The 70,375-nt window shown below is 41.9% G+C and overlaps 5 protein-coding genes across 8 annotated transcripts in view; 2 read left to right on the forward strand and 3 right to left on the reverse strand.

Annotated features, from left to right (window-relative positions):
- Positions 1-5,300: 5,300 nt before the first annotated feature.
- CDNF (cerebral dopamine neurotrophic factor) lies at positions 5,301-14,186 on the reverse strand. The gene is made up of 4 exons (XM_039357545.1): positions 13,983-14,186; positions 10,160-10,287; positions 9,674-9,815; positions 5,301-5,799 (listed from the first exon to the last, which is right to left on the reverse strand). The coding sequence occupies exons 1-4, from the start codon at positions 14,116-14,118 to the stop codon at positions 5,621-5,623; spliced, it is 585 nt and encodes a 194-aa protein (XP_039213479.1). The 5' UTR covers positions 14,119-14,186; the 3' UTR covers positions 5,301-5,620.
- A 58-nt stretch (positions 14,187-14,244) lies between these two features.
- On the forward strand, positions 14,245-29,623 carry HSPA14 (heat shock protein family A (Hsp70) member 14). Its single transcript, XM_039357544.1, has 14 exons — positions 14,245-14,379; positions 15,597-15,677; positions 15,762-15,844; positions 16,200-16,248; positions 17,538-17,631; positions 17,722-17,812; positions 19,372-19,476; positions 20,146-20,307; positions 21,950-22,105; positions 23,813-23,915; positions 25,380-25,595; positions 26,939-27,112; positions 27,843-27,913; positions 29,294-29,623. The coding sequence occupies exons 1-14, from the start codon at positions 14,323-14,325 to the stop codon at positions 29,376-29,378; spliced, it is 1,527 nt and encodes a 508-aa protein (XP_039213478.1). The 5' UTR covers positions 14,245-14,322; the 3' UTR covers positions 29,379-29,623.
- A 2,348-nt stretch (positions 29,624-31,971) lies between these two features.
- On the reverse strand, positions 31,972-55,772 carry DCLRE1C (DNA cross-link repair 1C). The gene is made up of 14 exons (XM_039357557.1): positions 55,504-55,772; positions 53,084-53,135; positions 51,242-51,326; positions 51,012-51,071; positions 49,904-49,959; positions 48,261-48,362; positions 46,482-46,554; positions 44,617-44,757; positions 42,489-42,590; positions 40,974-41,110; positions 38,068-38,122; positions 35,807-35,895; positions 34,584-34,684; positions 31,972-33,294 (listed from the first exon to the last, which is right to left on the reverse strand). The coding sequence occupies exons 1-14, from the start codon at positions 55,610-55,612 to the stop codon at positions 32,321-32,323; spliced, it is 2,136 nt and encodes a 711-aa protein (XP_039213491.1). The 5' UTR covers positions 55,613-55,772; the 3' UTR covers positions 31,972-32,320.
- A 662-nt stretch (positions 55,773-56,434) lies between these two features.
- Positions 56,435-65,989, forward strand: MEIG1 (meiosis/spermiogenesis associated 1). 3 transcript variants are annotated; one of them, XM_039357507.1, is made up of 4 exons: positions 56,435-56,569; positions 57,639-57,774; positions 58,948-59,113; positions 65,694-65,989. In XM_039357507.1, exons 2-4 carry the CDS (start codon positions 57,647-57,649, stop codon positions 65,820-65,822), a joined length of 423 nt encoding a protein of 140 aa, XP_039213441.1. In that variant the 5' UTR covers positions 56,435-56,569; positions 57,639-57,646; the 3' UTR covers positions 65,823-65,989. The 3 variants fall into 3 exon arrangements, with proteins under 3 accessions (XP_039213441.1, XP_039213443.1, XP_039213442.1); XM_039357509.1 differs by lacking the exon at positions 56,435-56,569 and adding an exon at positions 56,945-57,068; XM_039357508.1 differs by lacking the exon at positions 56,435-56,569 and adding an exon at positions 56,953-57,095.
- Positions 63,872-70,375, reverse strand: part of DMTF1 (cyclin D binding myb like transcription factor 1) — a 67,769-nt gene continuing 61,265 nt past the window's right edge. The window contains exon 19 of one of the 2 annotated variants that reach the window (XR_005558430.1): positions 63,872-64,752. The gene's annotated coding sequence lies outside the window, so the exon portion shown is untranslated. Of the gene's footprint in view, positions 64,753-65,851; positions 65,943-70,375 lie in introns of those variants that run through there. The other variant, XR_005558431.1, reaches the window with a different exon arrangement.

Here is a 70,375-nt window from a genome sequence, read left to right on the forward strand (position 1 = left end):
TCAGGTTACAATCCACAGCCGAACAGATGCTACTTGAGGAGGTAGGGCTTACTCAGTGGTGCTGGAATCTCAAATTACGTAGCTGGAGTGGCAGAAACAAACAAACAAAGGTAGCTTGATCTGTAAGAGCTTCAATGTTTCTATCTTTGACAACATGACAATAGCACAGACATGTCAAACACAAGGCTCGGGCCGGGATACAGCCCGCGAAGTGGTTTAATATGGCCCGCAAAGCCATCCTGGTAACAGTGAGGGAACAGCCCCCACTGCCTTGGCCCAGGCCCAGGCTGGTCAGGAGCCAAAGTACAATTTTGTGGTGACCATCTATGCTGAAATGCATTCAGTCTTAGCTCCAAAGGCCGTCTGGAAACAGCGAGGAACCAGCCCCTGCCGCATTGGCCCCGCCCCCTGGGTGCATGCTGGGGAGGTGTCACCCTTTTTGAGGAATGAAGAAATGCACCATGCCTTGGCGCTTGCCCTGGTCCCACCCTCTTCTGCCAGAGACCCTCCGATCTGTCCCACTCCTGCCCAGGCCCCCACAGGCACCCTTGACGCGAACAATGTAGAGCTGGCCATGCCCACCCAGTAGGCCACACCCACTCCATCCATGCCCAGCCAGTAGGCCACACACCCCCTGGCCACACCCACCCCCCTGAGAGCAACCGCAATGCTGATGCGGCCCTCAGTGAAATTGAGTTTGACACCCCTGCAATAGCATAACTGGCTCTGATTTCACTGCTCGAAGGTTGATTAGCAAAGAAAGATCAAAAATGTATTTTCCAGAGTCCTGTTGGGCCACCTATTACTGAAGAGAGGGTGGTAACTAATTTTTTGATCAAGACGAAAAAAAATGATGAAGATTCTTCCTGCTCATTTATATTACAAGACTCTTTCATCTTCAATGCAGCATAAAGAAATATGAAATGTAAATAAATAAATGCGGCACACGTGTTCAAGGGTCTGCTCTTTCAAATTTGTCTTCCTGCAGGGCAGGTAGAATATGATTACAGAATACGATCCTTGACCTGCAACTATTTATTTAGCGACTGTCCAAACTTACAATGACGGTGAAAAAAAGTGACTTACAGCTGGGCCTCACACTTACGAGTGTTGCGGTATTTCCACAGCCAAACAAATTTGGGCTCTTGGCAACAAAACATGTATTTACGATGTTGGAGCATCCCATGGACACTTGATCACCATTTGTGGCCTTCCCAGACAGCTTCCAACAAGCAAAATCCATAAGGAAGGCTAGATTTGCTTAGTGACCATGTGATTCACTTAACAACTGTGAGATTCATTTAACAACCACGGCAAAAAAGATTGCAAAACCAGGCTTAAGAATTGCTTTCTGTAGCAATGAAAACTTTGATCCCAATTGGGAGTTGAAAATCAAGGACGATCTGTATTGTGATGATGGCTCCTTTTCATGGCCTCGTCCATAACTCATTACAAATCATTGCTTGTTTGTCCAGGTCTGGATTGCCAAAAGCCACAGAGAAGAGATCAAGGCTGTTTAAATTCCAGCATCTGTAAGAATAACTCAGCTCTTTTTCAAATGAGATAACTTTTCTCTTTCCTATCTATGGAGATTCTCGGCCATCCAAGTCATGGTTGTCCCAAAGGTGCTTTTTCAAAAGGCAACTGGACTTTCTTGTTTTTTTCTTGATAACATTTCACTTCTCATCCAAGAAGCTTCTTCTTTCTCTTTCATATTCTTCTGCATCATCTCTGCATGTACATATCTGTGAAGGAGAAAATAAAAATAAACCATACCCTTGACTTCTGAGTGAATCTATTGCAGCTGTTCGTTTGGCTAGAGTCCAAAGGGACTGTGCTACACTTTCAATACTGGAGAACCCTTAATCAATTTATACTTTAAAGATTTTTTTTTTAAAAGAAAGATCTGTAGAACTGAAACTGAAGCAGGTTCAGCTTCCTCCATGTGAGCCGTGGTGGCGCAGTGGTTAAAATGCAGCTATGAGGGCAAGCTCTGCCCATTGCCAGCAGTTCGATCCTGACCGGCTCAAAATTGTCTCAGCCTTCCACCCTTCCGAGATCGGTAAAACGAGGACTTAGGTTGTTGGGGGCAAGAGGCTAACTCTGTAAAACTGCTAAGAGCAGGGGTCCCCAACCCCCAGTCTGTGGACTCGCACGGGGCTGCAGCATGCCAGAAACTGTGCCATGCAAACAAGTGCAGCCTCATCCGCGGGATGCAGGCAACACACAAAAGCACACACCCCTCCTGTCCTCTCTCCACAGAATCGGTCCCTAGTGCCCAAAAGGTTGAGGGCCACTGGCTTAGAGTACTTAAAACGCTACAAAGAGGTAAGTGCTATTACTATCATAATAGCCTAATCTTTCTTTCCAAGGGCAAAAATGCCCCTTGGTAAGTGCCATACAGCCCTGCCCATCCATCCCTCCTTCATCCTGCTGTTCCCTGTTGGCTGAGGACAGGACAGCCCTGGATTATCAGCAGAGACGTGGCTGATGAAAACTGATTTGGCCCAAGGATGAGATGGTTGTGGCTTCAGAAGTCGCGTCTGGGCTCTGCTGAGAGGTGCCCTTACCTCTTTTTAAAGTATGCTAATATTTAAAAATCCCCCTTGAGTACAGAATGAGCAACCTGTGGGTTTCTTTGATGTACCCCAAAGAAAGAAAAAATGAAAGAACTCTACCCTAAACTGGTAGCCAAGCCTACCACTAGCTTGTTGATGTGCTGTCATCAAAATTCCCCTCACATCACGGTGATCTAACGTGATAGGAACACGACAGTAGTGAAAATATTTCACTGATGTTTCTCATTCAAACCTCACAGGCCTTCTCGCTGTCCCATTTCTTCTGGAGATGCAGAACACCACAAATGACATAATTATTGCAACCTGAATGGACTTCACCCCCTTTTAATGGAGGTTCTTTGTTCATGTTTCATGATTTACTCATCTCTGACCAAACTGCAGGTACATACAGGTTTTCTCACCTGTTGGCAAATCACAAACTGGAATTCTTAGATTGATGTTCTTAAAGATGGATTTTAGCAGCTGTCCTATATCTTCCAAACCCTGTTCAAATGATTTTGAAATCACTCTCGGTCTCTCTTTGAGAACCATGAACCAATTAACCAGTCAGGTTAATTATCCCTGACTTTGGGCTACAGCAAATAAACTTGCACACTGTTACTTCCCGCAGACTGTCCGAGGGTGGAAAAATTACTCTCCGCAGAGGTAATTTTTCTCAAAGACACTGACCTTTTAATATTTTTCTTTACATTTGAACAACTGAAGACTACAAAAACCACCCAGAAAATTTATTCAAGCCTTAAAAGCAGCATTAGGAAATTCAAATAGATGAACCAACCCACTTTGACCCAGGTTTCTTCTTGTCATGTATTTGAAAATGTTAAGACTACTATTTTTTTTCCATTGGCTGGTAAATCCATAGGGTTAAATAAAGCACTAAATACTAAAGAAATTTCTCTTTTGAACCCAATTTCACAGAGTGGGGAACTCATGGGAAACCTGGATAATGTTCAATGACAAAGATCTGAAGAAATTCACAATTCCCTCCCTGCTTTTTGCCTTCAATGGCTGTTTCATAGGGAGTAGCTTGGCTGCCTGCCCAGAAGGTTAGAACAGTGGGGTTTTTTTTCCAGAGTCAGCAGTTGAAAGGTGAAATGTTGGCCATCTCTCTCTCTATCATCTCTCTCTCTCTTTATATTGTTGTTAGTTGCGAAGTCGTGTCCGACCCATCGCGACCCCATGAACGTTCCTCCAAGCCTTCCTGTCCTCTACCATCTTCTGGAGTCCATTTAAGGTCACGCCTACTGCTTCAGTGACTCCATCCAGCCACCTCATTCTCTGTCATCCCCTTCTTCTATTGCCCTCCATCTTTCCCAGCATTATGCTCTTCTCCAGTGAGTCCTTCCTTCTCATTAGGTGGCCAAAGTACTTGAGTTTCAACTTCAGCATCTGGCCTTCTAAAGAGCAATCAGGGTTGATCTCCTCTAGGACTGACCAGTTTGATCGCCTTGCAGTCCAAGAGACTCGCAGGAGTCTTCTCCAGCACCAGAGTTCAAAGGCCTCCATTCTTTGGCGCTCAGCCTTTCTTATGGTCCAACTTTCACAGCCATACATTGCAACTGGAAAAACCATGGCCTTGACTATATGCACTTTTGTTGGCAGGGTGATGTCTCTGCTTTTTAATATGCTGTCTAGATTTGCCATAGCTTTCCTCCCCAGGAGCAAACGTCTTTTAATTTCTTGGCTGCAGTCCCCATCTGCGGTGATCTTGGAGCCCAGGAAGATAAAATCTGTCACTACCTCCATTTCTTCCCCATCTATTTGCCAGGAATTGAGACGGCCAGATGCCTTGATTTTAGTTTTCTTAATGTTGAGTTTCAAGCCAACTTTTTCACTCTCCTTCTTCACCCGCATCAAGAGGTTCTTTAGTTCCTCTTCACTTTCTGCCATTAGAGTGGTATCATCTGCTTATCTTAGGTTGTTGATATTTCTCCTGGCAATCTTATTTCCAACTTTTGATTCATCTAGCTCTGCCTTTCTCATGATGTGCTCTGCATATAAGTTAAATAGGCAGGGCGACAGTATACAGCCTTGCCGGACCCCTTTCCCAATTCTGAACCAATCAGCAGTTCCATATCCAGTTCTCACTGTTGCTTCTTGACCCGCATATAGGTTTCTCATCTCCCTCTATCATCTATCTGCCTATCATCCATCCGTCTGTCCGTCTGTCAATCCAACCATTCATCCATCTATCTACCTATCTATCATGTATCTATCTGTCATCTCTCTCATCTCTTTCTCTCTCTGTCTTTAAAACGGGGTAATTGATAGGGATTCTGCCAAGTTTCCCCTTCGAGACCAAGGATTCTAAAATGGTGGTGATTGCTGTTTTTTTCCAGTACACAGAAGACATTCCCATGGAAGGGAAAGCAGGTGGCGTTTGTTCTCCTGGCAGGGGCACCTTGACCAGGTGGTAGATGGAGTGACACCTTGCAAACTCTGCCCTCTTCAAACATGCATGTGATGCTAACACCTCCCCAAAAGCGAGAGGACCTGTATTGTAATATGCCATCTGACTTCTAGCTGATTTTGATCTCTCTCTCTCTCTCTCTCTCTCTCTCTCTCTCTCTCACACACACACACACACACACACACACACACACACACCAAGATCAACATTTCCTGGCAGGACTGGAGGAGAAAAGGGGACTCCATCAATCTGGGACCACCTTAACTGAGAACCAAAGAGATCATTAGGCCACCACCCAGACAAGGTGGAGGTAGGGATTGAAATCGTGAGAAAGCATTTATTTTGAGCAAGTTTTCTACTGTTGTTCAAGTCTGGGTCTGATAATCAAATTGCAAAATATTCCATTAAGTTTTCCTGTGCTTTTACAATTGAGAAATCTTTCCTCACCCAGTCACTGATTATGTCCAGCTACTGAATTTTGCTTTACTGCAAAAGTCCTTGCGATCCATGGAGTTCTAGTAGCAATTTCTTAAGTTTTTTCGGAAGCGTCCTGGTGAATGAAACCCAGTCATGATGTCATGCCCAAGGCTGTGTGGAAAGCATTCATCCATCTCATGGTAAGTAGCATCCATCAAAGGTCAGCTTTAGCAGGGGGGGCTGTATGTTTGGGAGCAAGCTCCTTAATCAGGTCCACAAACTCCCTTTTTTCAGCACAAGCTCTGCAAACTTCTCCCCAGCTATCCAGGATCTTCTTCAGCTCAGCCGCTCTCATCTTGGATAGATCTACCGAAGTTAAATCAAGTTGTCTTTCTGGAAAAGCAGATAAGCCAAGTCAGATATCTACATCTACGTTTATATACCAAACCAACCTGCCACGATGACTCTAAAACAGGGGTAGGCAACCTCGGCTCTTTTATGACTCATGGACTCCAACTCCCAGCATAGCTGACTCAGGAAATCTGGAAGCTGGAGTCCATGAGTCATAAAAGAGCCGAGGTTGCCTACCCCTGCCTAAAACATACAAAGAACGATTGCTGGAATTGGGTATGTCTAGTTTAATGAAAAGGACTAGGGGTGATATGATAGCAGTGTTCCAATATTTGAGGGGCTGCCACAAAGAAGAGGGGGTCAACCCATTCTCCAGAGCACCTGAAGGCAGGACAAGAAGCAACGGACGGAAACTAATCAAGGAGAGAAGCAAGCTAGAACTAAGGGGAAAATTCCTGACAGTGAGAATAATTAATCAGCGGAATGGTTTGCCGTCAGAAGCTGTGGGTGCTCCAGCACTGGAGGATTTGAGGAAGAGATTGGGCAGTCATTTGTCTGAAATGGTATAGGGTCTCAGGCTAGAGCAGAGGGCTCGACTAGAAGACCTCCAAGGTCCCTTCTAACTTTATTATTCTGTTATTCTGAATGTTGCAGAGATAAGCAGTCAAATGTCAAGGGAATATCATAAGGCCTCATAGCAACAGAACCAGCTTCTATGGTGATTTCTCAAAATTTAAGGAATCCAGACTTCTCCCCTTTCCAGGGATGGCCCCAGACCATACCCAAGAACTGGAGGGAAGGGTGGGGATCATGAGCTACAGATTCCTCCCTCCCAGAGGTCACCTAACTTGCAAACCTGAGGGGATGGGTGGAGGACATTCACTGAGGACACAACAGAAACAAAAGGAATTGGAGGATGCTTGCGACATCTTTATGGTCAATTGGAAGATGCTGCACAGATCCCCTTTTTCTTACTTCGTTGGCACGGCTCCTCGTTCTTTTTATATATGTATCTTTTAGCATTATGGGGAAGGAGGTTTCCTAACCCCATTCTTTGACTAGTTCACATCTTCCTAAACATTTCTCTTTGGGTCATTCCATTTCTAGGTTTTGCATGCTTCAAGGGATGTGGTGGCGTCTCCTAATATGGAAATAATTAATAACGCCTGGCTATACACACACAGCCGCACAAATTGTTCTCATTCTCTTTTTCTTTTCTGAATGCAGTTTGGTTACCCTTCTTCATGGGAAATGCCAAATCTTGTGGAAAACTTTAGATCAACTCAAGCAGTCTTGGATTCCCTTCTTAAAATTCTTTTAGGTTTATATTTCTGGACTGAACATGTGGGCATGGGTGATATTTGGACCTAGGCTCAATTTGGAATTTTGCTAATACAATAAGTGGAACCACTAACATTTCTCTCTCTTTCTCAGATTCACCTAAATACACAAACACACATATACACACACACACACACACACATGCTTAAAAAGTTTAAACCTAAAGTATCTTAAATGTATAATATATTTCTAAAGGAAAAACATACAGGTAGTCCTTGACTTACAACTACAATTGAGCCTAAAATTTGTTATTAAGTAAAACATTTGTTAAGTGAATTTTGTCCCACTTTATGACCGTTCTTGCCACAGTTAAGTGAATCACTGCAGTTGTTAAGTTAGTAACGAGGCTGTTAAGTGATTCTGGCTTCTTTGTTGACTTTGCTTGTCAGAAGGCTGCAAAAGGGGATCACGTGATCACGGGACATGGCAAACCGTCCTAAGTATGAGTCAGTAGCAAAGCGTTTGAATTTTGATCACATGACCTTGGGGATGCTGCAACAGTCGTTAAGTGTGAAAAATGGCCCTACGTCTCTTTTTTCCCAGTACCGTTGTAACTTTGAAGGGCACAAAATGAACTGTTGTAAGTCGAGAACTAGCTGTACATGGCAGGTGACGTTTGCCGTGCGTTTGGAGACTGACAGCAGACAGAGAAATCTTCCAGTGATGTAGTTGTGGCACTAACTTGTTGTTTCTTTCACAATCGCAATCTTATAACGCGGTCCTGGCATCTTTGCAATCACAATGCACTTCTCCAGGAGTGTTTAATGGCTGACTAAGGAAGGAATGTTAGGAATGTCTCAGCCACGATCTGATACCAGACTTTTTCCACTTTTAGGATGTGTGGACTTCAATTCCCAGAATTCTGCTAGGCAGTGTTATGTCCTGAGCCTGTGCAAGCAGGCTCGGGGCATTGCGGACGGTCCCGGGCAGGTGCAAGCTGCCTGGAACCAGACAGGCTGTCGCTAGTACATGTGCGCATGCGCGGGTGCTGGCGCGCCAAAAGTAACAGATTGACACGGGAAAGGCCTATAAAAGGAGGCCGAGAGTTTTGAGCATTGCCGCCATATTCCAATGTAAGCTGAACTGAAGAATAAAGGTTTCCTGAGAACTACAACTGCTTCTCGTGTCTTACCATTTCGCGACGGACTCAACAGGCAGCATGGCTGGGGGGAATTCTGGGAGCTGAAGCCCACTCAACTGAGGTTGAGGTGGCTGCGGTTAGGAACACAACTGAGTCCAAAATTTCTGTTGCTAAGCGAGACCTTCTCTTATTCATGTGCCATAGTTATATCCATTGTTAAGTTGTAGTTGAATCTCACTGCAGTTGTTAAGTTAGCAACATGGTTGTTAAGTGAATCTGGCTTCCCCATTGACTTGGCTTGTGAGGTCACAAAAGGGGGTCACTGCAACCGTCATAAATATGAACCAGTTGCCAAGCATCCGAGTTTTAATCATGTGCAATGGTCGCGAGGGTGAAAAATGGTCATAAGTCACATTTTTCAGTGCTGAGGTAACTTTGAGCACTGCTGAGGTAACTTTGAGCAGTCACTAAATAAATGATTGTAAATCAAGAATTACCTGCAGAAGCCAACTTCCTGTAAGCTCTCAGAGCAGAGATGTAAAACAGAACTTTATGAAATGCCCAATATATAAGATTTTACATAGCTTCTATTCCCAGCATCTTAGAATAATATCTGGCTATCTGCTTAAGGACCTCTGGGTCCAATCGTAGTCATGGGTCGAGGATGCCAGTGAAAAGGAGATCTGGTGACATGGTACATGATGGGTTGCTGTTGATAAGAAAGCCATCACTACTGTCGTGGCAAGTGAAAAAGTTTCACAATGTTTAATGCCTCTGATTATCTTTCTGAAGTAGCAGATCTTCTGTTTATGCAGCTTCTGTTCAAGCCATCTCTGGGATTTTTCTCCCACTCAATGGGTAATTTTAAATACAGAGTGTGGAAGGGAAAGGCCATTAGCAATTAACATTTTTTGTCTCCATAGGACAAAAAAAAAAAAAAAACCATTGAAGTTGGGAACCTGGTGGAATCTGAGGGAGGGCTAGCAATCTAGGTTTTGTGGTTTGTTTAAGGATTTCGAAATTGGAGTCAAGGTATAAAAGGGTGGGGATGTTCAAAAGAGGAACTGCTGTAAATAATTACTGTCACTTATTAATAGTTCAACCATCTTCTTGTTGTTTAGATTATCCTATTCATCTTCAGCCAGACAGAGTTATCTTTACAGGATAAGTTTTAGTGCGACGCACATTAAAAAAAAATCAGATGGAGCACCGATCAGATGGTTGAAGCCACCACGTTGATCTCTTTGAGGACATCCTGGTCAGCACAGATTGGTTGGCTGTTCTCTAGGCTCATGTCTGAAAGGCCAAACCATGGTTATATGATGGTTCTCTGTGTTACTCACAGACATAATTATGCACGTAAAAGCCCATGTCTTTAGGAAACCAGGATTCTCTCTAGCTTTCCAAGGAGGAGTAACACATAACAAATACTGGGCCAAGTGTTAAAAGATTCTTAATCATATGCTTAACTGCCTACATTGGTTTATTTCATACCGTATTTGAGTTCACAAATCTGACCATCTCCTTTCTTCAGTTTCTCACAGATTTTTGCCACAGGGATGTGAACGCTCATTGGACGGCTGACTTCAGTGAGGATCTTGGTAGCTGCATCTTCTGTAGCCCCAAGATAATAGCACTACGAAAAATAATACAAATGTGAAATTAATGCTTAGGGACCAGGGCTCTTCCCTAAACAAAATTATCTCAAGGATTTAGAAGTTACACAGTGAGAGGTCTCATTAGTGGTTGGATAGGGGACAACTAAAGAAAACCAGAAAAACCAAGGGTATCAGTTCAAGCAAAAGTATTGGTTAAAAATCCCACATACACTCTGGAAGAAGGAAATTGCAAATCAGGTCTGCAGTATTGTCAAGAAAGCTGTGTGGGTGAATTTACTAGGGGTCAAAATGGATTTGAAGGACACAATTTTTTATCTACAGTAAACTGTGTGGATGGAAAGAAGAAGAGAGGAGGTCATACCAAGCGGTTTTCTTTGCCTTTTGTATTCATGCAAGTCTTAATTAATTCCTCCTCTATAGAAGCCGTGGAGAAATCAGAATGCTTTTCTTTCAAAGAACTGTAAAATCTTTCCAAAAAATCTTGACACACTGTAAAAAGAACAAGAAGTGAAAAAGTAAATACACATAATGTTTAAGTTAAACAAATGGATCACCAAAACCTTCCAACTGACTTGAAGGATGGAATTCATTAGTAGTTCATAAAATGAAAACACATACAAATAAAATTTGGAACTCATTTTATGTTGAAATTATTCTCCCTCCCTCCCTTCTTTTCTTCAATTTTAAGTGTCTAATGTATAGACATTATCATGTGATAATGCAGTTTTATCACACCCCATAAATATAGGCCGTTCCCCTCATTTGTTAAATGGGTTTTGCCCCACTTTATGACAACTCTTGCCACAGTTATTAAGTGAATCACTACAGTTGTTAAGTTAGTAACACGGTTGTTAAATGAATCTGGCTTCCCCATTGACTTTCCTTGTCAGAAGTTTGCAGAAGGGGATCACATGACCCCAGGAAACTGTAATTGTCATAAATATGAGTCAGTTGCCAAGCATCCAAATTTTGATCAGGTGACCATGGGGATGCTGCAAGAGTCGTATGTATGAAAAACGGTCATAAATCACTTTTTCCAGTGCCGTTGTAACTTTGAATGGTCACTAAATGAACTGTTATAAGTCTACTTGTATTCAAATATTAAACAGCAAGGGCTCCTTTAAAAGGCATTGGGGCCTATGTCTACGGAGATTCTAAGTCAGGGGCCTTCAAAGTTGGCCCTTTTATGACTTGTGGACTTCAACTCCCAGAATTCCTCAGCCAGCATGCCTGGCTAAGGAATTCTGGGAGTCGAAGTCCACAAGTCATAAAAAGGCCAACTTTGAAGACCCTTGTTCTAAGTCATCCAGGTCCTGGTTGTCCCAAACGTGCTTTCCAAAAGGCACTTTGTTTTTTCTTAAAGAGGTTTCGCTTCTCATTCAAGGAGCTTCTTCAGTTGTGATAGTTAGGATACTGGAACATCTTCAAGGAAAAATAAAATCCAGTTACCTCTTGAAAAAACACCTTTGGGTGCATTAGGGCCCTGCTGACTTCCATGAGGGGGTCTCCATGTGGTATTCTTTGGCACAATATTAGAACTGACAGAAAGCGGAAGCTGCTTTTTTCATGAGGCAACTGGACTTGAAAAAAGCACCTTTGAGACAACCATGACCTGGATGACTGAGAATCTCCATACACATGGAACAGTTTCAGAAGATCTAAACCAGTGTTTCTCAACCTTGACAATTTTAAGGCATGTGGACTTCAACTCCCAGAATTCCACAGCCAGCAACGCTGGCTGTGGAATTCTGGGAGTTGAAGTCCACATGCCTTAAAATTGTCAAGGTTGAGAAACACTGATCTAAACAGACATTTCCTGCAAAAAAATCTTTGGTAGGGATGGTGGGAATAAGGCAAGGCCATCAGCTGTAGCTGGGCCTGATACAACAGTGAGAAAGAAACAGCTGGGAATACGCAGAAATAGTAGCGAAGCCAGCTGGATATGAGTGCCTGCCTTCCCTTATTCTCATTCTCCATGTACCATACATATGTCTGTCATTATTTGTTTACCCATCCCACTAAGTGAGATCAAGCCCTCACGTATGCTGCACACTATTTTTAGATACTCTATTTAGAGATTTGAATTTCCAGCAATCATGAGTCTGAAGTCTGATCCTGCATTCCAAATAGTTTTATATTCAGAAAAGGATATACATTTTGGAGGCATGGCTGTAATCTTGCTGTAATCAAAGCCAGCAACTCCCTGACTCCTGATAATGATAAAACAGAACTTTTCCTACACGTGATAATAATTTTTGCACCAAGTCTATCCTTATTCTAGTAATGTTATGATGGCTTTATGCCACCTACAGGAAACACAAATGTATTCCAAAGTTCAGGATGCAACAGGGAGAGACCACACTTAAGATATCCCTTAGCTTCAGTTGATGATGCCCTCGGCTTACTTGCTTCCTTTCCTGTAACTAAGCTAAGCTAACTTAATATTTATCTGAATTGAAGTATCATTTTCATGAGTATAGCTAAAGTTCAGCTGGGCCCAATGTTTCTGCTGCTAAGCAATACAGTTAAATGAGTTTTGCCCCATTTTAAGACCCTTCTTGCCAGAGTTGTTAAGCGAATCACTGTAATTGTTAAGTCAGTAACACAGTTATTAACTGAATCTGGTTTCCCCAATTGACTTTGCTTGTCAGATGGTTGCAAAAGGGGATCACATGATCCCAGAACACTGCAACTGTCATAAATACGAGTCAGTCTTAGCTAAGCATCTGAATTTTTATCACTTGACTACACTGCAATGGTCATAAGTGGGAAAAAAGGCCAAAAGTCGCTCTCTTTATCTGCCTAGAACAGGGGTGTCCAACCCTGGCAAAGGTTAAGACTTGTGGATTTCAACTCCCAGAATTCCCGCTAGCCATGCTGGCTAGGGAATTCTGGGAATTGAAGTCCACCTGTCCTAAAAGAAGTCCACATTGGGAAACCCTGCTTAGCACGTCTGCAAAGATGAATCAATATTTGCAGTATTTGAGAGGGATCTCAGAGTTCTAGCTGACAATCACTTAAATATGAGCCAGCAGCGTGCTGCAGCTGCCAAAAAGGCCAACACAGTGCTGGGCTGCATTAACAAAGGGATAGAATCAAGATCACGTGAAGTGTTAATACCACTTTACAATGCCTTGGTAAGGCCACACTTGGAATACTGCATCCAGTTTTGGTCATCATAATGTAAAAAAGATGTTGCTTAGACTGATTTATAGATCCTTTAAGTTCAGAGTACAGAAAAGAACAACAAAGATGACTGGGGACTGGAGGCTAAAACATATAAGGAACAGTTGCTGGAATTGAGTATGTTTAGTTTATCGAAGAGAAGGACGAGGGGGGACATGATAGCAGTGTTCCAATATCTCAGGGGCTGCCCCAAAGAAGAGGGAGTCTAGCTATTCTCCAAAGCGCCTGAAGGCAGGACAAGAAGCAACGGGTGGAAACTAAGCAAGGAGAGAAGCAACCTAGAACTAAGGAGAAACTTCCTGAAAGAACAATTAACGTGGAACAACCTGCCTCCAGAAGTTGTGAATGCTCCAACACTGGAAGTTTTTAAGAAGAGACTGGGCAGCCATTTGTCTGAAATGGTATAGGGTTTTCTGCCTGAGCAGGGGGTTGGACTAGAAAGCCTCTAAGGTCCCTTTCAATATTATCTTTTATTCATTAGACATGAACCTCAGTCAACTGAACATTCAAATTGGCTGGTGCTGATTGTTAACACGGGTTGCTACCAGCATCCTAGGTGTCAACCAGGTACTTCCTTAAAATATATGATGTTCCGAGTAGTGCAGTTTTTTTGTAACATTGCTGGAGTTATTGCAAGAAGCTACAGTTTCTTGTTGTATTTTGCAAAGTTTTTGGATATAATTCCCAGTGCCCCGATGACAATAGGTATCACTGTTACACATTTCATCCATAATCACGCAGTTTCGATGGCCAGGTCGATGGCCTTTCATTATTATTATAATTAATTATTATTATTACCATGCAGGAAGCAAAGGCTGACAATTCTCGTAGGAACGAGTGTGCGAGGTTAACTTTAAAAAATGCAAGCGTCCACAACTCCACGTCGTTTGCAAAAACGGCCCGTCTTCCAGTGCATGCAAGCCATGCTGGAATTAACACGTTAATTATAGCAGCAGCTCGCACGCGGTGCAACACACGCCTGGCGGGTGCCTCCTCACCTTCGCACCGAGCTTCGACGCCCCCGGAGGCGGGAGGCGCCCCGGCAGCCTCGGGGCTTAAACAGAGCTCCGCCACCATCAGGGCTGCTAAAATGCAACCGTGCAACGGCCGGGAAACCCGGCCGGGACGCGCCATGCTTGCAAAGTAAAGCAACGCCGCCCCTTGCAAGAGAAAACTAGCAGCTGCTCGGGCTAGCGGGGCGAAAATCTGCCCCGGTTGCTAGGTGGAATGACGTCACTCTAGACTCTATTTTGATTGGCCACAGAGCCTGGCAAGCGGCAGAGAAGAAGAAGACGGGGCGGCGCTCCCGATGCATTGTGGGTAGTGAGTGCGGTAAAGATGGCGGCGATCGGGATCCACTTGGGGAGCAGTTGCGCCTGCGCGGCCGTTTATAAGGTGGGGAGGGGGCAAGGATTACTGGGGAGAGGTGAAACGGGAGTAAAACCTTCCTTGGAAGAAAAGGGAGGGTCCTGGGAACAAAGAGACCCTGAGATGCTAGCTTTCTACGCGAGGGGACAGGGAAAGAGCCAGGCCTTTGGGGTGAGGTTGGGGGATCTTTCTCCTGGGAGGGGTGCATGACTCTCCTGCAACAAAATGAATGGAAGGGATATAATTTACAAAAAGAAGGCCAGGGTTAGAGAAGGATTAAAGCTGAGATACTAGTTTTCTGCTTCCAGGGAGGTCTTTTGCAGGGTGGGGGAGGTTGCATTTTGAAGCTGGGGGGGCGGCTTGAATTAAGACTTATGAGGTCTAATGCAAAAGGTTTGGAGGAGATTGCAAAAAAAAATTGTTTTTGCAATTATGTTTTTGATAATTTGCACCCCTTTGGTGAATTGCTCCCATTTTTACAACATTCCTTATAATATTTCCTTAATCCAAAGCAGAAAAGCCATAAAATTGCAACTCATAAACTGTTCGCACACATGTCTACGCTGTCTTCCACGTGAGATGGAGATGGTTTGTAATGCGAGTCAGGTTTTTAGGGAATGGTACTTATTTTTAATGGGGTTTTAATAAGCCTGGAACGTTTTCCAAGCTTTGCCCTGCTTTGATGTGGGATCCGCTTTCCTTTCATCCTTCAGCACCTCGGAGACTGCCTTATCTTATTAAGTTAAAAAAAGGGCCAATATTAAGGGGAAAAAATGATTTCTGGTGGGTTTTCTTGAGAACTGTGTGTAATATGGCTTCCAGGAAAAAGAAATTAATCTGTTTATTTACAAAACAAAAACTATTTTTTGTTATGATTGAAGAATAGAAAGTATTGGATCAAATTATTAACTGGTGTGATGCACTTTGTTGTGCCTGTACTCGGAGTTTATTTCTGCTACATTGAATTAGGCTTGTAGGATCTTATAAGTACTTATTGAATTGCAAAATAGATTTACTAAATTTGAATCAAGATTGGTCTGTAAGGATTTCTCTTCATTTTTTTTCCCTACCAAAGTAAAGAAAATCAGTCACGGTATCTTTTTGAACTGAAATCTACATTTGTGCCCTTATACCTTCTTTAAAAAAAATATTAAAACCTGGATCTACCACTGAGCTTTCCTTTATAACTTTAGAAAACAGAAGGACTTTTTTCCAGTCTTAGTAAGTGTGTTGACGTGTTGTAGGATGGCCGTGCAGATGTTGTGGCTAATGATGCTGGGGACCGAGTAACTCCTGCAGTGGTTGCGTTTTCTGAAAAGGAAGAGGTAAATTTCCTTTTTTGTTAAACACTTGAGGTCAGAGTCGGCTAGCTTTTTTCCCTAAAAAGCCCTCTTAAATGCTTTTTTTAGATTGTTGGTCTGGCAGCGAAACAAAACTGGGTGAGAAATCTCTCAAATACCGTAGTGAAAGTGAAACAGATCCTTGGAAGAAGGTATTGATTATGCCATAAAATACCCTCTTAAAAGTTATACTTTGTATTCCATTAGTGCGCATCTGAATAAATTGTTACCTTTTAAAATGTAATTATTGACCTATCTGTTTTTGGCTATGCTTGTAAAACTCAAGTCTCAATGTTGTTGTTTAGAAAGTAGCTGGTGTTGATTTGGTTTTTTTCATCTGTTTTCTTCCCCATTATTTAAAGAGCTACAGAAATTATACTGCTTAAACCAGGAATGAAAGGTGAATTCAGGAAACTTAACTCAGTGAAAACAAATAAAAGTAGTATTTTTGTTTGTTTTAAGTTTTAATATTTTTAAAGTGCCTTCCAATTTTGCTTGTTTTCTCAGCTCTGGAGACCCACAAGCGGAAAAATACATTGCAGAAAGTAAATGTTCAGTAAGTGAAAGCGTGCTTTGCCATATTTTTCCTATAGGGAAAATTTATGAATTTGTGTCCCAAAAGTGCTTTTTTTTTCCCCCAAAAGGCAATTGGACTTTCTTTGTTTTTCCTTGAAGACGTTTTGCTTCTCATCCAAGAAGCTTCTTCACTTCAGACTAAATGGTGGGGAATGGAAGGACGAAAAGTGAAATATCTTCAAGGAAAAATCAAGAAAGTCCAGCTGTCTTTTGAAAAAGCACCTTTGGGACAAGTATGACCTGGATGACTGAGAATCTCCATAGACGTTTATGAATTTGTGAATCTATTTATGAAGTCGTCTACAACGGTTTTACAATTCACTTATTCGCTATATAAAAGATACAGATACATATAGAAAAAGTACATTTTTAAGATCACTAATGATTCTGCCCTGTATTTGTTGTATATATCTGTTTGAAAAATACAAGACCATTAACAAGGATATGCCAGAGCAATATTTTTCCTTTCCATTTATTCAGTCTGATTGATGTTCCAGGAAAAAAAAGAGCAATCAGAGTAAGGGCAAGTGAATTAGCACATCAATAGAGCAATATTAAACAAAACAAACCTGATTTCTTAAGTTCAGAAATTTGATAGAATGGAAATAATTTTAAGCTTCCCTGAAATGCAGATGTTGAATAACAAAATAACAAGAGTTGGGAGGGACCTTGGAGGTCTTCTAGTCCAACCCCCTTCTCAGGCAGGAGACCCTATACAATTTCAGACAGATGGTTGTCCAATCTCTTTAAAAATCTCCAGGGTTGGAGCACCCACAACTTCTGGAGACAAGCCCGGTCCATAGATTAATTGTTCTAACTGTCTGGAAATGTTATCTTTAGCTATCATTGCACAACATTCTTATAATTAACGAGATGCTTATGGTAAAAAAATAATAATGCATGAGGGTAAGTTGCAAAATTGACAGAAGAATGTTCAGGGTTTTTTTGTTTTGTGGGAGTAGTGAGATTTGTGGATTTTTCACATGCTTACTGTGGTCCAGCTATTCAACTACCATCTGGACTTCAATTTCCTCAATTCCTAGCCTTGTAGCCAACAACACTTGGAGGTGCTGGTTTAGAAAGGCCACTGTAAAATGACTTCTTAATTTCTTTTTAATATAAACTAACTGGCATTGTTGCGTGGATCAGAAATGCTGAGATTGTTTCCTTAAGCAAAAGACGATGGGGGGGGGGAATGTGTGCATTGAAAATCTTCTCTCATAGTCCAACTAACAACCTGAGGAACACTTGGGGTTGATTTGTCTGTAGGTCACTGAAAAGAATGGAAAACTTACATATGAAATAGATGGCAAACTTGTTTCTCCAGAAGAGGTTGCAAAGTTAATCTTCAGGAAAATGAAAGGTATGGTATCCCAAGTTGTGAAAAAAAAACCCGTTAAGTTCTAGGAAATGAACTAGCTTTTACTGTTTATGTTATTTTACGTTTCTCTAGAAACTGCTCAATTCGCATTGGGTTCTGATGTCAACGACACTGTTATTACCGTGCCTTTTGATTTTGGAGAGAAGCAGAAAAATGTCCTTGGGTAAGTGTAGTTCCATGTGCTTGTTTGCCCTGAATACATTTTCTGGAGTTAATGGGGGTCAGATCCTATGGACAGAGCATTTTGCTTGGATACGATTTCCATTTGAAATCCTAGCTCAGCCACACAAAATGTCAAGAGGTAGATATTCTGGTTTCTCCTGTTGTTCTCTGATTCTCATCTTTGGGAAGAGAAGTCACAAACAAACAGTGACAGCTGATCTTGAATTTTTTTCAGGAGAAAAACAGAAAAGCCAAACTAGAAGTAATTTTCACTATCTTTTACCAGTCACGCTGTTTGGTTTTTCTCCAGGATAGATACAAAAGGAGTTTGTAAAATAAGGATGCTTGTGTCCTGAAATGAAGCCCCAAAAGCATATTTCATCTAGCTGGGCTATCACTTTCAAGTACAGAAATACCATTAAAACACCAAATCACATTTTCATCTATCGCTAAAGCTACTGCTCTCATATTTGGTGTTTAAATATTGCTGTTATCATAACAGTTATCGCCTTACTGAAATGCAAATATATTAAAAGTAGATGCAAATTTGAAACGTGAATTTGGTGCAGAAGTGAAAATAAGCACAAACTTTATGCTACCCTTTCTTTTTCTGTTAGAAGTTGATGTAATATATGAAATAAACATTCCCCTAATTGCATAATATTGCAGCATGGTGATACTAAGACACCTTATATCTGGAATGGTTCAAAAATAATTTCTCAATCCTGGTAACATGAAGCTTTGTGAACTCTAAACCCCAGGTGTCTTTGCCAAGGCCATGCTGAGTTGCAAAATTCTGGAAGATTATCATTTTTTATTTTATTAAATGTATAGAACCACTTCACTCACTCAGTAATTCTGAAGCTGATAATTTATACATCAAGAGCGAGAGTCACTAGTTTAGATTTAGCTAGGCCAGGGGTGTCAAACTCAATTTCATTGAGGCCGCATCAGCATTGGGGTTGCCCTCGGGGCGGGGGTGTATGGCCAGGGTGGGTGCGGTCTACTGGGTGGGCGTGGATGGAGTGGGTGTGGCCTACTGGGTGGGCCTGGCTAACTCTACATCCTTTGCGTCAAGGGTGCCTGTGGGGGCCTTGGCAGGAGTGAGACAGATCTGAGAGTCTTTGGCAGAAGGGGGTGGGACTGGGGCAAGCGCCAAGGCATGGTCTATTCCTTCATTCCTCACAAAAGGTGACACCTCCCCAGCATGCACCCAGGGGGTAGGGCCGACGCAGCAGGGGCTGGTTCCTTGCTGTTTCCAGACGGCCTTGTGGAGCTAAGACTGAATACGTTTCAGCATAGATGGCCACCACAAAATTGTACATTGGCTCCTGGCCGGCCTGGGCCAGGGCCAAGGCAGCGGAGGCTGTTCCCTCACTGTTTCCAGGATGGCTTCGCGGGTCACATGAAACCACTTTGCGGGCTGCATTCGGCCCCCGGGCCTTGTGTTTGACATGTCTGATCTAGGCTAACATACAAGAACTATCCGGGGGTTTTCTAGTGAAAAAAGCTCTTAGGCTTATGTCAATATACTGATTTTTGTGGTCATATCTGTTACAGAGAAGCTGCTAAAGCAGCTGGACTTAATGTTCTTAGACTAATTCACGAACCGTCAGCAGCTCTGCTGGCTTATGGAATCGGACAAGATTCACCCAGCGGAAAAAGGTGATTAAAGTTTTCTCAGCTACAGGAATTGTGGCAATTTTTACACTGAAGTAAGACTTAGAATAGCCTTTTTTCTGTATTTATTTCAACTCTGTCTATTTCAGATAAATGAAATAAGCCTTTTTGGGGATTAACCATGATCAGAAATGGGCACCCTTCAGCCTGTATCTTATGTTGAATTTCTAAACGGGCATTCATAACAGAACTACTGTATAATCAGCCTGAGACTGCAGATAGTCCTCGACTTGCAACAGTTCATATAGTGACCGTTTAAAGTTACAACAGCACTGAAAAAAGTGACTTACGAACATTTTTCACACGACCGTTGCAGCAGCCCCACAGTTACGTGACGAAAATTCAGACGCTTGGCAACTAACTCGTATTTACGACGGTTGCAGAGTCCCGGGGGTCAAGCGATCCACCTTTGGCGACCATCTAACAAAGGGGGAAGCCGGGTTCATTTAACGACTGTGCTACTAACTTAACTGTAGTGATTCACTTAACAACCTGACAAAGTTTGTAAAATGAGACACTTGCTTAACAACTGTCTTGCTTAGCAACAGAAATTTTGGGCTCAATTGTGGTCATAAGTTGAGGACCATTTGTACGGTGTTAACACTTTGAGAAAAAAAAGATTTTTTTTTTCATTTTATGTTTTGCAAATGGAAGCTGCGTGCTGGTGTATAAACTTGGAGGTGCTTCGCTTTCCATCACGGTCATAGAAGTCAACAGCGGGCTGTATCGGGTGCTGTCTACCACCACCGATGACAGCATAGGTGGGACCTGTTTTACCGAAGCGTTAGCGCAACATTTGGCTTCGGAATTCCAGAGGTAAATGGTATAAAATCTAGAACCACATTCGGTGTGACACTTATGGTGTCAGACTAGGGCAGGGGTAGACAACTTTGGCTCTTTTATGACTGGTGGACTTCAACTCCCAGAATTCCTGAGCCAGCATGGCTCAGCTTGGAAACCTCTTTTTCCCCTCAGCATGGCTGGCTCAGGAATTCTGGGAGTTGAAGTCCACGAGTCATAAAGCAGCCTAGGCCTAGACCAGGGGTAGGCAACCTTGGCTCTTTTATGACTGGTGGACTTCAACTCCCAGAATTCCTGAGCCAGCATGGCTCAGCTTGGAAACCTCTCCCTTTCCCCTCAGCGTGGCTGGCTCAGGAATTCTGGGAGTTGAAGTCCACGAGTCATAAAAGAGTCAAGGTTGCCTACCCCTGGACTAGGGAATGTGGAAACTGAGGGGTCCAGTCGGTCCTTGGCTATGGAAGATCACTGGTGAGGCAGCAACTCTCTCTCAGCCCAGAGAATGCTATATATGCCACCTTGAACTCCTAAATGGAACATGAAATATAAATCTAATAAGGTTTTATACATTAAACCATTATCAGCAAAACTGGCCACATCTGGCCTTTTGGAACGAGGTGAGCAGCTTTTCAAGGTAAATCTGAATGGCTGAACTTATCAAAATGTAGTTGGAATACCCCTGTGGGGAAGAAAAGGCCGAGATTGCAAATTGAAGATGGTTGTTAATTCGCCCTGAATAAAAACCTTGAGTTTAGTGAAGAACTGCTTGCTTGTTGTAAAAACTGCCTCTACGCCAGGGGTGTCAAACTCGCAACATCATGTGACGTGTCGCAACGTGTTGCGACTTTTTTTCCCATTGCCAGCAATGGAGTGGGCACGGTTTTGGCATGACGCATCCGGCCCGCAGGCCGGCAGTTTGACACTCCTGCTCTATGCGGTCAGGCAGGTTCCCCCCCCCCCATGGTGATTTTGTTATTGTTGTTCAGATCAGCTAAAAATATGTTTTATTGCCTTTAATGGTCTCGGTAGGATAGAATGAAAGATCCTTTGTTCCATTTTAGAGTTTTGAAAGAGCCTGTCATTTCTAATGTGTATCTCCCTGAGAATACTAAAGATATTTTATAGCTGTTATTAACTATGTCTATTAAACTGCCTGTTTAAGGAGCACAGAGTAAAGATATAAATAATTTGAAAAGTCCGTAATATCTGGCTTAGATACAAACATATCTATTCAGTTTTTAATGCCAGCATCATGCTTGGTTTGTTTATACTTAATAGATTGGAACCAAAATAACATTTTAATTTTTTAATGCTTTTATTTTATTTATTATTTTATTTTATTATTTTATTATTTTCATCATTTTATTTTATTATTTTTATTATTTTATTATTTTATTTTATTATTTATTTTATTTTATTATTTTATTTTATTTATTTTATTTTTTTATTTTATTTTTTTATTTTATTTTATTAATTTTATTTTTTTATTTTATTTTATTTTATTATTTTATATTTTATTTTATTTTATTTTATTTTATTGCATTTCTGGACTGCCCATCTCCCTCAAACATCCAGGATAAATAGTTGCTAGCTTCACTATATGTTTTGTTGTGATTAATAACTGCATTATTATTATTTTTTTTTAAAAAAAAAACAACAGATGCTATAGAAATGATGTAAGAGGAAATCCCAGGGCTATGATGAAGTTAATGAACAGTGCTGAAGTTGCAAAACATTCATTATCCACCCTGGGAACCGCCAATTGTTTTGTGGACTCCCTCTACGATGGGATGGATTTTGACTGTAATGTTTCCAGGTACGCTTTGATATTTTTCGAGCCTCTGGGTGGGCATCCTTTTTCTTTTATTTTCATAGAGGAGGCTCGTCAACAGGCAGGCATGTGTAAAATGTTTTAAATTTGAAGCTTGTAAACATTCAAAGCAGGCCTTTTCAAACGTTTTGTTAGCGTTTTGAGCTGGAAACAGCTATTTCAAATTTAAGCGCTTGTTGAATGGTCAGGAAAGTCTGTTTTGAGCACAGAGCATGTCTCTGAAGTTCAAAACTGTTCCAATATTTAATATAATAATAATAATAATAATAAAGTTGGACCGAATTGCTAAATTAATCCACTGGGCATTGTGTGAAAAATACGACTTGCCTGTATCCAAAAAGTCGTGGGAACATAGGGTGGAAAAAGTTGTTGAGAATGAGAGGGTGAGGATCTTATGGGACTTTCAGATACAGACAGATCGCCATTTGGAACACAACACACCAGATATCGCAGTTGTAAATAACTGAAGTGTACAGCTGATTGATATCGCTGTACCTGGAGATGCCAGAGCCAAAGAAAAAGAACTGGGGAAAAATTACGAAATATCGCAACCTGGCCATCGAAACTGCGCAATTATGGATGAAATGTGTAACAGTGGTACCCATTGTCATCGGAGCACTGGGAAGTATGTCCAAAAACTTTGCAAAATATTTCAAAAAATTGCAGCTTCCTGCAATAACTCCAGCAATGCTACAAAAAACTGCGCTACTCGGAACATCTTATATTTTAAGGAGGTACCTGGTTGACACCTAGGATGCTGGCAGCAACCCGTGTCAACCATCAGCACCAGTCAGTTTGAATTTTCAGTTGACTGAGATTTACATCTAATGAATAATAATAATAATAATAATAATAATAATAATAATAATAATAATAATAATAATAATAATAATGTTGGAAGAGACCTTGGAGGTCATCTAGTCCAACCCCCTGCTCAGGCAGGAAACCCTATACCATTTCAGACAAATGGCTGTCCAGTCTCTTCTTAAAAACTTCCAGTGTTGGAGCATTCACCGCTTCTGGAGGCAGGTTGTTCCACTGATGAATTGTTCTAACTTTCAGGAAATTTCTCCTTGGTTCTAGGTTGCTTCTTGTCCTGCCTTCAGGCGCTTTGGAGGATAGCTTGACTCCCTCTTCTTTGGGGCAGCCTCTGAGATATTTGGAACGCTGCTATCATGTCAGTTTGCATATTCCTATTTTTCAACAGTAGGTCCTGCAGGAAATGGGTAGATGATTAGGTAGGAATTAGCAGAAGACACAGCAATCTTTATCCCCTGCAGATGGTTCACGTTATTAATGGCATTTCTAGACTGCTGAATCCCTAAAACCATTTGGCAGTTCAGAAGATAAAATAAACAAGAAACAATATGTACATGGCTCAAGAACCGAGACTAAAACGTGGATTACTTCTGAATAGTTTCTTTATTGTTGTTTGCCTACAGACAGAATCTTGCCAGAGTAAGGCAATTATCCATCTAACTATAGATACACTCTGGGAACTCCTAGAGAGGAGCTGTCATCTCCCTCTTCCTGCCCATCAGAAAGTCCAAACCTGGCTGCCTCTTTGTCCTCTGGGAAGGAGCCCCTCCCTCTGGGAATCCAGACTCTATTCCATACCACAATACGACAAGAAAGTGTGCAAGAAAAGGTTGACAAACTAATGATTTCTTTTATTTTTTAATTCTACATCAGGGCCCGATTTGAACTTATTTGTTCTGCACTTTTTGGTAAGTGCATTGAAGCAATCAAAAAATTGTTGGAACAAGCAGGACTTGGGACGGATGATATTAGCAAGGTGAGGGTGTCCTTTTATTCATTTTTTTCCCCTCATTTAATTTCTGGATTTTGGACAGTTTAGGGAAGTGGGAGTTTCTTGGTGTAGATGTGATGAGGAATCCCGGCTTAATACAAACTAGAATTTAATGTCAAAGTCAAAGGAAAGCTTTTAGACATAACACAAATTCCAGAATGGATGCATTGCTACGTTTCAGATCTTTGACCGGATGTCAGAATGGGGCCAATATTTGCAGGGCTCAAACCATGTTGTTGTACATAACTAACCATAAAATGTACAATCTTGAAACGAGAGGCAGAAATAGAGATTTGTCCTTGTGAACCTGTAAATGTCATTACAGGTAGTCCTCGGCTTATGACCACAGTTGGGACCGGAACCTCTGCCGCTAAGCGATGCGGTCATTAAGTGAGTCACTCCTGGTTTTGTTTGTGGGAGGGTTTTTTGGCCTTTTTATTTCGGTCTTTAAGCAGCTCCAACTTGGCCCAATCACTTGGGGTCACAAGGTCACAAAAGGGGATCATATAAGCCTGGGGTGGTGCAGTGCTTGAATATTCAGCCAGTTGAATTTTGATCATGTGGTCGTGGGGATGGTGCAACAGTCCTCGGTGTGTGGACTGGTTGCAAGTCACTTTTTTCAGCACCACCATAACTTTTTAACAGTTGTTAAATCAGTGGTCATAAGTAGAGGACTACCTGTAGAATGAGGAACATTACAACACTGAGTAAAATGTTCACACAGTAACGATTGTCTGGGTAAGACCAAGCACGATTTACAAGGTGCGTAGTTTTGTTTCGTTTTGATGCTGCAAATTATATCATCACTTAATCATTTATTTATATCTTGGAAATGAACTAGTTATGTTTATGGTAGCACAATAGTATCAGCATTGCAGAAATCTAGAAAAACGCTAGACGGCACCAAAGTAATACCAAACCACCACCAGCCCCCTCTTTTTGGTACCAATTAATTTCTGTGGCCCAGATAGCCTTATCTCTTTCTTCCGTTCAGTTGTGTTTGATTCTCTGAGACTACTTGGACCCCGTCACTCCTTGCAATTTTCTTGGCAGGTACAGTAAATGCCGGCGTATAAGGCGACTTCCGCGAGCGCTGAAATCGGCGCCAAAGACGGGGGTCGTCTTATACGCCGAGTCGTCTTATACCCCGGAAATACTGGTAGTTTCCGGCGTATAAGACGACGTTCTAGGAATGCGGCCCGGCTATAAAGACGGGGGTCGTCTTATACGCCGGGTCGCCTAATACGGCGGCATATACGGTATTTTTTCAGAAGTGGTTTTCCATTGCCTGCTTCCTAGGGCTGCAAGAGTGACTGGCCTAGGGTCATACAGGACTAGAATTCCCAGTGTCTAGCCTTGTGCCTTCACCACATCAAACTCTTGTCTAACAGCCAATTCTCATTTAATTTTTGTGTCTTTAAAAAAAAAACTTGCTTCGCTGTCTTCTAGGTGGTCCTCTGTGGTGGATCAGCCCGTATTCCAAAACTGCAACAAATGATCAGAGAACTTTTCCCTAATGTTGAATTGCTAAACTCCATCCCTCCCGATGAGGTCATCCCTATCGGAGCGGCCACAGAAGCAGGAATCTTGCTTGGAAGAGAGCAGGTTTTTTCAGATGACGACATGCTGTCTATTGAATGTTCTGCCAAGGACATATTAGTCAAGGTAAGATGGTTAAGAGATGCTGCGAATGTGACGTCCCTAACTTGTTGACCTTTTTTTTTTTTAATAACCCTGTAATCCTTTGCATCGGGGTGGAGTCGGGGCAACTGAATGGAGCTGAGCATTTACTGGCTGGATGCCCTTCCTGACACCTATGCAGATATTTTCCCTTTGCGCCCAGAGAGAAATTTCTGCCGCTACGTAGGATCGAACCCACAACCTCCTGATTGCGAGACAAGGGTTTTCACCTCTAGGCCATCACGCCGCTCACTGACCAAAATTACCATATATTCCGGCATATAAGGCGACCCGGCGTATAAGACGACCCCCCCCGTCTTCGGCGCCGAGTCACATGCCTAGAAAGTCATCTTATATGCCGGAAACTACCGTTATTTTCCGGCGTATAAGACGACCCCCGACTTTGGCACCGATTTTAACGCTTGTGACAGTCGTCTTATACGTCGGAAAGTACAGTAAATAACTGTTTTAAAATCCTTAGGATAAAAAGATAGGCCCCATCATAATACAAAATATTCTGAACAGGGAATAAGAAAAACCAAATTGATGTTGCAGTAAATAACAATGGGATTAACATAAATTCAGCTGCTTGCATGGGGGATCATCTCTGAAGTGTCTGCTAGGCAGAAAAGAATCAGATTGGCCTCTGCTTTGTTGTGTCAGACAGCTATGGAAGTGTCATTTGAGTTTTTGAGCCAATTTGGATAAAAGGGGCAAGTGGATGTATGTTATTCAGTTTCCTCCAAGGAACAGGGGCACAATCTTGAATCATTGTGTCACAAATCGGTATGAAATATGGAATTCGGCCACTGTCACCTTCTAGGACACTGGTTCTCAACCTTTTTAATGCCGCGACCCCCACCAGTCGTAAGTCGAGGACTACTCAACCGGTCGTAAGTTGAGGACTGCTCAACTGGTGCAGCACCGTTTGCAGAATGGGACTTTTGGCGGGCTCAGCAGGGCAGAGACAGCCTGGACAATTCCTATTGGCTTTTGAAAGCCAATAGAATTAGACTCTATTCAAGAGAGTCTATTCTATTGGCTTTCAAAAGCCAATAGAATAAAAGGGAGTAGCATAGCTAAGGAAAAGGGGGAAAAATGGCAGACTGCGTTGTTTGGTGACCCCCGTGAAATGGTCGTTCGACCCCAAATGGGGTCGCGACCCACAGGTTGAGAACCACTGTTCTAGGATCTTTCTGACTGTTCGATGGTTTTTCCACCCACAATTTGTTAAAGACTGGCCAGTGGCGCTGCCCTTTCTGCGTCTGTTGGAGACGGCTCTCCCATAAATGAGTAAAACGTCTTCAAGGCTTTTTTCATCCTTCCAGGCAGTAGACCAGTTGGGGGCTGACAAATTCCTCGTGGTGTTCCCATCAGGAACACCTTTGCCAGCTCGAAGGCAACACACTCTGGAGGCCCCGGGAGAAATTTCCTCTGTCTGTCTGGAATTGTACGAGTCCCTAGAAAAAGGTCCAGTCAAAGAAGACGAGAGATTTGCACAGGTGAAGAAAAGCGTGTTAATTTTTACAGTGTCTTTATATATTTGCTCAGAAGGAAATTTCTGTTTTCAATGAAGCTCACTTTTGACCTTACAGGCCTATGAATATTTTATTGATCAAGGTTCATGCTTGAATTATGTTTTTTTTTTTTTTTTTTAACTAGAAACCTGAGATCTATGAACTGGAATCTGGTATAGAATGACCCCCAAAATTTGCTCAGGAAATAGGTGCTTTTCAAAGCTATTCTGTAGAAAAATTCATCCTTGGTTCCTTCCAATTTATTTACATTTCAGCATTACTATTTAGGGTTTAGTTACGGGGATATATTTGTTTTAAGGATTGCAGTCTTGTAATATCACAGGGAGAGGGCAAGATTTAAATGAAGGCTGTTTTTCCACTTGGGGGGGACACGGATATCCATTGAAATACATATTTAGGGGGGGAAATAGCCTTATTTGATTTTTTTAGAAATTTAGGGTTGGTTTTTTTTTAAGGTTTGCTGTGTACCTCATATTTTTCTGATAAGATTTGACTCTGATATCTCAAATCCCCCAAATTAAAAAAAAGGAATTTTCCAGCATAAGCTTGCTGAAGTTCCATTACTGTTGACCTTAAACCTCTGTGAAAAGTACTGATGTCCAAATGGAGGGTTAAAGCAAACTTCATCCTTAATAGTAATTTCAAAACCTTGTTTTAGCTGAATGATATATTTGTAGTTGCTTGTTTTTAACAGATTGTGCTCGAGGATTTAGATGTCAAAGAAGAAGGTCTGCATCATATATTAGCTATCCTTACAATGAAGAGGTACTGAAAACGAAAATCTTATTCTGTGGGTCAGAACCATGAGTATTTGTGGACTTTACATCTCGGGACTTGATGATTTTCATATTGACATTTATGGGTGGTGGGGGGAAGATAACAGATTCTACACATATATATATTCTGGACCCTGGAGTGGAGGTTTATGGGGCAATTCTAATTTTCCTGTTCAAATTTCACTCCCTCTTACATTTTGAATGGGCATGCTGCTCCCCTCTGGAAAGATGACATGGATGCTCAGTCTAGAACACGGGTCGGCAATCCGTGGCTCCAGAATCGCATGTGGCTCTTTGAGCCTTCTCCTGCAGCTCCTAGCCTCCTCCGTCATTTGCAGAGGGGGGGGTACTTGTGTTTCCCTTCTCTCTCTGTCTTTGTGTGTGTGTGTGTGTGTGTGTGTGTAAAAAAGAGAGTGGCCTCACGCTGTTCTCGAACAAGCTGACAAGCTTATTGGGCGGGGCTCCTGCCTTTGCTGCGTCTCTGCAGGAAGTAGCAGCGCTCTCTCTCTCTCTCTCTCTCTCTCACACACACACACACACACTGAGTGGGGGAAGAGGACTGGCAGAACAAGGACAGGAGAGAGCCAGCCCAATAAGAATGTGTGTCAGCTTGGAGAACAGCGTGAAGCCAGTTTGCCAGGTGGGCAGAAGATTGGAGAGAGGGGGGGAGAGAAGGGAGAGGGAGGGAGGGAGAGAGAGAGAGAACTCATGCACAGCAGCCTCTATTTCTAATTAAACTCTTCAATCAAGCCCCCCTCCCTTGCGCACCCAAGTTTTGCGGCTCCCGGTATTTTCTCTGGAAAACAGGTCCAAGTGGCTTTTTGAGTGTTTCAGGTTGCCGACTCCTGGTCTAGAACATGCTCACAGGGCACTTGACAACCAGTTATAAGTACAAACAGGGTCACATGACTGGAGGGAGAAGAGTGCCACATTGTATAACAGCCCAGAAATGCTCTGTAAGCCACAAAACTTTTGTTCTATGGCTGTTGTAACTGCAAACCATCGTTACAACGGATGATCGTCAAGAGCTACCTGTGGTGGTCCTCCTTTCAGCTGCAACATCCTTGCATGGGTGAACAGTTCCTAGGAGACTGTTGCTTTTAAGAAATGAATAATAATGAGGCCCTTCCTGAATTAACATATATATAAAAGCCATGTATACAATATAGTGTCATTCTTTCGTTCCCTCTCACACCAATTTCTGGGACCCTAAAGTTTAACCAAATGTTTTATGCTGATCCATACACCATTGCTGTTGCTGGCTGGGGAATTCTGGGAGTTGAAGTCCACAGGTCTTAAAGTGGCCAAAGTTGGACACCCCTGATCTAAATGTTTAGGAAGTGATGATAAAATTTCTTTTTTTTCTCAGGGACGGATCATTACACGTAACCTGCACAGATCAAGACACTGGAAAATCCGAAGCCATCACTGTGGAAGTGGCCTCACAGGCATGATTAGAAAGCCCCCTTTCTCAGTTATAATAAATTTTATTTTCACACACAGCTTTGGGTCTCATTCTTCAGAGGATCCGATAATAGCTGGGCATCTTCACTATGAACTGTAAACTGTTTTAATGGAAACGTACACATACCTGCAAACCCATAATGGCAAATTGGCTTCATTTCTGTTTGTGAACCGTGTACATTCGAGAATCTATTCTGTTACTTGTGAATAATAAACACTTATGTTTTTATATTCATCATAAGGCCATCGTTGGTGACTGAAATCACTTGTTAAAAACAACTACAGTAGTGACCAAAATTGTGGAAACCTTTTGGGAAATGTCTATTTTTGAGGTTGGATGGCTAATAACACTTTTTTTTTTGGAGTGGTACCATAAAATTATATATCAATGGAAAGATAATTTAATCAAGAATGTAATGCAACAAAGTTTGTTTGATTATCTGTACTGTATTCTATGAAAAGTTATAGTCAAATAACCAGAAAAAGGAAGCACAACTTGCTTAGGTTGATACCAGGTAGCTTTCCTTCATCTGATTGTAGCCAATGAGTGTGAGTGTTTAGAGAGCCAATCAGATCACAGTAGGATTCAGTTACTGATGTCATGTATTGAAGCTGAGAGGAGGACATTTGTCAGTGTGTTATGTGATCGCTATTAAGTTGGTTGGGGTTTTTTTGTGTTTTTTCATTTAGTGAGCTTGTAAAATTAAAGTAGTGGTGCAAAGAGTTGACTGGTTGCCCAGAAAGCGATGTAAAATAGTATTATTAAGTGAACAAGGCTACAGTTATAAAAAAAAATAGAAGAACAATTAGTGGCATTTCTACTGAACACTTTTCCCAGAAGGTTTCCACAATTTTGGCCACTACTGTAACTAGAAATTGTATTCTGAGTGACTCATGATCATGAGGATGGGTTAATGGGTTTTTGGTTTTTGCATGATTAAACCCTTGTTACAGTACATTAAAAGGTTGTTCATAAGCTTAATAATCACTTCAAGTTTCATACAGGCATAATCCTGGGAGTTTGTTGAGTATTACTTCATTCATATAACAATAGGCCACAAATAACACGGGGAAAAAAAGTCAGAACTGCACACAGACAACAAAACACAGAAGATATATGAACAAATGAATTTTATGGATGAACATAAGTGTATTGTAGAAAAGAATTTGACATCAGTCAATCACGCCTCTGTTAATGTTGGTTAATAGAGAAGTTTTGATGCCTGTCTGGTGAGATGATTTAAAGGCAGGAGAAACAAGCTTTGAGCATGTGATAGAAACCGTAGAAGAAAAAGGCAGAGAGGTCCCACCTAACATAGGCAGGATTATCACACAGTGGTCCTTGATCCATTAGTAAAGCAGAGGGAGAGAACCAGCTCCTTAAATACCATAGTGACATTTGTACATGGGAAGGCATTCAGCAGGCCCATTCTTTTCTTGCCATTCAAGATCTGGAAACCTCAGAACGTAATACTAGAAAATGGTAGCCATTACATGGAAATAAAATTGGGGGGGGAGGGGTTGTCCTGCCTGCAGGCCAAAGAGCTCAGCCCAAAGGTCTAAGCTTGGCAATTTTGGGGTGAAGGCAGCAGGCCAGGGACTATGAAGAGAGGAATCTTCAGAATTCATCAACAGCCAGTGGAAGAAAAACTTAAGCTGTGGAAGATGCATCTTTAGATGTGTCAAGAACAGAATCTAATTAGTCCTGGTAGAACTAAACATCTGATGGGCTACTGAGTAAAAAACTGGAACAAAGCATGGATTTTTGCCAACTGCACACTGCTAAAACAATAAGCTCAAGGCTGCTAACCTTGATTGGTCTAGCTCAGGGGTAGGCAACTTGGCTCTTTTATGACTCGTGGACTTCAACTCCCAGAATTCCTGAGCCAGCTTGGAATGGCATGGCTGTCTCAAGAATTCTGGGAGTTGAAGTCCATGAGTCATGAAGGGGCCATAGTTCCCCTGTGCTGGCTCAGGAATTCTGGGAGTTGAAGTCCACAAGTCATGAAGGGGACATAGTTCCCCCATGCTGGCTCAGGAATTCTGGGAGTTGAAGTTCACGAGTCATAAAAGAGCCATGGTTGTCTACCCCTGGTCTAGCTACAGCTGATGGGCTCCAAAGTGCAGGAAAGCCATGAAAAGCCTCAGAAATAAGGCTTATCCTCTTGTGGCGATGAAAAGATGGAACGACAAAAATGTCCCCTGGGCTTCCATTTCTTTTCTTGTTGCAACAGATGCCCAAATGCTTCACATTAACATCCGGCGAGTCATTTTGAAGAAAAAAAAACATCATATGTTCATTTAGAACAGTGGTTCTCAAACTTTTTAATGCCGCAACCCCCAACCGGTCATAAGTCGAGGACTACTCAACCGGTCGTAAGTCGAGGATTACTCAACTGGTGCAGCACCATTTGCAGAATGGGACTTTTGGCAGGCTCAGCAGGGCAGAGACAGCCTGGACAATTCCTATTGGCTTTTGAAAGCCAATAGAATTAGACTCTATTCAAGAGAGTCAATTCTATTAGCTTTCAAAAGCCAATAGAATAAAAGGGAGTAGCACAGCTAAGGAAAAGGGGGGGAAAATGGCGGACTGCGTTGTTTGGCGACCCCCGTGAAATGGTCGTTCGACCCCAAATGGGGTCCCGACCCACAGGTTGAGAACCACTGATTTAGAACCTAAAACGCAATGCCTTTTTAAAAAAATCATTGGATGAATACTGGCTTTCAGTATTCCTATGTGGGCAGATCTTGCATAGATACCTTCCCCATTTCGGTGTTAACCTCAAACGATGTGAAAAAAAAGTGTCAGTTTATGCATCTGGACCTGCCACCAGCTTTTTCAATAAAACCTTAAAATTGGGCACTAATTAATATTTAGGGAGGCAGACTAGAATGCTAAAAAAAGGTTCTAGGTCCTGTTGCTCCTTCCCGGTCAGTGGAAATTTTCTCCAGCTGCCAGCTTTTGATACAGGCTGGAGAGCTGCTCTGGTTTAGGAATCTCGGCCCCGGGAGTAGGTGGGACTTCAAAATCTGAAGAGCCCTGGGAGTCAATTTGGACCTCTGGATTGAGCATTTCCGGCCTGCCTTCTGGTTTGGTCCTCTCATCTAATGGTTCCGTTTGACCGGGAGCTGCTGTGCCCCAATATCTGACTTTGCATTCCAAGGGATCTGCAGAAGGTGCCCCACGATCTAAAGGCTGGCTATTTGGCAAGTCCGTTTTCTTTGCAAGGAGATGAGGTACGTGGGTCGTCCTTCTTTCAGCTCCTCCCTTGGAAGGGCTAAACTCAAAATTCCTTCGCTCTTGGGAAGAAACGAGGACGGTATCGGCTTGACTGTCCCATCCTTGGCTACCCTGTTCAGATATATGGGTTGACTGAGAAGAATTTTGAGAAGAGATATGAGTTGAGTCACTCAGATCGTCGTCGTCATCGTAAGGGCAAGGAGAATGCTGCTCGGTTGAGTCTGTGCATGGCTGGTGGTCCTCATGGTCAGAGGTCTCTGGATCTTCTGAAGGACGTCTGAAGAAACTATCCCATTTTGGGACTTCCAAGTTAGCTTGCTGTTGGTCTTCATTGGGCTTCCTGGTTGAACCCACGAGGCTGTTGGGGTGCCTCAACGCTGCAATGGAGTCTGTCCTGAGTAATGGAATTTCTGGAAGAGCTGTCTCCTTCTCGTGTCCTTCCTCCTCTACCTCGTCCTCGTCCTCGCTATTAGATTCGTCACACTCCACAAAATCAACCTGTAAAGAGGTAGGAATCGGAGCGGCTTTACAACTATTGTCTTCAAGATTTGGAGGAAGCGGCTTGCCCTCCGTGGGTCCAGTCTCTGGCAGTAATTTGGGAATCTTGTTCTTGTGTGGAATCCGTTCGGAATCAAAGAGATCCTCATCATCGCTCCCACCACCATCTGTCAAAAACAAAAACCAAAAGCAAATTAATCTTTAAAAAAAAATCTTTCTCAGGATTAATTCAGAACCTAATCTTGGTTGCTCAAAACCCTCATTCAACCGTGCTAATTTTCTGCATGGGGGGAATTTTTGAGTTTGCAAGCTTTCAGCATTCAGCAGCTCAGGATTCTCCTGGATAGGGGAAACTGAATGGTTGGTAACTAAAGTATTGGTGGGTCTTGCAGAGGCTCAGTTTCTCATTTAGCCTCTGCCACAGAAACTCATGAAGTGATTTGGGGCCAGTCATCATGTCAGCCCAACCCCATCACACAGGGCTGTGGGGGGGAAACTGGAATAAGGTATACGGGAGAAAAGGTGGAGGCAAAAATCAGATTAATAAAAGGTTATGTCTAAAACCGTGTTTTAAGATATGTGGACGTCAACTCCCAAAATTCCCTAACTAGCACTACAGGGTAGGCAACCTTGGCTCTTTTATGACTCGTGGACTTAAACTCCCAGAATTCCTGAGCCAGCATGGCTCAGCTTGGAAGCCTCTCTCTTTCCCCTCAGCATGGCTGGCTCAGGAATTCTGGGAGTTGAAGGCCACGAGTCATAAAAGAGCCGAGGTTCCCTACCCCTATAATCACAATTGAGCCCCAAACCTATGTTGCTAAGCAAGACACTTTCTTAAGTGAGTTTTGCCCCATTTTGAGAACTTTCTCACCACAATTGTTAAGGGAATCACTGAAGTTGTGAAGTTAGTAACAAGGTCGTGAAGTGAACCTGGCTTCCCCATTGACTTTGCTTGTCAGAAAGTTGCCAAAGGGGATCACGTGACTCCGGGATGCTGCAAATTATCATAAATGTGAGTCAGATGCCAAACGTCTGAATGTAAATCATGTGGCCATGGGGTTTCCGCAACGGTCATTAAGTGTGAAAAAATGGTGGTAAGTCATTTTTTTCTGTGATGTCGTAACTTCGAACAGTCACTAAACGGACTGTTGTAAGTCAAAGTCCATCTGTACATATAAAAAAAATTAGAATAATGTATAATAATAATATGAATTATTCTTAATAAGAAGTAGAACATGAAGGAAGAAAAATGTAAATAAGAAATAATGGGGCTATAAGGACAAATATTTTAAAGAAGAATAAGGGGGAAATGTAAATAATAGATTACCGTTACGCAATTGCTGTAAAAAAAAGATGTGTGTTATGTTTTGCTTTGTTCTGTTTTGTCTTGTTGGTTAAAAATAAAAATTAAAAAAAAATTAAAAAAAAAATTTAGGAAGGCATCCTTTCATCTTACTGGTGTCCAGCAGCTCCAAGGCTCTTGATCTCTTCAACACGCCGAGAGGTTTATATGTGGGCCCGTTATTTTGCCTGTACATTCTGCAGAAGGGCTTCAGGCTGAGGAGAGTTAAAAATGGCAGAACATTAAACATTGAAATAAAAGAAATTTTGGTTATTAATTTATTTGGAAATCAGTAGAAAATAAAAATATTATACTGTATTATTCATTTGGGGAAAAGTCATTAGGCTATTGGTTGTCAAAAAGATTGAATGTTAATATAAATAATATATATATTATTATATATATTGAAAAAATGCAAGAAAGTTGCTTCTATGTGATTATTAGGATAAAAATTGTGTTAATTCAAATATGAGACAATAAGAGGAAAAGAGAGGAAATATTTACTGTATTAGGTTGAGGTTTGTACCAATCATATTTGTATGTAATTGGATTATTGTAACTCAGTCGCCACATTGCTTTTCAATTATGTAGTTGTAATTGTCAATAAAATTTATAATTAAAAAAATGGCACAACTTAACAAAATGAAAATTTTAAAGGGGACGGAAGGGGGAAAACACAAAATGTACTGAACTGGAAACAAATCACATTGTCTTACTTAATTTTAGATAAATTTAATCAAATTTAGATTATATCTGGATACTCTGATTTTGGAGTCAAGCCATTTGGCTTGCAAAAACTACCCTTATCTGAAAAAGTGGCACGCCATTATCAAAGTATTTTTGATGGAGCTATCCAATGAAGAGTTTAATGTAGGTCAGCTTGATGTGGATTCCAATACAGATAGTCCTCAACTTAAGAATTGTTATGGAGCTTTCCCATCACGGTTGCAATTTGTGATGAACGTAAAATGACCGAGCCAACTTTCTCTCTGTCTCCCCCTTTTTTTTTTTTGCAGAGGTCGATTAAGGAAACACAGAAGTCGTAAACCGAACCAACACTTTGTTACTGTTTTGCAGTAGTTTTCAGAAAAAAACATTATGAAATGCAGTCACATGACCGTCGGACCCGGCAAATGGGCATAAATGTAGCCCAGTTGCTGAGCACCCAAAATTTGATCAGCAACTATGGGGGGGGGGGAGATGACCAATCATTGGAACTTCAAATTTGGGATTGTGAATAGCTTCCCAGGGAGGCCCATTGTAATTTTGCACACTAGCTGACCAGTTGTAAGTTGAACACTATTTGTATTATGGGGGGGGGGGGGAAGAACCCTTACTTTTCTTCAACTCGTTCCTTGTTTGATCCCAGTGGAATTACATTGGGGTAGACATTCACTGGGCAAACGTAGCTCAGGAAATCTTGGATCTAGAACAGCGGATTGAGGAGGGGAAAAAAAAGATGCATTGATAATATTTAATGCCTCACCTTCATTTCTTGTATCATGATTTACAACAGTTTGAGAAGTACAGCTAGACTTACAACAGATTGTTTAGCAGCCGTTCAACGTTACAACAGCAGTGAAAAATGTGACTTATGACCGATGTCTAGGGAGACTCTCAGTCATCCAGATCATGGTTGTCCCAAAAGTGCTTTTTTCAGGAGGCAACTGGACTTCCTTTGTTTTTCCTTGAAGACGTTTCGCTTCTCATCCAAGAAACTTCTTCAGCTCTTTCAGAACAAATTCAAAGCTGAAGAAGCTTCTCGGACAAGAAGCGAAATGTCTTTAAAAAAAAACAAAACAAGACAATCCAGTTGCCTCCTGAAAAATCTATGAACATTTTTCACATTTATGACCTTTGTAGCATCCCCATCGTGGGAGATGAAAATATAGCCCCCTCCTCATATAACAAGATGAAGTGGGAACAATCCTGAGGTAGGCCCTCACAGTAGTGATTTAAAACAAAGCTTTAACTCAAACTCTATATTGTTTCACAATACGGACGTATAATAATAATAATAACAACAACAACAACACCATTGACATTGACAAATTCGCTATTAGTCAATTGCAAAAGGTGGCCTTACTAGGAACTGCTTCCATCCTGCGACGATATCTGTAATACCATCAAACATCCACATCTGCCTATCCCAGGTCCTGGGTAAGGACTCGATAGGTAGACAAAATGCCAAATCCAGTCTGAACATCTGGCTGACTGTGCGATGATCCATAATAATAAAGTTGGAAGGGACCTTGGAGGTCATTGAGTCCAACCCCCTGCTCAGGTAGGAACCCTACACCATTTCAGACAAATGGCTGTCCAGTCTCTTCTTAAAAACTTCCAGTGTTGGAGCATTCACTGCTTCTGGAGGCAGGTTGTTCCACTGGTTAATTGTTCTAACTGTCAGGAAGTTTCTCCTTAATTCTAGGTTGCTTCTCTCCTTGATCAGTTTCCACCCGTTGCTTCTTGTCCTGCCTTCAGGCACCTTGGAGAATAGCTTGACTCCCTCTTCTTTGGGGCAGCCCCTGAGATATTGGAACACTACTATCATGTCCCCCCTCGTCCTTCTCTTCGTTAAACTAGACATACCCAATTCCATCAACCGTTCCTTATATGTTTTAGCCTCCAGTCCCCTAATCACCTTTGTTGCTCTTCTCTGTACTCTTTCTAGAGTCTCAGCATCTTTTTTAATTGTGGTGACCAAAACTGGATGCAGTATTCCATGTGTGGCCTTACCAAAGCGTTGTAAAGTGGTATTAATAGCAAAGTAGGTAGTTCTGTGTATATTTGGAACATAAGGACTGGAACAGTAAGAAATAGGGAGCTGAAAGTAGCTGATGGATGCGGGTTCCAATGTACACGGATGTATGTGGAAAGTTATGTTCAGCAGGAGATCAGTAAAAAGTCAGCAGAGGTCAGCAAAAGTCAGTGGACCCTCTGCCTACAGTGTTAGAATGAGAAAGGGTATAAAGGATCGGGACTGGACCTGACTGATTTGCTATTGGCCTATAGCTGTCCTTTTGGAATCTGCTCTGCCATATGGTCCTCATTGCAATGGGTTATTAATGTAAGTGATGTTGTGTTATTATGCTTGCTATGTTCCAAATTATTAGCAAAATAAACCTCTGAATCTTAAAGTAAGAACTATTGTTTTGTGTTGCTGTCTCTCGTCTTTTTCATTGGTTTTTTCCATGACACCATCGTCAGGGGATCAACATTCAGATGTTTGGCAACTGTTTCATATTTATGACCTTTGATATATCCCGGGGGGGGGTCACGTGATCCCCTTCTGTGACCTTCTGACTGACAAAGTCAATGGGGAAGCTGGATTCCTTAACAACCGGGTTACTAACTTATCAACTGCAGCGATTCACTTAAATGGGGCAAAACTCTTTTAAGAAATGTCTCACTTAACGACAGAAAGTTTGGGCTCAACTGTGGTCACAAACTGGCTACTTGTAATTCGCAGTGTGTCCACAATGATTTTTTCAGAAGGCGAGATGGGGATGCGTGTAAATCAAATAAATAAAACCTTTGCCAATGGCAATTGTGTCGTACAGGGAACGTCATTTAACAAAACAAAACTGGAACTACGTACCTCGCCATAAGAAGAGTGAAATGAAAAGCAAGCTCTGTAGGAACTCGTTCCGGCCCTAAACACAAGGCATAAATTAAATTCATTTCCTCTGCTGTTGATCAAAACAAGATTAAAACCGCTGAAAAAACAAAAGCTGAAAATCATATGCCCACAAATCCGTTCTAAGGAATAAGAGAATGCTCTTTACAGCCATCTTGCTGAAGCCCCTGTCCTTCTGAAGGAATTGTGATGTCCCCTTCAGGACCATAACTGAACGCACATCTGGAAGACTAGAGAAGATTCTTCTAAAGCTTACATCTTCTAACAGAATCTTAGTCAGTCTATGACATTCGGAAGTAAAAGGAACTTGATTCTGGATGAAAAACTGAGCAGTACTTGGTGTTCTCAGAGCTTGTTTTCTTGCAGATGTTTCGTTACCCTAACTAGGTAACGTCATCAGTGCTAGTAAGGAGTGCTGTTGTCTGTCAGTTTATATTCTGGTGTCGTGTCTGGATGGGTGGGGGCAGTCTTAGGGATTCTTTGGTTGGGCTGTTTACTAATGGCTCTCCTAACAAGCTTCACCTTATCAATGTTCAAGGATCCTGCACTTCTAACATATATAATAATAGAGGGAGATCTATTTGACGACTAAAAGCACTGATATGGAAGGCTAGTTGGCAAAGGAAGAAAGCCAGAATAAGGTTGAAGAAAATTGGGGTTTTGACTTATTAGAGGGGATTTCATATTATTAATTAGAGGGTTAAAGGGAGAAGTTAAGATAAGGAGAATTCTGGTCATTAGATTTAAAATACTTGGAAATTAGTGGAAAATAAGGACTTTTTAATACTTAAAAATTAAACCTAAAAGAAAAAAGAAAATTATTATGAATATTTGATTTATTGATTAACCCAGGTAATATACATAATGATCTTGATTTATTAAAGGGGATATGCTATTAAATAGATGATTTAATATGGTGGGAAATAGATAACTCTTAGGAAATAGAACAAGATTACATTCAAATAGATAAAATATGTATTTTGGATATTAGATTTTGTTACGAACTGAGACAAGGGAAATCTTGGTTACCTAAGGCTTGAAAATTATAAATATCAAAGGTTAAGTTGGAATCTTGATGAGAACCTAAAAATTGGGTAAAAATTAATAACAGGATATGGATTGTTTATGAAGATTGAATGTCATTAAGATACGTACAAGCTAAAAATTTATTGATAAATGCAATAATGATGTTTTTATTGAGTTGATATAATAAGAACTGTACTAGTTTGAATACAAGACAGTAAATGTTAAGGGAAAAAGAGAAGAAATATTTGATGTTGCAACTTGAGATTTGTACTAAAGATTTTGTTATTGAACTATTGATTAACCCGGTCACCACGCTGCTTTTTAAATACTTAAATGTAAAATTGAAAAATTAATAAAATATTATTAAAAAAAAAAAGAAGATGCAAGGATGAACCATAAAAAAACATCCATCACTAGCCTGCACTTGGAATCTTTTAAATCTTTTTTTCAGGGCAATTTTTATGCTTAGCATTCTCTAAAACTCCTAGATATCAGCACTTGTACAAGTGACGCATTCAAAAAAAAAAAAATCCCCTTTTACATTCTGCCTTCTCCACAAATAGAAATAAACCCTGTGTATATTGTAAAGAGCAGAATGAAATGAGAAAGAAAAATAGAAGCCCTTTTTGCTCTGAATCAATTTAAATTACTAGAACCACCTGAACTGCACCCCAGAATAGCAAAAGAAACAGCTGGAAATGAAGCGAAATTATTTCAACTAGACCAGGGATGTCAAACTGGTGGCCTGCGGGCTGGATGCATCATAGCGAAACCGCATCCACCCCATTGCCAGCAATGGCAAAAAAGCTGTGACATTGCGAGTTTGACGCCTCTGAACTAGACCTTACTTAGGTTAACTGATAATAAAAGAAGTGCCAAATGAATGCTTCTTAGGTTGCTATGAAAAGTATCAATGAGAGAGAAATAGAGATAAAATGCTAATTTTGTGGGGTCCTTGTTGTTTAGTTGCGAAGTTGTGTCCGACCCATCGCGACCCCATGGACAATGTTCCTCCAGGTCTTCCTATCCTCTACCATCTTCTGGAGTCCATTTAAGCTCACGCCTACTGCTTCCGTGACTCCATCCAGCCACCTCATTCTCTGTCGTCCCATTCTTCTATTGCCCTCAATCTTTCTCAGCATGAGGCTCTTCTCCAGTGAGTCCTTCCTTCTCAATAGGTTCCCAAAGTATTTGAGTTTCAACTTCAGGATCTGGCCTTTTAAAGAGCAGTTGGGGTTGATCTCCTCTAGGACTGACCGGTTTGATCGCCTTGCAGTCCAGGGGACTCACAGGAGTCTTCTCCAGCACCATAGTTCAAAGGCCTCCATTCTTTGGCGCTCAGCCTTTCTTATGGTCCAGCTTTCACAGCCATACATTGCAACTGGGAAAAACATGGCCTTGACTATACATACTTTTGTTGGCAGGGTGATGTCTCTGCTTTTTAGTATGCTGTCTAGATTTGCCATAGCTTTCCTCCCCAGGAGCAAGCGTCTTTTAATTTCTTGGCTGCAGTCCCCATCAGCAATGATCTTGGAGCCCAGGAAGATAAAATCTGTCACTACCTCCATTTCTTCCCCATCTATTTGCCAGGAAATAGGGGTCCTTGGTGCTCTCTAAATTGGTGGTTTTCTTCCAGGCATCTCATTACCCAACTAGGTAACATCATCAGGGCTACAAGGGAGTGATGTTTGCACTTTCTAACACCATTCCCTAGTTGGGTAATGAGATGCCTGGAAGAAAACCACCAAGCTCATAAAGCACCAAGGATCTCAAAAGTTCAACCCTGAGCTGAAAATCTTCTAATGCTAATTTGAGGAAATTAAAATGTACCCTACCCTCACCTCATGATCACCTGGCTTTTCCGTGTCCTTTCTCCAAACCACATAGTCGATGGCTTGACACTGATAACACGCAACTCATTTCCATTCTGAGACATCATTCCACAAGGCAGCCGGTTTCCGCGGAACATTTCGTAATCCTAATGGACAGATAACACCCTGTCAAATCTTGGCTAAAAGTCTATGAAGATTCTCAATCATCCAGGTCCTGGATGTCCCAAAAACACTTTTTCCTTTGTGTGTGTGTGTGTGTGTGTGTGTGTGTGTGTGTGTGTATATATTATTGGTGTTTAACAATGATAATCTCCAGTGCCTGGTGCACAGCGTGTTGTCTGGGTTTACATTTTAAAAAGAAGAAAAAAAAGACAATGATAATCGATTAACATCAGTAACGATTAAATTTGATAATCCCATAATTAGTATATTTATTAATAATATATTTCTTTGATCTTCCCTTCTCCCATTTGTATTTTCCTTCGTCAATCCTAAACAAAATGTAATTCTTAATATTTTCGGTATGTGAATGATTAAACATAAGACTTTTTTTATATTTATACAAATAATAATAATCTCTATGTATAACCTTTTTTTTATCAGCTTATGTTATTCCTATGACCATCATCTCATTAGTTCACCCTGCATCTTATTTTGGTTGGTTTTGTTTAAGCTTAATTTCCCTTTTATATTCAAAATGCTTTTTCCAAAAGGGCTTCCCTGGTTTTTGTCTCTGAAAATGTTTTGCTTCTCATCTGAAGAAGTTCTGGAAGAAGCGAAATGTCTTCAAAGAAAAAAACAGTCCGATTCCTTTTTGAAAAACAAAAACAAAGAAGCACCTTTGGGATATTAGTACAATAATGGCCTCATAGCATGGTTAATGATTGGTTTTCATTTCATCATCACTAAATGTCTATGGAGGTTCTCAGTCATCTAGGTCAGTGGTGGCGAACCTATGGCACGTGTGCCAGAGGCGGCACGCGGAGCCCTCTCTGTGGGCTCACGTGCCGTTGTCCCAGCCTTGCCTCCCCCACGACCCCCTCCTCACCAGCAGCCCCCCTGGAGGAGAGTCACTCTTGAGCATGGTCCATGCGGAGCAGCGCAGCCAAGGACATGGCAGCCAGGCAGCGTAGACAAGACTCTGCCCTGACACCCCATTGCGCACAGTTGATGCTGCGGGGCGTGGGCAGAGGGCGTGGCCACCATGGTGCTGCTGGGCTGCCTGGGCAATCTGTGACGGGTTACTCGGTCTCCAGAAGGTTCGCCATCACTGATCTAGGTCATAGTTATCCCAAAGATGCTTTTTTCATGAGGCAACTGGACTTTCTTGTTTTGCTTGGAAGACATTTCACTTCTTATCCAAGAAGCTTCTCCAGTTCTTTGAAGCGGAAACATCTTCCAAGAAAAACAAGAAAGTCCAGTTGCCTCGTGAAAAAAGCCCCTTTGGGATTTTTTTCTACCAGAAGGACCACTTTAGTAAATTGACAGGAAGCAACTCTCATTCTTTTTAAAGAAGATACGTACCCTGGGATGGCGACACGCGTGAATCTGAGTATGCCGATTTGTGGTGACGTGGTAGAGGATTTCTGGCATGTTTTTAAACATGTCCAACTTGTTCACATGCACCTAGGCCAAGAGGTTCATAAAAAGGTTCTTTAGACAACTGAGAGACAAGAGAGAAACTTTGCAATCCTTTTTCAGCAAATTACTGTCATGGTTCCAACAGATGAAACTCTTCAAAGAACTTTGAGGCATTGTTAAAGAATCTTTATTCGAGCAGCATAACATTGGCACTTACATAGTCAAAGCCAAAATCTGAATTCCCCTCCCCTGAGCACATAGTATCAAAGCACAATTCCTTCCTCTAATTTACAGTCATAAATCACATTCTCCAATTAGTTTGAAATGCAGGCTTTCCCTCCAGTTCTCTAACCCAGCCAATTCTTACCATCTCTTATTTCAATAACCTTGGTTCCCACACTAGTTACAGTATTGTTATGTCTAACTAAACTCCCATGCACATTCCTCCTCTTCCCCCCAGTATCATCTAATTATAACTCTAATTCTAAGAGTAAAACACAAGGAAAATGGTTGCAACTCCATATGTTGTCAAAGCAAAAACATCCGATGTTAGCAGCATTGACAATTACTGGAAGAGAATTTCTCGGTTCCTCCTCTGAATTGATGGAGAATGTAGAATGTAATGTAGAACTCAAAGGCAGGTTACTGAATCAGCCATAACTTTGTTTTCATCCCCTGGACTCAAAAAAACACCCTATGGAACTTGTTTTTGAAATGCAAGTGATCGAGGCCAAGGTAACCTAAAGCTTGTCGTTGCAAAACAAAGCGTGATGCTCTCTGAGTTTGTTTTCTTGCAGATGTTTAATTACCCAAATAGGGAACATCATCAGTGCTACAGCCTCTGGGTAAATGAAGGCCCTGCAAGAAAACCATCCACCTCAGAGAGCACCAAAGATCCCTCAGTTCAAACCCAAGCTACAAATATTCTCTTCTATTGGTAAAATATTGTCAACTTGAACACTTGAGGCAGAAAACACCCAAGAAGCATGTCTTAAAAATCAACTGCTAAGAAGAAAAAAATCTTGAAATAGCACTACTATGTTCATATTCTATGTTGAGAATTTCAAGACTGCCTCTGATTGATCATACAGGACAATGTTTCCAAACCTTGGCAACTGTTGTGAGTCCATGCCAGGCAGTGGACCCGGCAGCTGAGTCCGGGGAATCAGAGGAGGAGGGGTTTGGAGAGCCATCAGAGTCGGAGGAAGGCTCTAATGAGCTCCAGGACTCACAATCGAATGAAGAGCCTGGCCCCTCCAATCGTGCTCCAGATGAAACTCAGCTGTGTGGGGAAGATGAGTCAGACTCTGAGGACTCACAGCTGGAAGTCATTTAGACGCTCGTAAATGAAGGCAGTTAACCAGAGCAGGTCAGAGGGAGACAATACAGCAACTCCAAGGGAGGAGGAGAAGGCATTGAGAAGCCATGCCTTGGCGCTGTTTAATAAAAAGGGAAGGTGTAGGCGGTGCTGGTTGATGAAGGCAACCGTTGCAAAGTACTTCATGGGATCATGTTCTGTTGGTATTATGGGGACTAATTCCCTGTTTTGCACTGTGTTTCGTGAGGACAATTTCCTCCATTTGGATTGTGTTTTGTTGCTTTTGTTTCTGGACCATTTGGCAGGTTTGTTACCAATATTAAAAGGGGTTTTGTTTTCTTCTGAGTCTCCAGCCTATTTCTCAAAAGGGATTTTGTCCTTGTGCATTTAACAAGGATGGCCATAGGCTGGGACAGAACAGCAACTTTAAACCAAGAGCTGGGGTGGCGTAGCAATTAGAATGCAGCATTGCACTGCCTCACTGCCAGGAGTTCGATCCTGGCCAGCTCAAGCCTTCCATCCTTCCCAGCTCGGTAAAATGAGGACCCAGACTGTTGGTGGCGGGGAGAGACAATATGCTGACTCTGTAAACCTCCCAGAGAATGCTGTAAGGCACTGTGAAGCAGAATATAAGTCCAAGGGCTATTGCTATTAAGATGTGTGGACTTCCCCCAGGGCTAGCTGAGGAATTCTGGGAATTGAAGTCTACACGTTTCCTGTTCAGAAAGGAATCACCTAGGGAGGTGGTCTTACCTTCATCCCAAGCTCTTCGCTGAGATTTGTGAATAAATACTCATATCCATAAGCTGCTTTGCAGTTCAGCCACACCACGTGATAGGGGCTCTGGACCACCCAGCTTCGCACTAATTCCATCATCCCTTTCATGCATTCTTCCTGATATGAAAAAGAGTACATAGGATGCTTTTAACTTAAATGCAGATGTCAACGCTGCAAATATTGTATATTCTTGCTTTTGACAATATGCAGAACTGTCTGGTATTTATGGGGTTAATACAGAGCAGAAGGGGGGGGGTGGGGGTAAAGCCTGGGAGAGAAAGGAAACCTTTGATCTCCACACTAATTGGATAATGTGATATATGACAGTTAATTTAGGGAGGGAACATACTAATAAATTAGCTGCTCAGAGAAAGAGAACTTAGATCTTAGCATAAACAATCCTCCGTTATGCCTGTGTCGACATTTTGTAACAATAAATGACTTTTAGGAAAATCAATGCCTGGAAGTTCTTTGAAGTGTTTCATTAGCCAGAACCATAACAGCAACGGATACTACACTCCCTTGAATGAATGCAGATCAGCATCACGTTTGCTTCTCAATATGACATCACTTTACTACAATCATCAGTAAAATCTCCTTTGAAATAAGCTTGATGTCTAAGTGATCGTAAAACTTCCTGTCATGCCTCAGTCGATGCCTGAATTTTATGAGGAAAATAAGCTGGTCGAGGTGGAGGGAGAGGTGTCTGTGGCTTCAGAGAAATGTGGGAAAGAGCAGGCAGAGGTAGGCCAGGGCGCTTCAGGATTGGGACAGGAGGAACAGGAGAGGCAATGTTCAGGCGATGAGCAAGGGCCACCCCTCCTGATCCTAGAGCACGGAGAGTGGACAGAAGGAGGGAACAACGCAGGCAGGCTCAACTACTCGGAAGGAGAGTGTCCCGCCCCTCTCCACAAGGCACACCTGGAGACTGAGACTTAAGGAGACACTGTGGGGAGAGGCATTTGTCTGGAACAAACACTGATTCCTTGGAGTATTGTGTGTTGTTGCTGATCTCTTGTTCTGTGTTGTGATTTCTGCTTGGAAACCCGGAAACCCTGACCATTGGACTGACTGACAACATTGTTTGGATGTATGTGTCATTCCTTGTTATCTCCGTGGCCTTGAGCAAATTACTCTTCTAATCAGACTGTGTGTGAAACTACTTGCAGCCAGAGGTGGCTGAAGGGGTGTGTGTCTTCCTTTGTTTGGAGGCTTGCCAGAAACGTGGGAGCATTTGGGGAAAACTTGGAGCAATTAAAGGGCGGTTTGAACTGCCAGCTGACTGCAGTGCCTCTGTGCTGTGCCCTGGATCATCACACTTCCTTTTAAAGTCGGCAAAACCAATCTGGTATCTATTCGGAGATTCCCAGATAATTAATAAGGAATAAAAAGTATGAACAAAATGCAGGCTCCATCATCTAGAATAAAGCAAAATTTAGCTATTAATGTAATTCAGAGACTTACAATATTCGGCAATCTAAAACAGAATAAGCCTGAATTAATTACATTGCATTGGAAAAGGCCTAAATTGGTTATATGGTTGCCCGAATCATTAATTTGTATAGTCGGAACTGAATGTAAGAATTGCCAGGAGTTTCAAGTGGAATTACAGCAATCAGCAGCATGGCAAGCAAAATTACACCACAAATAGGAAGACAGATGAAACATTATTGCTATCCATGTTGTCTAGAACAAAATGGGCCCATGTCATGTATTTCATAAGCTCAATGTATTTATGCTTCAAGGTATACCTACTTTTATCATCATTAATAACTGGAAGAATGTATCAATTTACATATTTTAGTTACATATACATAATGTTATCTTTTCATGCTACTCACCCGGCTTGGTATTTGATAATATTTGGGATCAAAGAATGTGGTGTCTAAATAGACACTCTGGATGTCTTTCACTCTGAAAAGAGAATGGCACAGAATCGGTACAGTAGTCCTTGACTCCACTGTTAGGACTGGAACTTCAATCGCTAAGCAAGGCAGTTGAGTTCTGCCAGATCTTATGACCATTTTTGCCCCTGTTGTTAAGTGAATCACACTGTCATTAAACAAATCTGACTTTCCCCATTGGCTTTGCTTGCTGGAAGCCAGCTAAGAAGGCCGCAAATGGTATTGTTGAAAGAAAAATCTTCATCAGGGTCCAGTCCGAGCCAGGAATAAACAAAATGGAGACTGCTTTAGAAAGAAGGTTGCAGTTTATTGAAGAGGAGAGCCAGACAGAAAGATCGCTCTGGAAAAACTTTTTATACCTTCTTGGGCTTTTGTTTGGAGTTGTTCCTGTGGCATGAACTTTGACCTCAGTCTGAGTTTGCCTTTCTGGTATTCTGATGGTGGTGGGTTAATCCTATTATATCCCAAAGGTCATATCCTGCTTCCCTGGGGCTGGGGCTGATGACTGTTGGATTTTTTGGTATGAGGGATTGTTGATTCTAGGGATCTTTGTCTTTCTAATCCCAGCGTCCTGACTCCAATATTTCTGACAAGATTATCACATCTGCATTTCTGCAGACCTGCCCTTGTTTGGGGCAGAGAGACTTGGGGAAGGGTTGGTTTCTGCCTTTAAAATCCGTTGGGGAAATGTATTCTGCCTTTTTAATATTTCCCAAAATATTATTTCTTTCTCTGGATTCTTCCCACAGCATTACCTGCATCTGAATTTTGATCATGGGAATGCTGGTAGTAATTGTGAGGACTAGTTGTAAATCACTTTCCCCAGTGTTGTTGTGACTCTGAAAGGTCACTAAATGAATGGACTATCCCATCTTGCTTCGGGCATAATTATGTCAGCTACACATTAATTCATAAAGTTTATGCCAGGATCTGGAATATTATATTTGCTTTTACAAAGTCATTTAATTTCTCAAGAAGGGAAAGCAGGACATAAATTCGTTTTCAAGCTTCTCTCGGCTAAGATGAGAATCGGAAGCCACGTGGATGCTGGTTCAAGGACCCAGATCGTAATTTTTTTGCAAAAGCTGGGAAAGCCATTGAGAAAGAATTCTGCTACAAAATGCAAGCCCGGTTGACAGGAAAATCAATATTCGCACACCTTTCTCCCACCTGCACGATCCACCTCAGCATGCTGGTGGATAGGAGGGACAGTTGCCACTTATCCCTTGTTACTGGAACAGACGAGATAAGATAAGCTTTATTGCCACTTTTCTATGTACACAATGGCACACATTAAAATGACCTAGTCGGAACTGACCCTCTCTGACTTATTATAGACTGTGGCTGAGTTTGCAGGGAGTGGCATATGGATCCCTCAGCTCTGAAAATTCAGCAACTCCTCTTCCAATCAATCAATCAATCAATCAATCAATCAATCAATCAATAGCAAGTGCAGAGAAAGCACAGAGGTGGATCACCCAAGCGTACGTAAGAGGCTTTGGGTTTCTCATTTCATAGGACTGGTGGGGAGTAGCATCCTCAAAGCATCTTTCACCAGCTAAGTTCAAGACATTCCGACATGCTAAAGAGCTGAGATCATTCCTACATACTACCCCCACGCGTGTTACCGAGGACACAAAATAGGGACAATATCCACCTTTTCTTCATAGGCCTACTACGGGTGTTCCACGGTGAAGAGCCAGGGGCTTGCCTCACCTGCTTCCTGAATGCAAGAGTTCCATTCGGGCCACTTCTCCTCTGGCGAGTCGGAAATCCCCCGTGTACAATACAGTCCCATTTTCCCCTTGGAAGAGAAACCTGGTTGAAAACATATTCATTTGTTATTCATATCCACATATGCTGCTAAACAACCCACTCCCTGTTGAGTCTGTCCACTTTAGAATGAGCATGGTGGCAGCCATCCTTTTCCTAGTTGCCACATAGCATGGAGGGAGGGGGTTAGCCAGGTGTTGTGCTAGCTAGACAAAGCAGACTTTTTATCTCGGACTTTCTTTCATGGGAACCAAGGCCATTGGCTGCTCCCGAGACTGCAGGGTGGGCGTTTCATGAAAAGCCCGCCAACAGGCTGAGTGGGGATACGGAGTTGCTTGCATAGCTTTGGGGGTGGGATTTCTTAATAATAACAATATTAATTAATAATATCAATTAATAATATCAATTAATATCAATATCAATAATAATAATGAAAATAATGATAATGATAATAATAATAATAAAGTTGGAAGGGACCTTGGAGGTCATCTAGTCCAACCCCCTGCTCAGGCAAATGAGACAAATGGCTGTCCAGTCTCTTCTTAAAAACTTCCAGTGTTGGAGCATTCACAACTTCTGGATGCAGGTTGTTCCACTGATTAATTGTTCCAACTCTCAGGACGTTTTTCCTTAGTTCTAGGTTGCTTCTCTCCTTGATTAGCTTCCATCTGTTCCTTCTTGTCCTGCTTTCAGGCGTTTTGGAAAATAACTTGACTCCCTCTTCTTTGGGGCAGCCCGAGATATTGGAACACTGCTATCGTGTCCCCCCTCGTCCTTCTCTTCATTAAGCTAGACATACCCAATTACAGCAACCGTTCCTTATATATTTTAGCCTCCAGTCCCCTGTTCATCTTTGTTGCTCTTCTCTGTACTCTTTCTAGAGTCTCTACATCTTTTTTACATTGTGGTGACCAAAACTGGATATAGTATTCCAGGTGTGGCCTTACCAAGGCATTGTAAAGTGGTATTAACAATTCACGTGATCTTGATTCTATCCCTCTGTTAATGCAGCCTAGCACTGTGTTGGCTTTTTTGGCAGTTGCAGCACACGGCTGGCTCACACTTAAGTGATTGTCCACTGGGACTCCAAGATCCCTCTCACAGTTACTACTATTGCGCAAGGTACCACCTGTACCCAATACTTTGTATTGGGGAATTGTTATGCATCTCTTCAGACTTGGTCTCACTTTTGAAGTACTGATACTCTGTATTAATAAACATGTCCTTTGAGGAATTTGCAAGCCTCGGAGTTCTGCTTTACTTGTCTCTGTCAATCGAAACCATGACAGAGTCATTGTTTCAGAGACATTTCCTTACCTAAGCAAAGAAACAGAATGACCAAGGGTGGGCCAAAAGCAGTAAGAGCAGGACAACTTCTGATTTCCTGCTGTCTTCCCCATTGCATTTCCTTGTGGGAAGCTGGTAGGGAGTGTCAGAATTTCCCTCCCTCCCTCTTCCTAATGGGGATGAATTAGGCTAATTACACTTGGATCCTCATGAAATGTAAAAGAATTGTAGCAAAAGTAAACAAAATACACATTTCCACCATTGCTGTTAATTGTTTGATAGGAGAACAAAATGCATACATAACTGATCCTGGACAATGGCCAGCAGGCAGAAGTGTGACCTCTATATCTTCTTTCTGGGAGGAAAAGATGAAAAAAGAGCTTCAAATTCATTAGATAACAGGAAGGTGGAAAACAACATGGAAAACTCTCGATTTTTATACTAATATCTGGTCCCCCCAATTATCAGTCACAGTTAATAAGAAACACTTGCTTAGAATTGTTTGCCCATTTGTCAAGGGTGCAAAACAATTTGAGCTCAAAATCTTCCAGACGTCCCCTTCTGATCTTATCAGAATTATTCCAAATTTTACAAATAATAATATGACTTCTGAATTGGTGTTTTTTTGATAGATTTCTTGTGTTAATGGTGAGAACAGTCGTAAAAATAAGCAAAGAAGCAATTTTGTCCTCTCTTGCATTTAAGATTTGCAACTGAATGGCTAGAAAAGGAATTATGGGTAGCCCCCAACTTGCAATCGATTTCTTGGCAATCAAAGTTATGACCAACATACAAAAGGAGACTTAAGACCTGGATTTCAATGGTTTCCCCCTCACCTCCACCCCATCCCTTTGGGTGCTCAACAACGTGGCTGCTTTATGACTGTTTTCAGTCCTGCATTATGTTATTGCGTTTTACAATGGGTTAGGCCAGGGATAGGCAAGCTTGGCTCTTTTATGACTCATGGACTTCAACTCCCAGAATTCTTGAGCCAGCATGGCTCAGCTTGGAAACTCTCCCTTTCCCCTCAGCATGGCTGGCTCAGGAATTCTGGGAGTTGAAGTCCACGAGTCACAAAAGAGCCAAGGTTGCCTACCCTTGGGTTAGGCAAAAACCAGCAGTTACTTATGGTTTTCAGCAAAATCATGCCTATATTGAAGCATGACTGGTTTAACGACTGCGGTGTTCATCTTACAGCTGCTATATTCACTTAACTGCTGCAGAAAACATTGTAAAATCAGGTCAGTCACATGATCAGTCTGCATTATGGTTGGTAACTCGGAGAGGTAAAAATAATTTTCCCCCAAACCATGGGGTTTTGCAAGAATTGAGGGTTAGAAAGCTTTAAACACAGGCACACATTTTGATCAAAAAGATAAAGCACTGAGCTTCAACTGAGCATCCCACCTCGCCTGTTGCTTCCTCAATGAGAGAAATTTGCGTCGGTGTTTCAACTTCCAAGGTGACCTAAATCATAGAAACCACAATAGACAGATCAACGCTGAGAAAAGAGATATATTTATGACACTCCTAGTGTGGGAATATTTATAACAGGAAGATGTAGGGGGAACTAGATTTTCTTATTGCCTTTGTAGCATTTATAGGTAATAAACATGTACAAGAAACGGGTAACTTACAATGTAATTTTCCCAGAATGTGTATCGTGGGCTGGACAGTAGCAATTCTTTTGTCACAGGGGAGCAATACAGACGGAGTTTCAAGCTTGTAAGATAAAAGAAAACAAAACACAAACATATCATGTAATGTGTTGTATATTTCAATTTTGGGAGCTGAAGTCCACACATCTTAAAGTTGCCAAGGTTGAGAACAATAAGATACAATAATGGGAGATAGCACCATTTCCAGCTTCTGAAGAATTCAGAAGAACTGCATAGATGAGGAAGAGAGAGTTCTATCTTCTTAAAGCATTCCGATCTCTTAACCAAGCTATTTATTTCACAAGACATGCAAGCCAACCTAGCAATAGCAATAGCACTTAGACTTATATACCGCTTCACAGTGCCTTATAGTCCTCTCTAAGCAGTTTATAGTCGGCATATTGCCCCCAACAATCTGGGTCCTCATTTTACCAACCTCAGAAGGATGGAAGGCTGAGTCAACCTTGAGCTGGTCAGGATCGAACTGCCGGCAATCAGCAGATTTAGTCTGCAGTATTGCATTCTAACCACTGCGCCACCACAGCTCTCATATCCTCTACAATTGCATGGGAAATTTGATAATTGCATGTAATTGCTAAGTACAGGTAGTCCTCAACTTACAACAATTCATTTAGTGACTGTTTGAAGTTACAACAGCACTGAAAAAAAGGACTTATGACCGCTTTTCACACTTACGACCATTTCACCATTCCCATGGTCATGTAATCAAAATTCAGACACTTGACAACTGACTCATATTTATGATGGTTGCAGTGTCCCGGGGTTATGTGATCCGCTTTTGCGACCTACTGACAAGCAAAGTCAATGGGAAGGCGAGATTCATTTAACAACCATGTTACTAACGTAACATCTGCAGCGATTCACTTAACAACTGTGGCAGGAAAAAGTTGTAAAATGGGGCAAAATTCACTTAACAAGTGTTTCATTTGGCAACAGAAATTTTGGACTCAGTTGTGGTTGTAAGTCAAGGAATACCTGTGTGTCAAATTCTGCTATGCAGGCCTGCAAGGATCTTCTCTGATTATTTTTTATTTCACTTAATATCCCTTCTTGGTCTCCACTGCATTGAAAGTTTCAACAACCCCAGTCAAATGCAACATTTCAATCAACTCTAAATGGTACTAACACTTCTGGAGAAAGATTTTTCCACAAGGAAAAAAGCGTAAAGAAAGATGACAGGGCAAAAAAACAATATTGTAACTATTCTGGATCGTATAACTCTATGTGACCCTAACTAGAGAGCATGTATCTGTATGTTAGAATATCTGGCATTTATTGGGTTAAATGCTGTCTCCTTAAGAGATGGCTTATGAGAAATGTAGTTTTAGCTAGTCAGTCATCCCATGTTAATGGGTCAGTGGGAGGAGTTTCTAAAGGGCATTGGGAGACTTCTTGGACACAAGCCAGATTGGAATGTCTTTGTCTAAAGAGAAGCATGGGCCATCGGATGTCACCCGATGACCCTGTTCCGCTATAAAGATGGTATGGAGAGAGCATCATTCTTTCACCTATGGGAATGAACAGAGATGTATTTTCCAGAAGTAACAACCAGCATCAATGCAAGTAATCTATCTGAATAAATACGTTTTTGTTATGAAATTATTCCTATTGAGTTTATCTATCTGATCTGATTTATAAGGCGTTTTAACTCAGGACCAGAATAGTGAAAGAATGATGCTATCCAGAACAGTAATATTCTTTTCAAAGAAATTTGAAAAGAGGCGATTGCAATTGGATGCTCCCGTCAGATGCTTCTAAATCTGTTATTCTAGCAAAATTTAACAGAAGCAGTTCATGTACCTGCATGCCAGCCGTCTTTTCATGGAAGGGGCTCTCAAGCCCTTCATGTGATCTAAATAAACAAACCAACGTGATATAAATTAAAATAATCTCCGTACAAATCATTAGAAAACTAACACATTAAATACATCAACATGTTCCACAAGTTTTCCCCACTTGGAAGATATCGATACCAGATAGAAAAGCAGGGATCAGCCTCTGCTGGGTCTTTAGCAGCCTGTATGTACATTTTGCTTAAAAAATAATTTAATTTAAAAAAATAATCAAAAAAAGCATCTTCCAAATTCAACTCTACTGATGGGGATTTGTGGCAACAAGATACAAATAGACTCAGAGTGGATATTCAGCTTCAAAGGCAGAGGTGACTTCACACTAATAGTTTACTTGGTAGGTCTATAATTAAATTTATTTATTTGCATGTTATGGAGAGCCCACCCATTGGGCTCGCCTTCTTCAGGGTGTTTTTTCCACACTAGGGGTGGTGCCTGCTTTCAAATTGTGGTGCTGGAGACTGAAGCCAAGACATAGCTGACTTTTTTTTTCCTGCTCTCCTCCTTTGACCAAGTCTTAGTAACTCCACACATGCTTTCGAATTTTGGTGCTCAACAAGACTCTTGAGAGACCCTTGGATTGCGAGGAGATCCAATCAGTCAATCCTAAAGGAAGTCAGCCCTGACTGTCCTTTGGAAGGACCGAACCTCAAGCTGAAACTCAAAGACTTTGGCCACCAAATCAGAAGAGAGGACTCCTTGGAAAAGTCCCTGATGTTGGGAAAGATGGAAGGCAAAAGGAGAAGGGGACGGCAGAGGAGATGGTTAGATAGGGTCACTGACGCAATGAACGTGGGTCTGGGCAAACCTCTGGGAGACAGTGGAGGAGAGGAAAGTCTGGCGTGCCTGGAGAACTTATTGTATCCCAGACAAATGGCTGTCCAATAAATACATTTATTTCTTGGAAGAAATGTGTGTGTGTGTGTGTGTGTGTGTGTGTGTTTGTGTGTCTGTCTGTCTATCTATCTGTCTATCTATCTATCTATCTCATATTCTTCTTGATCCTCATAGAAGGATGTCGATACTAGCAAACTCCGAGTGCTCAAAATATTCTCAAAAGTCCTAGAAATGTTAATAACCCTTCCCAGAAATGCTCAGGCATGTTCATCAAAGTAGATAACAAAGCAGCTGGAAATGTTTTGTCGAACTGCCCTCCATACCATCACTTAGATACATGATTAAACATAATTTGACTTTCAACATTTAATCGCTACCTGTCCCCATATTTTTCTATTATTCAAATCTCACTCTTTCCTGGCCAGATAGGTGGACAAATACAGGCAGACGACTTACAACAGTTCATTTAGTGACCGTTAGAAATTACAACGGCACTGGAAAAAAAAGTGTTAGAACTGTTTTTCACACTTACTACCTTTGCAGCATCCCCACGGTCACATGATTCACATTCAGATGCTTGACAACTAACTCATATTTATGACGGTTGCAGTGTCCCAGGCTCACGGGATCCCATCTTTTGTCAGGCAAAGTCGATGGGGAAGCCAGATTCGCTTAAGAATCATTACTAACTGAATATCTGCAGTGATTCACCACAACACAGTGCTAGGCTGCATTAACAGAGGGATAGAATCAAGATCACGTGAAGTATTAATACCACTCTTCAATGCCTTGGTAAGGCCACACTTGGAATACTGCATCCAGTTTTGGTCACCACGATGTAAAAAAGATGTTGAGACTCTAGAAAGAGTACAGAGAAGAGCAACAAAGATGATTAGGGGACTGGAGGCTAAACATATAAGGAACGGTTGCTAGAATTGGGTATGTCTAGTTTAACGAAGAGAAGGACAAAGGGGGACATGATAACAGTATTCCAATATCTCAGGGGCTGCCATAAAGAAAAGGGAATTAAGCTATTTTTCAAAGCACCTGAAGGCAGGACAAGAAGCAACGGGTGGAAACTAATCAAGGAGAGAAGCAACCTAGAACTAAGGAGAAACTTCCTGAAAGTGAGAACAATTAATCAGTGGAACAGCTTGCCTCCAGAAGCAGTAAATGCTCCAACACTGGAAGTTTTTAAGAAGAGACTGGACAGCCACTTGTCCGAAATGGTGTAGGGTTTCCTGCCCGAGCAGGGGGTTGGACTAGATGACCTCCAAGGTCCCTTCCAACTTTACTACTATTATTATTATTATAACCGGGACAAGCAAGGTCGTAAAATGGGGCAAAATTCACTTAACAAATGTCTCGCTTAGCAACAGAAATCTTGGGCTCCATTATGGTCGTAAGCACTCATTTTATCATCCTGGAGCCACCAGACACACGACTTAGTGAGTGTCTGAAGAAAAGAGGCAGCGCTGGGATCTCCTGGTGGTCTCCTTTCTCGCCCCTTCTCCCACCGGGGCCCCCGCTCACCCTTATGGCAGTGAGAGAGGAAGTAGGCGCGGGCGCGCAGGTTCTCCCGGTCGAAGCGGTCGATGGAGAGGTGCGGATATTCACGCATCACCCCGCCGAAGATGCTCATATTGCCGTCAGCCGCTTTTCCGCTTGGCCCTTCCGCCAGGCTCTTCCCGCCGCCCTCTCATTGGCTGGGGCGGCGCCAATCACAGGCAAGACTCCCTGGACGCATGCGCAAATGGGAACTCGGAGGGCGTGGCGCTGCTCTCTCCTTAAAGCAGGGGTAGGCAACCTTGGCTCTTTTATAACTCGTGGACTTCAACTCCCAGAATTCCTGAGCCAGCCATGCTGAGGGGAAAGGGAGAGGTTTCCAAGCTGAGCCATGCTGGCTCAGGAATTCTGGGAGTTGAAGTCCACGAGTCATAAAAGAGCCAAGGTTTCCTACCCCTGCCTTAAAGGGACGAGGAGGCTCAGCCAGAGCGGGGAGCCACGCCTTCCGAGTTCTCATTTACGCAGGCGTCCGGGGAAAGGCTTCCCTGTGATTGGGCGCCGCCTCAGCCAATCGCAGAGAAGCCTCACACGTGCTGGAGGCGGGGGAGGGGACTCTATGAGCGGCTGGGTCCTAGTGCAGCATCCCTGTATTTTCTCCTTTTATTCTGACTAAATCGTATTTACTCTGAAAAACAAAAAAAGGGAACGCTGCCCCAGCCCAAAGTGCAAGACGCATGTCTTCCTTCGTCTTTCCTTGCATGCAACACTTTCTATACGGAGGTTCTCTAACCTGAAGCTCTCGTTGGTAACAATGATAAACCAATGAAGAAACTGGCACAGTCCATGTTTTGGACTACCGTTCCCAGAATTCCATCACGCTGCTCCTGTTTGGTCGAGCTTCTAGGGAGCCTAGGTCCTAGAATCCACCGATTGGCCCACAGAGACGAAGAGCCCGCCTTTCGGTAGAATTTGACTAGACCCCGCCGGCAGCTCCGATTGGCCCGTACCCTGGAACCTTGGGGTTGCTAAGCAACCGCGTAACCACTGCGGGGGCGGGGCGTGTGCGCGGCGTGCGTGGAGAAGCTCTGCTAAGGTACTTAAGGGCCGTCCAGGGCGGCGGGGCGAGGCTGGCTCCCCTTCCGAGGAGGGAAGCGCTGCAAGCCCGGCCAGGGGAGGAAGTCGGGGATGGAGAAATAGGGGAATAAGCATCTCCCCTCACTTTCTCTCCCTCAATAAACAGTCTTTCTGATTGGTTGATATAAAGGCCCCGCCCCTTTCCGGGTGACAACTCTGCTCCAGGGACGGGTATCGCGATATTTGGGCTGGTGCGGCGGGAATAGGGAATCTGCACGTGTGTGTACAGTTTGTTCACACGTTGGTGGGAAAAGGAGCGAAGCGACCCGCGAGATCAAACTTTTGGGGGGCTTTTGAAGGGCAAACGGTGCACATCTTAGGAGGGCTGCCCCTTATGCTGTGTGTGGCCCACAGTTGGCTCAGAAATTCAAATACAGAGTCTATAAACATAGATTCTATAAATATATAGAAATATTTTTTGAATTCCCAATCAAAAACTGGCAACTTGAAGATAGCAGGTCATTTGCTATTCAGGATACCAAAAAGTAACAAATAAATAAACTAATAATTACTATAAGATCGTAATAATAGTATTATATAATTACCAGTATAATTTATATATATACATACATACATGCACACACACACATAAAATTATGTATATAGTTTTATATATATATATATAAAATGTATATAGTTATATAATTAATATTGTGATTTTCTCACTAAAAAAATGAGCCATTTATTTTCACTTGTGCTAAGAAATTTGTAAACTTTTCAGATCGTTTTTTTTCTACTCCAGCTCATTCCCAAATTAATATTTTGATAACTAAACGTGACTTGCCTCCTCTAATTAGCTTAAGAGATGACCCCAGATTACAGATTTTCGTGATAAATAAAAACTGCAGGCTACAGTACGTATCAATTCACAACTGATACACAAAGCCCATGCGTTATCTTCTTTAGCAGAATGACAAAAACAACAGATTGTAAAAATGGCATATAGACCTAACCGTGAAGATGTTAAAAGTCCTTTTTAGCTAGACTGCGTTTTTATATTCCTGATATCACGCTTGTTGTTTTTGCAGAAGCTCCTATGGAAAATTCAGCTTTGTTTATGGACAGTAAGAATATAGCCTGTGCTTCTTTCTCCTCTGGAGAAGCACGTATGACAGATAAGCCTGGTACGTCCTTCAGTAGAGAAGCAGTTAGCCCTGAAGACACGTAAGTGGCGATCATGCAGGGTCTTCAGGGTGACATCCCGCTGATTGAGGATTTTATTCATTTGAGCATATAGATTGAAGAATTGTAATCTATCTTGTCTCAAGAGGTTGGGGAGAAGGGAGGGAGGGAGGAAAGGAAGGAAGGAAGGAAGGAAGGAAGGAAGGAAGGAAGGAAGGAAGGAAGGAAGGAAGGAAGGGGGACATGATAGCAGTGTTCCAATATCTCAGGGGCTGCCCCAAAGAAGAGGGAGTCAAGCTATTCTCTAGAATGCCTGAGGGCAGGACAAGAAGCAACGGGTGGGAACTAATCAAGGAAAGAAGCAACCTAGAACTAAGGAGAAACTTCCTGACAGTTAGAACAATTAACCAATGGAACAGCCTGCCTCCAGAAGTGGTGAATGCGCCAACACTGGAAGTTTTTAAGAAGAAACTGGACAGCCATTTGTCTGAAATGGTATAGGGTTTCCTGCCTGAGCAAGGGGTTGGACTCGATGACCTCCAAGGTCCCTTCCACCATCATCATCATCATTACTATTATTATTATTTATTATTATTATTATTATTATTATTATTATAATTATTATTATTGGAAGGAAGGAAGGAAGGAAAGAAGGAATGTTTTTCCATGGTGTCAAGCAGCAGTTCACAAATTAAATTGGCCTACTACTGATAGAACCAAATACAGCATAAGGCAAAATAGTGATCTACAGATGTATTTATTATTTATTTGTTAAACCTATTTGCTGCCTATCTTGTCGTGAGGATACTCGAGATGGCTTCTTGGGAAGTGAAGAACTTTTCTTCCACCTTACTTTCTTTTTGGAAGCAAAGGGACAAATCAGGATTTATATTCTAAATATATACACATTTAGGCTGGGGGAAAAAAACAAAGGAGAGAAAATCTGGGCCTAAAACCATGATTATTTATTCCCCTTTTCGTTAGTAGCTCTGCTTTTCAAAATTATAGCTGCTTTTTGTCAAAAACAATTGGTAAGTTTTTTGGGTGGTATCAAAATGGTTTATAATACAGTTACGGCTTTAATCGATTATGTCCATACATTTAGCTGCAATGTCTTTTCATAAATATTTTGATGACGTTTCCTCTGCTTTTTTTTATGCACGACACGGCACTGCATTTTATTTTATTTTATTTTTTAAAAAAACGCACTTTCAGCAAATTAGCCGGTGATGTCTCTGGAGCAACAGCCGGGATTGACCTGAAGCCAAAGTTCATACAGCGAGCCAAAACATGGTCAGATGAAGTGGAAAATCTATACAGATTTCAGCAAGCTGGCTATAGAGATGAAATTGAATATAAGCAAGTAAAGCATGTTGCTGCGGTAAGACTTAATAAACTTTAAGAATTGCACATTTTCAAGATGAAAACTTACTATTCTGTACAATAATCTCCTTAGGTTTGTAGTACTTTTTCATTTGTCTCACCTCTTGGCGTGATTCGTGGCTGTTGGTGGAAAAAGCATCATTGGAAGATTTATTCAGTGAGGGTTTCTCAAATAAATCACAAGTAACTGAGTTTGTGCAACATGGCAAACTATGAAACATAGGTTATAAATACCAATGGCTGAATTTGCCCATTTTGGAACCCTTCCCTGATTTCCAGGGGGAGAGGGAAGGGTGGGACCTTCAGTTGCCTTGCAGGTCCTGGTATATTTTTGTTGCAACCCAGCTGTTGTGGGCTGGGTGGAGAAACTTTCAAATACATCCTTCTCTCTAAAGCAGTGGTTCTCAACCTTTTTAATGCCGCGACCCCCAACCAGTCGTAAGTCGAGGACTACTCAACCGGTCGTAAGTCGAGGACTACTCAACTGGTGCAGCACCGTTTGCAGAATGGGACTTTGGCGGGCTCAGCAGGGCAGAGACAGCCTGGACAATTCCTATTGGCTTTTGAAAGCCAATAGAATTAGACTCTATTCAAAAGAGTCTATTCTATTGGCTTTCGAAAGCCAATAGAATAAAAGGGAGTAGCACAGCTAAGGAAAAGGGGGAAAAAAATGGTGGACTGCATTGTTTGGCGACCCCTGTGAAATGGTCGTTCGACCCCAAACGGGGTCCCGACCCACAGGTTGAGAACCGCTGCTCTAAAGCATTTGACTGGATATGTATTTACCGTTTACTGAAGAGCTGCTATCGTGCATGTATTTTTTACCAGCCCTGCAGTGTGTTCTTTGTGTTTAATTAATGTTGTTTTAGTTTATATGTTATGTATGTTTGTGTGTATACATAAATAAGCTGCCTTGATTTTTTCATTGAAGAAACTATAAAATTGACTTAAAAACAATAATCCAAATTCACCAATGCTATACCATTCACACGTACACAGGATTGTAGTCTTCAGTCTAGTTATTGGAGCTAAATCAGGTTATCTTTTAACTTTGCTTTCAAGAGTGAATGTTACATTTGGAAAGGAAGGAATAGCTGGGAAACAAATGTTTAGTCCTTTTTCCTTTCTGGTTATTGTCCTGCTGCCCTTCTGGAAATCTGGCAGGCTTTTGACCATGGTTAGTTGTAGAGATCAGGATATGCTTGTTTGATTGTTTGTTTGTTTGTTTGTTTAACTAATGCATAGCATATCATACACGGACTATATATATATGTGTGTGTGTGTGTGTGTGTGTGTGTGTAGGTCTTTGGTTGTTCGGGTTTTCTCCCGCGTAAAATTGGAAGTGTCTTGGCGACGTTTCGACGAAGTCCCATTCATCATCTTCAGGCTGGTGTTTTCAGCTTCGTGCTGAAAACACCAGCCTGAAGATGACGAATGGAACTTCGTCGAAACGTCACCAAGACACTTCCAATTTTACGTGGGAGAAAACCCGAACAACCAAAGACCTACATACGCGAAAACCTCTGAATATATATATATATATATATATATATATATATATATATATATACACACACACACACACACACATATATACACACACACACATATATACATATATATATACACACACACACACACACACACACACACACATATATATATACATACATACATACACATATACACAAACACACACACACATATATATTTACATATACATATATATATATATATATATACTAGCTGTTCCCGGCCACGCGTTGCTGTGGCTCAGTCTGGTTAAATGGAAAAGAAAGAAAAGAGAAAGCCCACATTTGTAATATGTTTAATTTCACAATGCTTGTGGGTATACAATATTTTTTGTTGTTCCATTGTCTGTGCAGATATAGAGATTGTCTGAAATCGTAGCGTGTGTTGCTTTTACGTCCAACAGATGGCGCTGTTTTTCACAAAAAGCATGTTTTTACCTGTCACCGGTGTGACATCTATATAATATAGGCATATAAAAACATGTGCGTATTTGAATGCAATGTTGTGTCAAAATTTCAAAGCAATCGGTGAAGAACTTTTGGAGATTTAAGATTTTGAACAAACGAACATTTACATTTTTATTTATGTAGATATATAGCTATACATACATACATATATATATAAATTTTATTGGGTTCTACTAATCTAGATGAAATGTATGTGTATACGCACGCACGCACACATACATACATACATACATACATATATATATATATAAACATTTCATCTAGATTAGTAGAATCCAATAAAATTTAAATGTTAAAAAATGTAATTTGCTTCCCTTTGCTCTCCAGGGTAGTTTGCTAATAATAATAATAATAATAGTAGCTGAATTAATGCCTGATAAGCAATAGAAAACTAGTGCAACATATATTAGGCATTATGTTACCTAGTACATTTTCCTTTTTCCTGTCAATCACCAGAAGGAGTGATGGCCATTTATTTAATTTACATGATGTCTTTTACCTTAGAGAGCTTTTGAGGTGGCTAAGAAGGCAAAATCTGAATAAAGACCGTTAAAATCGCCCTTGGTGAACTCTGAAATGAGTTGGTGAAACACAAAAGATTTTGATTTGTCAACCAAAATCAGAAAACAGGCTAAGCGCATTTAATAGGCTTGGGAACGGCACAAGGTTCTTTTCATGTGCGGTCAAAAACAGACTTTAGAAAGAATATTTTGTTAGTTTTAGTGTCCAGTTGCATTCATATTGAATTAGATGGCCCTGAAGCCAGTTTATTTGCTCATGGCAAATGCTTTTCTGCTGGTTCCATCATGGGTCCAGTTGGAATCCAAGCTATTTAGGGCTTTAAATTTTTGATTGGGTCCAGAAAATAATATTGAAGTTACTTTCATGTGCATGACTATGTGGGAAGTTATTTATTTGGAGACAGTGAACAGAGTTGAGCTGATTTTTATTCCTGGCCATTTCTCTCTAGAGCAGTGGTTCTCAACCTTTTTAATGCCGCGACCCCCAACCGGTCGTAAGTTGAGAACTACTCAACCGGTCGTAAGTCGAAGACTACTCAACTGGTGCAGCACCATTTGCAGAATGGGACTTTTGGCGGGCTCAGCAGGGCAGAGACAGCCTGGACAATTCCTATTGGCTTTTGAAAGCCAATAGAATTAGACTCTATTCAAGAGAGTCTATTCTATTGGCTTTCAAAAGCCAATAGAATAAAAAGGAGTAGCACAGCTAAGGAAAAGGGGAGGAAAATGGCGGACTGCGTTGTTTGGCGACTCCCGTGAAATGGTCGTTTGACCCCAAATGGGGTCCCGACCCACAGGTTGAGAACCACTGCTCTAGAGTCTCTAGACCCTGTCTTAACTCCATGGTTACTTCATGGGCCTGGAATGCTGGCTTCAAAAGAGCTCTTCTCTGTTGATTCTTTGCCTTCTGTCTCTAAGGAGAGAAGCAAAGGGGGAGAGGTGTTAGCTCCCCAATCTCCAGAACAGGGATTTTGTGGGAGTGAAAAATGGGATTCCCATTATGTAGAAACACTCATCAGCGAGGGATCGAAAAATGTTGGAATTGGGGAAAAGAGGCCATGGTGTGGCTGGAGATTTTAGGAGAAGCACTTCCTAAGCTCACTGCAATATATATATAGGGGGAAGGAGGAAGGGAGGGGCAGAAAATATTTTCAGGCTGCAGGCATCCATCTGACCACCCAAATTGTTTTTTAATCTTGGGTAAAAAAAGACTCCTGCGAGTCCCTTGGACTGCAAGGCGTTCAAACTGGTCAGTCCTAGAAGAGATCAACGCCGACTGCTCTTTAGAAGGCCAGATCCTGAAGTTGAAACTCAAATACTTTGGCCACCTAAGGAGAAGGAAGGACTCACTGGAGAAGAGCCTGATGCTGGGAAAGATGGAGGGCAAGAGAAGAAGGGGACGACAGAGAAGGAGGGGGCTGGATGGAGTCACTGAAGCAGTAGGTGTGAACTTAAATGGACTCCAGAAGATGGTAGAGGACAGGAAGACCTGGAGGAACATTGTCCATGGGGTCGCGATGGGTCGGACACGACTTCACAATTAACAACAACAACAAAAAGTGCATGACACATAACAGTCTTTGGCTGGCATCCGGAGAGCTAATTCAGAATGCCTCTCTATTGAAGAGGAGCTTCTGAAACCCAGCCAGCCACATACCTACCTTATAACAAGTCTGCTTTTTTTTTTTTAAATCTCTCTCAACTCTCCGGAGTACCTGGTGATAGGGTATTGTGGGCAGGCAGAGTTGCATGACCATCAGCTGGTCGAAGAAACTGTGAATCCCACTAAATTAGGCCTAAACGTTGGAACAAGTCATTGGTTCAGCTATCCTGATAAGGGCATAAACTAAAGGATATAGGCTAAAGGATCCATGAGAAATAGATTTTCTTGCCTTTTTAAAGACTACTGAATAACACATTTATGGACAGAACAAATGGAAGGCTATGCCATCCTTGTCTAATCAACAGGACTTGCATACATAACAAAAAAGGAGCATTTAGGGATTACAGCTGCATCTCCTGTGTGCTCTGGCAGCACACAGCACAACGTGACTTTGAGCCAAGAAATTGCTGGCAGAGATGCCTTTCAGAGGGGACCCATGCCAGTCCCCCTACAAAGAGGCAATTTTGATGATGTTTCGATGCTTCCCCCCCCCCCTCTTCTCAATTGCATTGAAAGCATCCACTAATTTGTGTTCTTGCCTTCAGCTAAATCTGCAGTGGTGGTAAATTTGACAAGACTCCTCAAAACGTTGTGACTAATTCTTTCTCCCTGATAAGAGTGAATTTTGAGAACATGGAAAACACTCATATTTACTAATGAAAAGCCTTAAAAGTATCTCTTACTGATACTTTTGGTCAAGACTTCTGACTGGAAGTTACTGATTAAGGCTATAAAATATGCGCAACACAAGAAACGTAAGCCTCGGTTGAATCTTTCCAAGAATAAAGGGATAGGAGAATTCGTGCTCAAAGCCAGCTTTAAATCAACTGAGCCCAGAAACTCAAAATGTTCCCAGTTGAACAGAATGAAAAGTCACAGAATTCCATATCAATAAAATCAGTCGGGATACTGCTGACCAACTCTTGGGAGAGAGTTCTTCTATCTGCATTGTCAACTTTGGATCAGGTTTGGGATCCTATGCTCAGCACGCCTGGTCTCCTTTTCCCATATATTTCTCTATGGTATAAACTATATAGCCCTTTTTTTGTCACATACAGATAGTCCTCGATTTATGACCACAATTGAGCTCAAAATTCCTATTTTTTTTTTAAAAAAAAATAAATTTTTCCATACAATTCAATAGTACTAATTCAACATGTTGTCTGATTTATCATTCACTAATACAAATTTAATTCCCAATCCTTTATTATTTTCTCCAGCCATTGATAAAACAAGTCCCAAGTTTGACCGTATTCTGTTTCTTCTTTTTCTTTCAGCCTCATAGTAAGTCTGTCCATTTCTGCCCATTTTAATATTTTTTTAATTATTTCTTCTTCTTCTGATGGTAATTCTTCCTTTTTCCAATATTGTGGCAAATATGATTTTTTGCCGCTGTTTATCCCATGTAAAATCAAATATATACTTTGTTTATCCATCTTTTCTGGCATAATACCTAATAAAATAAAATTTCTATTGTTAAGTGAGACCTTGGTAAAAGTGAGCTTTGCCCCATTTGGCGATTTTTCTTGCCAACGTTAAGCGAATCACTGCGGTTGATCAGTTGCTAAGTGAATCTGGCTTGCCCCATTGACTTTGCTTGTCCGAAGGTCGCAAAAGGGGATCAGGTGACCCCGGGAGTCACTGCAACCGTCATAAATATGAACCAGTTGCCAAGCGTCTGAATTTTGATCACGTGGCCCTGGGGGAGGCCGCAAAGCTGGTGGCATTGAAAAACGGTCATAAATCACTTTTTTCATTGCTGTTGTAACTTTGAATGGTCACTAAATGGACTCTTGTAAGTATATTCAGATTTCACTAGCACAGGGGTAGGCAACCTTGGCTCTTTTATGGCTCGTGGACTTCAACTCCCAGAATTCCTGAGCCAGCCATGCTGAGGGGAAAGGGAGAGGTTTCCAAGCTGAGCCACGCTGGCTCAGGAATTCTGGGAGTTGAAGTTCACAAGTCAGAAAGCGCCTAGGCCTAGGCCAGGGGTAGGCAACCTTGGCTCTTTTATGACTCGTGGACTTCAACTCCCAGAATTCCTGAGCCTGCATGGCTCAGCTTGGAAACCTCTCCCTTTCCCCTCAGCATGGCTGGCTCAGGAATTCTGGGAGCTGAAGTCCACGAGTCATAAAAGAGCCAAGGTTGCCTATCCCTGCCCTAGCCGCTTCATGACTGGTGGACTTCAACTCCCAGAATTCCTGAGCCAGCCACGCTGAGGGGAAAGGGAGAGGTTTCCAAGCTGAGCCATGCTGGCTCAGGAATTCTGGGAGTTGAAGTCCACGAGTCATAAAAGAGCCAAGGTTGCCTACCCCTGGTCTAGTAGGACCCGTAGGTAAGCTCAGCCATTCCTAAGAACTCACAGGCACTTCCCTTCTTCTCGTTTGCATGCAGGTGGAAAGGTGGCCAGAAACCGGATTTGTGAAGAAGCTTCAGAGGAAGGACAACACTTTCTACTATTACGATAAGGAAAGAGAATGTGAGGACAAAGAAGTCCATAACGTTAAAATGTATGGCTACTGATCTATGTCTCATCCACTGTTTTTAGAAATGATTTTATTTTATTTTTTGCCTGGCATAGTATGGAACCCATTAAAAGGTTTTTAAGACGTAACTTGATCTGATTTTATATACGGCTCCACTCTGTGAAAAAAAACAAAACAAAATTAAAGATATTTTTTAACGAGTAAGGTAAAAATAAATTGATTTTGAGGTTCCTGTTAGTTTGGGGGGGTGGGCATTCTGACGGCTGTGAAGGTATATCTGTTTATCTGGAGATGAACTTAATGGGCTTCTTCAGGTGTGTACTGTACTATTGGCTTGGCTTGGCTTGGCTTGGTCTACTTCATATATTTTAATGTATTTTCTGTGTAATGTTATAGCTTTATCCCTGGCTCTCCAATTCCATCTTACTTCAGTTTCAATAGGTGAATTTTGTAAGAAAGCTTTAGCCATAACCAAGGCTAGATTGCTACCTTTAATGCTTTAAAACAGTGTTTCTCAACCTTGACCATTTTAAGGCATGTGGACTTCAACTCCCAGAATTCCACAGCCAGCAATGCTGGCTGTGGAATTCTGGGAGTTGAAGTCCACATGCCTTAAAATGGTCAAGGTTGAGAAACACTGCTTTAAAAGGAAAAAGGATGAAATTGTGAGGTCCTTGGTGCTCTCTGTGAGTTGGTGGTTTTCTTACAGAATTTCCTGACCCAACTAGGGAACATCATCCATGCTAGAAGGGAGTAGAGTTTGTGGAGAGGAGGAGGAAGACTGTGGGGTCCTTGGTGCTGTCTGTGTTTGGTTGTTTTCTTGCAGACATTTCATAACCCAACTAGGTAACATCATCAGTGCGCAGTTCAAAGAGCACCAAAGCCCCTACAGGAGAAGCATCTACTACTCTGCAGCAAATAGGGCCAGATGTGTTTGTAGGGGCTGAGTATACCCAGGAAGTCTTTAATGCACGATTCATTTCTATATGATAAAAGATGCTTTCCTGAAAATATATTACGTGTATTGTATGTTGCTACTCTGAGGTGGAACCTTTATTATTGTTTATCTTGAAGGACAATCGTTCCCCTTTATGAGCTTTGTTGATACGTCCGACCTAAATGGGAGATGCATACCTTCCTTCGGCAGTTTGCACAGAAAGGAAATACGAGGCCTGCTCTGAATTAAGAACAGAAAGTCCCGGATAATTAATTTGCCGGCATCGGGCTTTTGAATTTCTTTTGCTTTCCCTCAGGCATTGCAATAACAACAGGCAAAAGCTGACTTTTCCATTGCCCTCCCAATCCTCCCTGGCTGTTCCTACCTGAAAGCAGAAGATGCCTGAAAGACCCGTCTGTCATTTAGCACAGACCGAGAACAAAGTACAAACGTACCCAAGCGGGCAGGAGATCTTTGGACCAGGGCTCTAGGCCATTTTGGTGGCCAGGCCTGGCATTCCTCACGTTCCTTATCATGGGGTCCTCAACCTTGGCAACTTTAAGACTTGTGGACTTCAACTCCCAGAATTCCTCAGCCAGCAAACTAGGCCATTTTGGTGGCCAGGCCTGGCATTCCTCACGTTCCTTATCGCGGGGTCCTCAACCTTGGCAACTTTTAAGACTTGTGGACTTCAACTCCCAGAATTTCCTCAGCCAGCAAAGCTAGGCCATTTTGGTGGCCAGGTTTGGCATTCCTCACGTTCCTTATCACGGGGCCCTCAACTTTGGCAACTTTAAAACTTGTGGACTTCAATTCCCAGAATTCCTCAGCCAGCAAACTAAGCCATTTTGGTGGCCAGATTTGGCATTCCTCACGTTCCTTATCACGGGGTCCTCAACCTTGGCAACATTAAGACTTGTGGACTTCAACTCCCAGAATACCTCAGCCAGCAAACTAGGCCATTTTGGTGGCCAGGTCTGGCATTCCTCACGTTCCTTATCGCGGGGTCCTCAACCTTGGCAACTTTAAGACTTGTGGACTTGCTGGCTGAGGAATTCTGGGAGTTGAAGTCCACAAGTCTTAAAGTTGCCACGGTTGAGGACCCCTGCCTTATCGTACTCTTAATACAACAAGCTTCCTCAAGCTCTGCCTTCGTCCAGATCTGCTACCAAGTTCCAGGAAAAAGGTCAATGCAGTCTGCCTGAAGGGTACCACTCCAGGAGCGTATTTGCCTCCATGCAGCTATAGTACCCAATAAATCAAATATTTGCTAAAGCTGAGAGTGAGCTCTTTAACAGCAGGAGTTGGGCAGGAAAGGCAACTCCGTCAGCCATAAGCCGATTAAAAAGTACAAAACAAATGTAATATCAGATTCCACATTAATATAAAAGAGCACAGCGAAATTTAAAGTGTTTGGAGGTCCCTGGGGCAACCCTTTGTTGTCCTGGAGGGACAAAATAAGACAGACGGGTGCGTAGTTTTTATGGGAGTGGAGAGCAGGCAGAGACATCCTTTGGCCTTCTCGTAATTTAAAGCTAGCTCGCTTTCTTTCAGCAGGATATCTGCTTGTTGGATGTATCAAATTTCACTGCTGAATACTAGAGGGGTCTAATGATGAGATGTGGGAGAAATAAGAACAGAAAAACTCACTTGCCTGCATATATAATGAGGTTTTGTTAGCTCTGAACTATCTGGGTTCGTTGCTGGATCGTTACCAAAAGAACATTTGAGTTCTTTGAAGGAATATTCTGTCTCTACAGATTCTGTAACAATTCCTTTTTTTATATAAAGTTTTGCTAGAGTTTTACAAATCATATGAAAACTTAACGGGCTAATAAAGAGCAGAAACAGTAGAGAGGTGGGGAACAAAGAATTCAAAAGAAAAATGAGGAAGCAGCAGCTTTTTTGATGGAGGAACAAGATTGGAAAGATAAAATCTTTTCAGGGAAGGCGCATAGCTTAGTGGCAGAGTTTATTATTATTTTTTTCTTGCAAAAGATCCAGGCTAGTCCCTGAATTCTCCAGCCAAACAATTTCAGCTGAGGAAGGCCAGTATCTATTGCAGTCCATTAAGGCAGACCTTGATGGATTAAGGCTGGAACACAGCATGAAATGACCTGCAAACTCCATGGTTCTTTAAAACGTATTTTGAAACCACATTGTTCAATGTGTACTGCACTGTAGATTTCTTTAGTACGCCCTGACGACAAAGCACAGTACCAGGAAATCAACATCTAAAAACAATACTAGCCGTTATCGTAATGAAATGCAGGTAGCCCTTGCCTTAACGACCAGATCTGAGCCCCAAATTTTTGTTGCTGAATGAAACATTTGTTCAGCGAGCTTTGGCCCTGTTTTAACTACCTTCCTTGCCACAGTTTGTTAAGTTAGTAACCCGGTTGTTAAGTGAGTCTGCCTTCTCCCATTGACTTTGCTTGTCAGAAGATCGCAAAAGGGGATCACGTGACCATAGGACACTGCGACTGTCATAAGTGTGAGTCAGTTGCCAAGCGTCTGAATTTTGATTACATGACCGTGGGGATGCTGCAAAGGTCGTGTGAAAAACGGTCATAAATCACTTTTTTTTCAGTGCCGTTGCAACTTTGAACAGTCACTAAATGATCTGTCGTAAGCTGAGGACTGCCTGTAATACAGTAAGACATTTCCTAATTTAATACGGTAGTCAATATAAACAATTCTCGATACAAATTTGGGACAATTACAGCAAATAAGATTCTATATGACTAGTTTTATCCTATTTGGGGCTCATTGCGTGTATGTAGCTAGGAATCTTTCAGTGGTGTTCAAAAGTTTCCTGTATTCAAATTGAATTTGTTAATTTATGGGCTTTTTGCACTGACCCCTCCTGCCAATCTGAAGCATGGAATTTCAGCTTTAATCCAAAGGTTATAATAATAGAATCGGAAAATAATTCCAACTGAAACTAATGGGTCCAACATGCATGCTGAGTTAATAGGATTCAACTTAACTCTGAGAAGCATTTGTTGATTGGACAGGATCAAACACAGTTGGGCTATTTCCTAAAAAATGGAAGGTTCGGGATGCTTATTTGTGTCCTATTCAGAGACCCCTGGATATGGGCCCAGTTTTGCTATATACGGGTCCATTCTGGATTGATAAAAGACCTTTTTTGCGATCCAGCCAAGGCTGACGTAGCTAACATGGGCAGCTCCTCCAGAGAAATGATGTGCTTTCTTAAAAGAAGTGTCAAATAAAGGCAAAGACTCCCTCCAATCGGGCTGTCCTCATGGCTTTCTTGTCCATGACATGGAACTGGCTTCTACAGCCACTTGCTGCTGCTTTATATTCCCATCTTGCCCACAGCCCTGGCACGGTCTCACATAGGCCGAGCCAAACTTAATTCCACTTAGTCTCCTGTCATCTCAACCCAGGTTGGCTTGGCACTGTACTGCCACCCGTCCAGGACCCAAACAAGCCCAGCTTTCACCTTGGTGATGCTCAGTTGCAAGGAAGGCTGGCGGGATTTTTGCTTTAGAAGGAGCAAGGGTGGTCTTAGTCAGCGCGTTCCATTTGGAAGGGTCCTTGCATTCTGTACCACTCTAGGGGAAATCAAAGCTGTCCCCGTTTCTCCAGCACCATAGTTCAAAGGCCTCCATTCTTTGGCACTCAGC

The sequence above is a fragment of the Crotalus tigris genome, unplaced genomic scaffold (genome assembly GCF_016545835.1).
Source record: "Crotalus tigris isolate CLP2741 ecotype Arizona unplaced genomic scaffold, ASM1654583v1 scf7180000018925.3142382, whole genome shotgun sequence".
NCBI classification, from domain to species: domain Eukaryota; kingdom Metazoa; phylum Chordata; class Lepidosauria; order Squamata; family Viperidae; genus Crotalus; species Crotalus tigris.

Excerpts from the sequence above, each read along its gene's own strand:
- CDNF (XM_039357545.1), bottom strand. The coding sequence starts at position 14,118 with ATGGCGCGTCCCGGCCGGGTTTCCCGGCCGTTGCACGGTTGCATTTTA. Across the intron at positions 10,288-13,982 it reads CGTCGAAGCTCGGTGCGAAG|TGTGTCAAGATTTTTTGGAA; the intron begins GTGAGGAGGCAC and ends TTCTTTTTACAG. Across the intron at positions 5,800-9,673 it reads GATTTGTGAACTCAAATACG|AAAGACAACTTGATTTAACT; the intron begins GTATGAAATAAA and ends CTGCTTTTCCAG.
- HSPA14 (XM_039357544.1), top strand. The coding sequence starts at position 14,323 with ATGGCGGCGATCGGGATCCACTTGGGGAGCAGTTGCGCCTGCGCGGCC. Across the intron at positions 22,106-23,812 it reads TTTGACTGTAATGTTTCCAG|GGCCCGATTTGAACTTATTT; the intron begins GTACGCTTTGAT and ends ATTCTACATCAG. Across the intron at positions 27,113-27,842 it reads AAGACGAGAGATTTGCACAG|ATTGTGCTCGAGGATTTAGA; the intron begins GTGAAGAAAAGC and ends TGTTTTTAACAG.
- DCLRE1C (XM_039357557.1), bottom strand. The coding sequence starts at position 55,612 with ATGAGCATCTTCGGCGGGGTGATGCGTGAATATCCGCACCTCTCCATC. Across the intron at positions 46,555-48,260 it reads CTCTTGCATTCAGGAAGCAG|AGTGAAAGACATCCAGAGTG; the intron begins GTGAGGCAAGCC and ends TTCTCTTTTCAG. Across the intron at positions 42,591-44,616 it reads GCGAAGAGCTTGGGATGAAG|GTGCATGTGAACAAGTTGGA; the intron begins GTAAGACCACCT and ends CTCTTGGCCTAG.
- MEIG1 (XM_039357507.1), top strand. The coding sequence starts at position 57,647 with ATGGAAAATTCAGCTTTGTTTATGGACAGTAAGAATATAGCCTGTGCT. Across the intron at positions 57,775-58,947 it reads GCAGTTAGCCCTGAAGACAC|CAAATTAGCCGGTGATGTCT; the intron begins GTAAGTGGCGAT and ends ACGCACTTTCAG. Across the intron at positions 59,114-65,693 it reads AAGTAAAGCATGTTGCTGCG|GTGGAAAGGTGGCCAGAAAC; the intron begins GTAAGACTTAAT and ends GTTTGCATGCAG.